Source organism: Lichenostomus cassidix, chromosome 1 (assembly GCF_008360975.1).
Source record: "Lichenostomus cassidix isolate B80296 chromosome 1, HeHo_3.0, whole genome shotgun sequence".
NCBI lineage: Eukaryota > Metazoa > Chordata > Aves > Passeriformes > Meliphagidae > Lichenostomus > Lichenostomus cassidix.
Genome location: NC_139479.1, coordinates 63142916 through 63213771, shown reverse-complemented (window position 1 = coordinate 63213771; position 70856 = coordinate 63142916). Strand labels below are relative to the sequence as shown.

General features: G+C 40.6%; 3 protein-coding genes across 7 annotated transcripts in view; 2 read left to right on the top strand and 1 right to left on the bottom strand.

The window, feature by feature from the left end:
* The window catches only part of NEK5 (NIMA related kinase 5), a 25259-nt gene extending 17487 nt beyond the window's left edge, over positions 1–7772 (top strand). For 2 of the 3 annotated variants that reach the window (XM_085060675.1, XM_085060685.1), the window contains 10 exons: positions 267–386; positions 665–748; positions 853–963; positions 1852–1932; positions 2748–2816; positions 3572–3704; positions 3901–4032; positions 5053–5190; positions 5861–5975; positions 6352–7772. In XM_085060675.1, the coding sequence (XP_084916801.1) occupies positions 267–386; positions 665–748; positions 853–963; positions 1852–1932; positions 2748–2816; positions 3572–3704; positions 3901–4032; positions 5053–5190; positions 5861–5975; positions 6352–6550 (1182 nt within the window). In that variant the 3' untranslated portion in view covers positions 6551–7772. The remainder of the gene's footprint in view (positions 1–266; positions 387–664; positions 749–852; positions 964–1851; positions 1933–2747; positions 2817–3571; positions 3705–3900; positions 4033–5052; positions 5191–5860; positions 5976–6351) is intronic. The other variant, XM_085060681.1, reaches the window with a different exon arrangement.
* Positions 7773–7924: 152 nt separating this feature from the next.
* Positions 7925–13197, bottom strand: ALG11 (ALG11 alpha-1,2-mannosyltransferase). The gene is made up of 4 exons (XM_085060783.1): positions 13054–13197; positions 11911–12141; positions 10283–11214; positions 7925–8322 (listed from the first exon to the last, which is right to left on the bottom strand). The coding sequence occupies exons 1-4, from the start codon at positions 13086–13088 to the stop codon at positions 8051–8053; spliced, it is 1470 nt and encodes a 489-aa protein (XP_084916909.1). The 5' UTR covers positions 13089–13197; the 3' UTR covers positions 7925–8050.
* A 13678-nt stretch (positions 13198–26875) lies between these two features.
* Positions 26876–58045, top strand: ATP7B (ATPase copper transporting beta). Of its 3 annotated transcripts, none has more exons than XM_085060636.1 (21): positions 26878–27373; positions 33231–34458; positions 35978–36205; positions 37331–37494; positions 38331–38492; positions 39939–40015; positions 40381–40555; positions 41134–41367; positions 41555–41646; positions 41766–41893; positions 42981–43135; positions 43341–43475; positions 44342–44536; positions 45978–46082; positions 47685–47883; positions 49034–49180; positions 50286–50428; positions 52474–52677; positions 52788–52905; positions 53692–53794; positions 55662–58045. In XM_085060636.1, the coding sequence occupies exons 1-21, from the start codon at positions 27125–27127 to the stop codon at positions 55927–55929; spliced, it is 4509 nt and encodes a 1502-aa protein (XP_084916762.1). In that variant the 5' UTR covers positions 26878–27124; the 3' UTR covers positions 55930–58045. The 3 variants fall into 3 exon arrangements, with proteins under 3 accessions (XP_084916771.1, XP_084916762.1, XP_084916753.1); XM_085060627.1 differs by having other exon boundaries at positions 45978–46160; XM_085060645.1 differs by lacking the exons at positions 52788–52905; positions 53692–53794; positions 55662–58045 and having other exon boundaries at positions 26876–27373; positions 45978–46160; positions 51043–52613.
* The last annotated feature ends 12811 nt before the right edge of the window (positions 58046–70856 follow it).

Here is a 70856-nt window from a genome sequence, read left to right as displayed (position 1 = left end):
TTCTAACAGCAAAGTGTAACACTGTTGGGCAGAAGGTTTTGCTCTAGCAAATTCCCTGATCTGCTCTGCAATGTTCATCCTGAGGTTTTATTTGCTCATACAAAACTGTAACAATGTAAAATTCTATTGTGCCTTTTTCCTCCAAAAATGTACACTTGCCTTACTGCATTCTTCAGTGGAACAGGGAGAGTGAATTGAGTGAGCATTGAAGGAGAAGATTGTAAATGAAAATTCCTTTGCTCTGGGATTCATTTGTACATCCGTAGGGACTGCGGCCATCCTCTGCTGACCCTTATCATGACCAAATACAGCAGCAGAAAATAAAGGAAGAGCATCTCAGAAACCACCAGCAAAACATGTCTAGAAAAAATGAAATGAAAGAACAGGTAAATGAAATCTCTAATTGCCTAAAACTTTTTATACTCCTTTACAGTAGCATTCTTGACATAAAAAATATTTTCATCATGTGCTCTTTTCCATCATTGATTCTCTTTCATTCTTTTTCCATTTTTTTATAGAGAAACAATGTATTTTTCTAGTTTTGCCTTTGGGTGACAGAGAAAACAAACTGATCTTTCTATCACATGTGAACATATATAAATACATTTAATCCTTCTATCTTTGGTTTATTAAAAACATATTCCACCCTACTGTTCTTTAATAGGAGTATTTGAAACAACTGCAGAAAATTCGGGAAGAATACCACAGTGATATAAAAGAATTCAGATTTAGAGCAGGAGTACTCCAGGTAACAAAGCTCAAACATAGAGGTAGTCATATTTACTTTTTCTTTTTTATGCTAGAATACTTTATTAGGAATTGAAATGAGCATTTTTTTAAAATGTTCCCTAGGGGAACCAGAAAATACAAGACAAAACCTATCTTGTGATGCAAGGGAAAGATGAGCACCAGTCTGAAAACAAAGATATATCTGGAACAGAAGAAGAATCACTTCAGGTATTGGTACCATTTCCATCTAAATAAATCTTTCTGAGCAAATCCCTCATGGTCTTTGATTCATTCTCTGTAACAAATTGCCAATATGAGTAGTATCCTCCTCAGTGATCCTGGATCTGACTTCTACTAAAATGAATTCACACCAGTTGATGAGATAAAGTGAGTTACAAGCAACCAGAACTACCTTAGGAGAGAAATTAGATTCAGTGATTTAATGCATGATAATGAAAAAGAAAAGCTACGTTCTGGGCCTGCCTGATATCACCTTATTTCATGGGCTCTCCATCTTCTGGAGAAACTGCACAGAAGTTTTAAAAAGTAAAATCTGTAAATTGTTGTGGTTTCTCCTGAAGCTGAAGACATACACTGATTGCCACAGATTACTAAAGAAGCTGCATGCTGTTATTTATTTTGCTTTTCTCTGACAGGTTCTAACAGAAGACATAATAATATGAAAAGGAGTAATTAAATATTTTTAGGTGTTGCCAGAAAACAAGATACTACAAAACACGGCTATACTCTTTACAGGCATAAATTTCCACTAAAATCTTGATCTTAATAACTTCCAAAGTTTTCCAGAATGAAATGGGTCTGAGTCATCTTTCATGTGATTATAAAAAATAAAAGATGTACTATTTATTTCTTGACACAGTACTGGATCTTTCAAACATGTATTTTTGAAAAATCAGAGGCTTGCACTTTATGCAAGAATTTCTGTTTTTCTTTTTGCCAGATAAGCCAGAATTGGCCATGAATGGAATATTCTTACAGATCTCTGTACAAAGAAATTCGTGACTATATTTGCTACTTAAACAAGTCTCTTTCTTTGTGAGGTATACACATATTGTGGTTACAAAGAGTATAATTCAAACTGGGTTTTTTCTCTTCTTTCAGGACATGGAGGAAAAGTTTAAACAAGTCAGACTCCAGGATAAACAAGACCAAACAATATTAGAAAAGAAACATAACACAAAAGTATCCATCTTTACTGGTTTTTTTTTTTCATTTTCATATTATGTCTGTACATTTCAAATTACTGTGTTATGGTAGCTCTGGAAATGAAGCTGTTTGACAGTCAACTAAGAGTGCTGGTTTTCTGTTTATTAAAAATTTATATCAGAAGAAAATAAATGCACTTTTTTGATCATTTGAGGGAGATTCGCATTAGATATTCCCACCTAGAAATCAATCTCTACCTACTCATCATTATATCAAATTGCATTAATACTGCATGGGAACTCATGTTTATTTGGAGTTAAAGTGAAGTCAAGTCAAGTTGCTAATTTTAAAATATTTTGTTATAAAATATGTTTCTCTCTTCTGCTTTTTAAATCATAGAAGGAGATGGGAATTGAATTGGAAAGGCATGTAAGTTATCAGAAAGGTTTCTGACCGTAAGATCACTGTGAAGTGAACTAAAGGTCTTTTGTGAAATATGGCATGGAAGCAGTACAGGATTCAGTTTTAGTTCTGGTTGAGAATCAGCTGTAAGAATCAACTCTTTGTATTGCAATGATTTGAATTAAATGATTATCAAAGACACTTTAAATCAAAAGTGGATACAATAATTTTGAAACATCAGTAAAATAAGAGGGTTATGTTTAAGGAAGTCTATTTTTGTCCTATGTGTTCAAATTTGATCTTGTTAAATAGAAGAAAAATATTGTTAAATACAAGTTATATTCAACAGAAGAGTAATTTTCAAATTTGTAGTTCCATATAATCTGTGTAGTTTTAATTACATGCTTTTATTTAATAAAATTAATTAATAGCCTGTGAATTTCCTTTAGGGAGGAGTAAAATTTGAAATTAATTTAGACGTATGTTTTCCTGAGGAAGAGAGCATTCAAGAACCAGAGGTATGTTGTTATATTTAAAAGCATTTACCTTGGTAATCCCAAACCATGACAGCTCCATAATCTAAGATTTGTTTCCACTACCATCATCCTCTACCTTTGTTATAATGAAGCTTCCTATTGAGGATTTGTTGCCTATGTCTGACCTTCTTCAAGAGGATAATTGCTTAGAAGAAAGTTGATACCTGGGTCAATCTTTCACATGGTAAAATATGAAGGAGTGCAGATATTTAAATTTCCTAAACTGGGTTTAGGGGGAAGAACTTATCTTAAAACTGAGTTAGTTTGCAAATGCCAAATTTGATTTCTAAATTGTTTTAGTACATTTCTGTTTATTTTCACTAGTATTGTATCACAAAGCCAGAATAACTACGGACAACATGATGTGTTTTCATTTAGTAAAATTATATATGTGGCTGATCAACATTTAATAGCTACATATTAAGATTTTTATTAGTATATTTGAATTTTAAAATTCCTCACAGCAACAAAGAAAATAAAATTTATTTCTGGTATATATGTTTTTAATTTATAAAGCATTATTTTGTCATTCTGTTGTTTCATATCTCTGTGGAGCCCCATGCAGCACTCTGATACACAAATCACAATGTGGCTTTTGAGTCCTGCTGCTTCACTTTTTGTTACACAATTTTCTTGTGCATACATGAGGTTGGCTGGTAAACACAGTAAAATGAGAAGTGATTAGCTATTGTACCATATTTGTTTTCTGTTTCCAGAGTAACCTACTGTTTTTTCAGGTACTAGATAAACTCAGTGAGAATTTGACTTTTGTGGATGGTGAGAATCTGAAGGAGAAATTGGCAGAGAAATTTCAAGTTTATGAAAATCACATGGACAGAGCTTTGGAAGAACTATCTGGCTATCAAACAGGTATTTACTGGGGAAATGCAATGCTGAGTATTAATCCTGAAAATTGCCCAGGAGTTAGGTAAATTCAGTGATTCCAGGCTATAGCAAGTTTTTCTCATGAGCTCTTTCTTTATATCACATAATATTATAATCACATGGAAATCTGCTTTACAAAAAAAATCCAAAGAACTTTGCCTCTTCATTTTCTTCCCCTTAGAGTCTAATGCCATACATGATATGAAAAAAACCAGAAAACATTGGCAAGCTGGAGCCCCTCAGACACTACTGAATTTTTTAGCTGATGCTGATGTCACCTCTGCATGTCCTACTATGGCTGGAAATAAACTTGGTGAGAAAATTTTGGCTTTCAGTGAAAGTAGTGAGCACCTAAAATTCAGCCAGACTGAATTCATCTGTACCAGAATGTTCACATGATCTGGCAGGCTTTTAAGTACAGGACTTTTCAGCATCAGAGGCTATTGTACATGTTAAGCCACAGAATACAGGTGTCACTTTCTCCTCTAATGCTGCAATCATTTTGTGTTGCTGATGCATATTAAGAGTGCTGTGTTTTGTGAATGACTTTGTGGCTGAGGTAAAAATGCAAACTATTTGACTAATCAGCACCACTGTCTCAGGCCTTGAGCTGCTGACACAAAGGAACTAGGGCAGTGAGTGCCAATGCTGTCCTGGAGTGTGGGGGAATTCTGTTCTCCCTCTGCACACAGTGGTGGTGCTACCCAGTCACAAGTGCAGCTCACCCAGCTGTGGCTGTGGTGACTTTCCATTTCAGAAGTGGAAAGTCCCTAGGCTTCTTACAGTAGCAGTGCATATATTCCCAGGCAGACAAATATCTCCAGTGATTGGTTTTTGCAAACAAGGAGCCCTTCCAGCATGCTCCCAACACCCCAGATAGACTAAAATAACTTGGAGTTTGCATGGACAGTGAAGACCATGCAGAATGTTAATAATACACCACCTTTTGTTCATTTTGCTTTTGATGAAAGACTACAGGGCACAAAGGAAACAGGAATTTTTTGAAGCTGTTTCAGCCCCAAGAAGCCAAGAAGTTTCAAAGCAAGGAGTGCTCAGTGAAGCTGCATCTGTCTATTCCAAGTTTAATAAAAAGTTACTTAAGTCTTAAAACCAGTGTCAGACATTTTTAGTGATGAGTAGGCCAAACTATTTTTCCCTGTCTATCAGATTAAGTACTTATAAAAAGTCAGGAGTATTCCACAAAGGATAAAAAAAAAAATCCAGAATTACACAAAAGAAATCATTGTTGAGACTAGAAAGTCTGAACCTGACAAAAAGAGAGTGCTGAGTTACAGTCATGTTTTAGTGACCTGAAAACCTTGCTGTTCTTCAGCTGACCATGCCATTCTGCCTGAAGACATCCCAGAAAACAGGAAGCAGTGGAAACAGACACCACCAGAGACACTCCTGAGCATCTTAGCAAAAGCAGAGCTGTCTGATGATTCCTTTATCTGTTTTGAAGAAGACATGGGTAGGACTTTTTCACAGTAAATTCTGCATGTTTTTCTTTAGTGTATTATTTCTTCTGCCACCGGCAGAGTCTGTGATAAGAGCTAACATTTTGAAGCAGTTGACAAACTAGGAAATCACAAGCAGAGCCTCTGCTCTGTCCTGAAGCACTGAGAGGCTGCTTTCAGGACATTGCTGTTTTCAAGAGCAGGGAGAAGGACAAGCCCTACTTACTGTCTATTTCTTTCATATGTAATTCTTGCATTTGCTTAGATGAACAGAGCAAAGCTACTGCTGCCACCAGGTTGGCAGGTACCAAAAACCTGGGTCTACCCTCTGCAACTGCTGAGGTTGATGAACCCTGTAAAAAGCATTTATTCAAATACATGTAGAACAGCTTTAAATTGCAGTACATGGTGACTTAATGACAGTGGCTACTTACTTTTCAACCTGCTCTACGGTGATACAGCTGGCACTGCAATTCATTCAAACTCACCTACACTGCACCCCAGTTTCCTAAAGTAACAGACTGTTTTAGAAATTACATTTACTTTGCATCAACAGAAGTGTGGTATTTACATTGTTGTAATTTGAACAACAAAACACTTCAAGCATTTACTTACTTGCTATTACTTTACACATGCTTTTATAGATTTCTACTATGTAACTGAAGGAAAGTTTCTCTTCTACAGAAGGGAGATTAACTCTGTTGCCTCCAAAAGCAAACAAGGAAGATGATTCAGAAACACACTCTGCTGTTGCTATTGATGAAGGTAGACTTGAGCCAAGATCAGATGATGACGACACGTAAGTCAAGCCCATCAGAGGAAAAATCCACACAATTGAACAGTTTTCATGAAATGACAGGTTGCATTGCCTAAAGCTTTTTTGTGTTCTTATAAATTCATAAATGAAGGAAAACTTACAGGGTCTGCTAATTTAACTTTTAATTCTGTAATTTGTCACAGCCAATGTTATCATTAAAAAATACATTATGCAGAAATATTAACAGCTCTTTTCTGTCTCTTTCTCACAGAAACAGAAGAAACAGTTCACATTATGTGTGTCACTTGTATATTATTTATAAAGTGCTTTAAAAACCCCTAGGAGTACTTGGAAGAAGAAAGACTTGTAATAAAGTTATATTATTTAACTAATATAATTCTCTTCTTTTACTTTGCAGAAATTTTGAAGATTCTGAAGATGAACTTCGACATGAGCTGGAGAAATCTCTGGAAAAATTGGCAACTTCTCCAGCAGAGAGAACCATGGAGTCTAACATCTTTTCAATAAATAAAAGTGAAACAGATGAAGAAAATATGAGTTTACCTCACAAAGTACTCGGAAAATCTGAGGATGATTTAGAAAATAAACATGGGTAATTTGGTGTTGACACACATCATTAAAAAGAATTAATAGAAGGCTGTTATTATTTTGTTTGAAAGAAAAAACAAACCAGGGTACTTTTCAGATGTCTAAACATTGAAAAATCCTCATCCAGACTGAAATGGAGTTTCATCTATTGTTCCAAACGACCTGGACATGTCTGACAAGTCTTGCTTGAACACATTTCTAGTTGTGTATTCTGTTTAACCATTTTTGTATCATGTAAGTCTCCTAGTTTGTGTATTTTTTTTAGAGAAATCAACTCCTGATTTTAAGAATCTCTTTCAGATTTTCACAACCAGTGTGTACTGCCAGTATAGCTTTGTAATCCATAGTTTCATTTACACAGTACTGACCCTACACAGTACCATCAACTGCTCAGCAGTTTTATATAGTAGCAGTAAAAGGGTTTATTAGCACCATGAGAATTGTGCATTCCCCAGTTACCAATAAAACATGTCTGTAGGTTCTTCCAGCTGTATTTTTCCATACAAAAAATTTCATACAATCCAAGTGAATCTCAAATAAATGGACAACTACAATTTACAGTTTGATTTTGGCAGTTTTTTCAAAGAATCATTTATGTTGGAAAAGATCATTGAATCCAACTGTTAACCCAACACCGCCAAGTCCACCACTAAACCATGTCCTTATGTGCCACGTCTTTTAAATACTTGCAGGGATGATGAGTCCACCCCTTCTCAGGGCAGTCTGTTCCAATGCTTGACAACCTTTTCTATGTCAATTTTTTTCCTAATATCCAACATAAACCTCCCCTGGTGCAACTTGAGGCCATTTTGCCCTATCACTTGTTTCCTGGGAGACTGACCCCCGCCTGGCTACACCCTCCTTTCAGGCAGTTGTAGAGTGATAAGATTCCCTCTGAGCCTCCTTTTCTCCAGGATGAACCCCAGCTCCCTCAGCTGCTCCTCACAGGACTTGTGGTTCTGACTCTTCCTCAGCTCTGTTGCCCTTCTCTGGAAACACTCCAGCATCTCGATGTCCTTTGTGAACTGATGAGCCCAAAACTCACCACAGAATTCATGGTGCAGCCTCACCAGTGCCAAGTACAGATGAACTGTAGATTCTGAAAAAAAAATTCTGGGTACAAAGGCTATAAAACAAAAGTGTTGACGTCAAAAAGTATGACTGTGGGGAGAGAGTAATGAAACAGGTGAAGACTGAAAATAATAAATAAAAGAGGTTCCTTATAAAGAACTTCCTGATGTAGTTCTGTTACCAAAGCACTATCATGGTTTGGGAATCCAGAGAGTTAAGTGCATGATACTCTCCTGTAGTTAACATAAAAGCATTTCTTTCCTAGTAAAAAAAAAAAAAGAAGAAATCTCTCTTACATAAAGCAGACAGCCTGACAGAAAGAAAAACAACTTCTTTACTGAATGGGACCAAGAAATCTTCGATCAAATATATTTACACATGCCACACAGTCAAATAGAAAAAGTTAATTTAACTCACTCATTTTTACTTATATACATTTAATTAAATAATGGCTCCACAGATAACAGGAATGTCTCTTCAAAATGCTGGTCAGAAAACCTGTGCACAGAGCGGCGAGCGTTTTCTCTGATCTCCAATCTTTTCTCAGGAGGCAAAGAGAAGATATAAGCCATTGTCTCAGCGTAACTGTCCTCGTCTTCTGCTAGGAACCCTGTAACATATCCTTCATGGGGTACCACGATGTCTAATTTGGGGCCTCCAGAATTGTGAGCCAGGATAACTGTGCCAGCTGCCATACATTCAACTACTCCTGTAAGAGATACAAAAAATGCTTATACGAGTGTGCACATCAGGTGCTTTGACCTTCTGTAAAACACTGGCAAGTTAAACCAACAGTAAAATTCACTACAGACTACCATTCCACATCAGCTGGAAAAATACAGCAAAAATAGTCCCATAAGAAACTTAAATTTGAGTTTTTCACTTCTAAGGACTGAAATGATAGTTTCTCTTGAACACATATAACTGAGATTAGAAATCAGATAAAACTGGTTAATTTGTGGTTCTTGTAAAATATCTGATCTGAGACAGATTCCATCACCATTATATGTGGTAGAAAAAGAGCTAGATTTTGAAACAAATGTGAAAATAAACATGGAAGGTAGTTCTGTGACAGAACATTGCAACACTGGTTTTATGGTATAGCGACAGCTGCAAAAAAAAAAAATTAGAGCTGAAGGTGACTGTACTCATTTTTTCATTCACACTGAAGAGTTTAAACATTTGAAAAGATACCAAGAAGAAGGCTGACTATGCACATTTCAATCAGATGATATTCAGAAGTTCAATGTTTTGCAGATTAACAAATGTTTATAGCTTTTGACAACTCAGCCAGACACTAGTAAAAATTGTTATCTCTACATCTGTATTTTTGATGGAAGAACTTTGAATGGAATGGGAATCAGCAAGCTTTCCTCAGCCAAAAGCTGTGGGATAGGAACAACATATAATGTATACAGAAACTTCAATTCTCCTCCACAGTTACAGACCACAGAAAGGCTGATTCTTCTCAGTTCTGATTTGATTGTTGTAAATTCCCTCAGCTCAAACATTGTCTACAATAAATAGTGCTCCAAAGTTTTGGAATATGTTCTTTTACACATAAAACACCTGCTAGACAAGGGTGAAATCCTGCTTAAATTCAAAATCACAGTGTGATTGTATCACTTAAAAAAAAATTTAGCTGAATTGTTTTGTGGGAGAAAAAAAACCCTGAGAAGACATAATTTCTAATATTTTGTAGTTGCTTCTGAGAGATACTTCAGTATCAATTTTTTTATACCAAGTTCCTACAGACCATAAACTACTACTCCTGATACTTAACTTGTCCTTTAATAAAGTTTGAAGACATTCGGTGCAGTTCAGTCACATTATAGCATTAAACATGCATCTGCTTGGCTACAACTTACCCTATTGTAGATTTATAGCAGATGGGCAATCTGGCATTCCCTTTCAAGCTCAGGACTCAACCAAATTAACTGAGCCCCATACCCTAATTCTGGGTCCCAGCTCCTCTCTGGCATTCTGCTCCATGCTACACTGACTAATTTAAGGGCTTAATAAATTTGCCTCAGCAGAGATGCCTAATGCAATGAGATGGCCAAAGGTACCTGGTGGCATCTTCATAGGGTTTCTTTGTACCAGACAGGATCTGTGGGAGACTCACATCCCTGAAACTGCAGCCAGAGCCCCATGACATATACCAAACATTTCAAATGGCATTTAAGGCAGGTGAAACACAACCAAAATCTCTAACATGGATGTCTACACAAGGACTGTCTCTAAGCTCCCCCTGCAGTCAGTGGAGCCAACAGGGCACAATTTAAGGTGCTGAAAGAGAAGCACTTGCAGCCTCTTGAAGCTCTGAAAGGCTGGCAAACCTAACACAAGGACAACAGGGTGACCCATGACCTTGCAGGGCGATAGGTGGAGGCCAGCAGGACATCCTGGGCAGCACAGATGGGACTAGCTCTGTGTTCAGGTGACCAGAGGATGCACAGAATCAACAGTCTGTGACTACAGCGCTTCAGCTTGCACTGCAGTAGCACCTAGTGGTGCATCATCTGCACCACATCTGCTCTGCTCCTGTAGGCTTTATGGCAGCTACTCTGCCTCCAAAGGGAATAGGAGCTGGACACCTGCTTGGCAAGCAGACCTCTTTGCTTAGACATGCAGGGACAAACAGCTGAACACTCGGGAAATGTACTGACCGATCCCAAAGTGCTCGTTCCACATGGTGTGCAGGCCGATGGTGGCCTCAGCCAGGTGTCTCTTCAGCTCCTCAAAGGGAATGTTTATCCTGAACAACACATCATCACTAACTCCCAGCTCTTCACACAGACGTTTCAGCTTTTTTACACGCTCTTCATCTTGCTGGTTACGACAGCCGCCAATTAAGATCAGCTTCAGTGATGGCTGCTGCCCCACTCTCTTCTCCTTCAGCAACTTAGCAAATGCTCTGATCTGCAAAGGATGATCTTTTTCAGGCCTAAACTGGCTGACAGAAACTATGGAATATTCACTGGTGCTCTTTTCCACTTCCAGTGGAATATCCAGGAAGGTCTGAACATCGCATGGTGGATACACAACACTAGTGCAAGGCCCAGCTCTCCAGAGGGAAAGGATGTGATTCAGTGTCCAAGAAGAATTCACCATGACCACATCACTGCAGGAACCAACCAACCCATACATGAAAGCAAAAAAGTAGTAGTAGACAAGTTTAAATTTGCTAAAGAAAGGACTGCTTGTGATGAAGGCAGCATTGTTAAACCTGGTATCCTGATTCCTCACAACAGAGAGCATATCGGTGCTGATAGTGGGATAATGGACGTAGCATCCAACACGACAACCTCCCAGGTATTTGAAGAGGGGAATTGTGAAGGCATAACCCATTGAGTCAATATAAATATCAGGAACACACTTTAGTAGAGCTTCCCAGCCCAGGAAGACTGATCCTAAACTTTGTCCCAGCAAAGTGAAGTGAGGATAAAGAGAAGCTTCCACAAGGAAACGTTTTTTAAGAAATACAAACTTCACAGGATGAATTAACTTAATATTGAATCTTCTGAAAGCGCCTTCTACTATTTCTTCTCCAGTGGCATCTCTATCACCAGTGTAAACAACACATGTTACATTTTTGTACCTGTAAGAATAAAGAAAAAGAATTTCATATACTCTTCATATTTTTCAGCAAGAAACTAAAATATAATCCACTTAAAAGTACTCAAGAACGTGAGAACAAATGTCTGGCTTTGAAATTATTTAAACTAAATTATACTTTTCCTTATACTGCCACAAGTTTTTTCTGATCTGCAGAAAAACATATGGCTGAGAACTTGGGGAATATTTTAACTTGAGTAAAACATAAGATGAGCTCAGTATTATTCTATAGACTTCAGAACACCTGATATTAGGAGATGATTGTCTAGTGCATAGCATAAGCAAAATGCAAATGATGGCAAATCAATGGATGTGCCCATGTTAAATCCACTGTAGGTATTAACTTGTTTTGCCTCCTGCATCAAGGGGCAAGTATAAAGACTATCAGTTAACTACTGAGCAGTTATGACTATACAAAGTTCCACACCAGTAGTGGAAAACTGAGGAGAAAGAAGGGGTTCTCTCAAGGAAAGAAAAGAAAAATGTGAGAGGTGCCACAGCAGGAAATATCAAAATCTAAAAGGATAAAGCAGAATGTAACCACATGAAACTCAGATGTAAAATACAATGTAAGACCAGTAGATTAATGACACCTATTTAAATACGTAAAATGCCAACATATGCAAATAGCATCAGAAACTGAGAAAGAAATATGGTGTTGATAAACACATATGCTTACTTTTTCTGCAGTGTTCTTATGGCACACCACAAGACTCTCTCCCCTCCACCTCCTGCATTGCAATACGGGTGAAAAAAGGCCACCAGCAGCGGCCGCTTCCCATCTCTTCCTGATGAACTCAACTGCCTTTTCCTTTGTATCCAGAGCCGTACTCCCCACAGCAGTACCACCAAGCAGATGCACAGAATTCCACTTAGAAATAATGCAGGGAGCAACAATGAGCACAGCAATCTGAAACAAGCCGGAAAATTTAAAATACGTAATCGCTTTAAAGAAATACTATGTATGACATTGAGCAAGAAGGGATTAAAGGCAGAGCTACAGGGAGTTCAATAATTTCTTGAGTTCTTCTCCTCTCAGACATCATCAGTGTGTATGACTTTGACAATTTCAGAAATAAAATTGCTACTCTACATTGTTTATCCAAAGACCTCCTTTTTCTCTGCTGTTTCCTTGCAATCATTTACTGTTTATTCACGCCCTGTATGTGTTACCTATCTCCATGTGCTCTACACACTCTGTAAAGGTTGCATGCCCTTAGCATCCTGGCAAGACACAACTAGCAGAGCGACTTCTAAAATGATTTTTGAAGTGTTTTTCCAGTCCAATCTCCTGTTTGGCTCTCTACAGTGAACTGCTTTGGTGACAGGGGGCCAGGCATTTCCCATTCCAGCCTGCACTTCCCACTCCCCGGAGGCACAAGGAGCTATGCCAGCTGTCCAGAGAAGATGTGTGCAGTCCCTCTGTGTAGACAGAGCTGTTTCCTCAGGTCTCTGAGACACTGACAGAGGTACTCCTTCGCTCTCCACCGCCTCCCTGGCAGCTCTCGGGAGGTTTCCCAGCCCGGAGCCACACAGGGACAGAGCCCGGCTCCTCCCGCTGTGCTGCTACCCCTTGGGACAAACAGCGTTTACTCGGCCGCTCCCGTTCACCAACCGCAGAGCAACCCACGCGTCACGACTGACATTAAGGAAGCACTTTCATTTCGGCCGGGAGCGGCGGAAAAGCACATTAACCCCCCCGAGCCCGGCGGCACAGCGCGGAGCCGGGCAGGGCCGCCCCGGGGGCACGGAGAGGCGCGGCCGGGCCCAGGCCGCCTCCCGCCATCGCTGCCCGCCGCAGGACGCGCCGCCCGCCCGGTACCTGAGGAGCCCACACAGGCACAGCCCGCCCGCCATCCTCCGGGCAGCGCCGCGTCGCCTTCCCGGCGGAAAGGGCGGATCGCAGCCGGCGGGGCGGGACCAGCGGATCCCGGCTGGCACAGCCCCGGAGGGGCGGGAGCGGCGCCCAGGCTGCCTCCGCCTCCTCCTGCACTGCCTTTCCCTCCTCCTTCACCTCCTCCTCCCGCCTCCTCCTCGCCCTCGCCCCACCCAGCAAACACAGCTCTCCTAGCCCTGTGAAAGGAGTGGGGTACAGTGGGTGTTTGGGAGCGCTGTGCTGCTGCAGGGAGTGTTTTTCCCAGAGATGCCAGAAGCGAGTGGACAAAGCACAGCCCTGACACACGTGCTGCTCAGTGACCTCCTTGTGCTCTCCCGGGAGGTTGGAAGGGAGGATGTGAGGAGGCGGAGGCCTCCCGGGGACACGGGATTTCTTCTGCATCCCACACACCCACAAGTTTTGCCTGTGTAAATGCTGGCCCTTCTCTTTGGCCAGGAGAGGAAGGTGCTCCATGTCCTGACCTGCAGCCCTGCCGCAATCTCCTGCTTGTCGGTGAATCCCTCACTATGGAGAGGGAGCTGCCTGACTGTGCGGAGGGCAGGATGTCCTACACAGCCTGCACCTGGCACCGTCTCCAAAAGGATCCCGTTAACACACTCCGTTTGCACTGGAGGTTGTCTCTTGGTAATACACTTTTCCCCCTATTTCGTCTTGATTGGAGAGGATATGCACAGACCAGAGGGTCAGTGTAGAAGTAGGACTGATCGGTGCTGTTTTTTCTAAATACTGCTAATGGTGTGTCAGTCCATGTCAAGACTTCATATTCCTAAAATGTCTTCCTTGGAACAACATAAAGAACTCATCCTGCTCTCCGGGGTGCTGGGAAGCATTGGGTGAAACTACCAGACTCTGTAGATCAGCAGAGGCTTTGGCAGAGAAATCCAAAACATTTCTGATCTCTTGTCACATTGCTACATGCTTCTTTTCCCCCCACCACATTCTGCATTTTAAAATAATAAAGGCCTTTATGTGGGAGGCTTGATCCAGAAAACTGATTCTTCAGTCTCTTGCAGAGTTGAGGCTGTCCAAAATTTGAGGGAGTTTCAAACCTTGTTTCTTTAAATGAGACCTTTCCAGAAGCTGTGATCCTTCAGCTTCTTTGAGGTCAGCATGATCTGTTTCATGTCCTAGCCACCTGTGCATTTTGAGGTAACATTTGTAGGTGTTAGGGATGTTTGTGAAGGTCATCCTGTGTCTCCTTCATCAGAAATGTGCTGGTTGGAAAATGATGAATCATTACTTTATGTGGCCATTGCTATAGCCAGAAGCAGAGAGACAAAGTCTCTGCTGTAGTGGGAGTGAGAAAAGTCCAGCTTAATAATGGTTATTTGGTTCTGACTTGCTGAAATTGAGTTTTCCACTTAGGAGGACTCACCACATTGGAGTGAAACTGGAACTGTGTCAAGCCCTCAGAAATTTATTGATTATTTTACTGGTGTTTTTGTTGAAATATTTTTACTGTCCTAAATACTACTGACTGTAGGTTTTACCAGGACCTCACTATCTTTATGTAAGCAGGAAGAGGTCTGTTGTAGCTCCAGCATGCATGGCCTAACATTTCATTTCTGAAACAACAGCTGTAATAAGGAGGGTGCCGCAGGCATTGGTTTCTCTCCCTTAATCTCTTTCCTCTTCCCTGATGGAGCAGTTGCCTTTAAAAGCATGTGGAATATTTATAGAATAGATCTCTGCTGGATTTACATCTCTCAACTCAAAATGCCTGTCTTTCTTCAACATTTGAAAATTATTGCCTGAGTTCAGACAAGAGGCAAGTTCTTCTAGGGAACAGGAAGTCCAGACTATTTTAGATGATGAAATTTATGTTTCTGCCTGCCAAATTGAAAAGGAGTTCATGGTCACTCCCTTGGAAAGTATGAATCTTAGACCAAGTTTTTAAGAAGCTGAAGGATCACAGGTCACAGCTTAATTAAGATGAGACTTAAGTAATAATGGTGAAGAGTTCCTGGAAGCAAGAAGACTAATTAATGAGGGAGACACCTACATACTTGGCTTTTGAGTTTCACTTGCTTGTTTAGGGAGAAATCTGTGTGATGGTGGGAATATCAAATAGGTTTCTCAGCTCTAATAATTTATAATTAACGGAATCACAGAATGTTTGAGGTGTGAAGGAATTGGTTGGATGGATGCAGCCAGAGAGTTGTGGTCAATGGCTCAATGTCTTGGTGCTGCACCTGCACTGGGACAATCCCAGACATGAGTACAGAGTAGAAGAGCTCATTGAGAGAAGCCCTGCAGAGAAGGTCTTAGGGGTTCCAATGGATGAAAAGCTGGACATGACCTGGCAATATGTGATTGCAGCCCAGAAGGCCAACAGCATCCTGGGCTGCATCCAAAGCAGTGTGGCCAGCAGGGTGAGGGAGGGGATTCTGTCCATCTGCTCCACTCTGGTGAGATCCCACCTGTAGTGCTGCATCCAGCTCTGGGTTCCCCAGTGCAGGACAGACATGGACCTGTTGAAGCAAGTCCAGAGGAGGGCCATGAAGATGATCAGAGGGCTGGAACATCTCTCCTATGAAGACAGGCTAAGAGTGTGGAGACTGTTTAGGCTGAAGAAGAGAATGCTCCAGGGAGACCTCACTGCAGCCCTCCAGCACTTAAAGAGGGCTTATTAAAAATAGGGAGGGAGACTTTTAATATGGATGGATAGTGATAGGACAAGGGGCAACATCTTTAAATTAAAAGAGGAGAGATTCATATTACATGTTCGGGAGAAATTCTTTACTATGTGGGTGGTGAGGTACTGCAACAGGCTACCCAGAGAAGTTCTGGATTCTGCATTCCTGGAAGTGTTCAAGGCCAGGTTGGATGGGGCTCTGAGTAGCCTGATCTAGTGGGTAGCACCCTTGACCATAGTGGAGGGGGTGGAACTGAATGATCTTTAATGTCCCTTCCAACCCAAACCTTTCTATGACTCTGTGACCTCTGGAGGTCATCTTCTCCAGCCCCCTGCCCCAAGGGAGTACCTAGGGCAGATGGTCGAGGACTGAGTCCAGATGAGTTTTAAATACCTCCAAGGATGTACACTGCACAACCTCCCTGTGTAAACTGTGCTAGTGCTTGGTCACCTTCACAGTGAAGAAATGTTTCCTGATGTTCAGAGGGAACTTTCCACGTTCCAGTTTGCGCCCATTGCCTCTGCTCCTGTCACTGGACAGCAGTGGAAAGAGCCTAACTCCTCTTTGCACCCTTCCATCACACAATGATGAGATCACTCTGAGCCTTCTTAAGGTTTGGACAAGTCCCAGCTCCCTCAGCCTCTTTCCTCATAGAAGAATTGTCCCACGCTCTTAATCATTGTAGTTGTTTTGTTTTTTTTTCTTAGTCCCCCTAGTGGTAATTAAAAACAGATGTATTAGCACTTACAAAGTTTTTCTGTTAGCTTTTCATTAATCACAGAGTATTCAGCTGCTGACGTGAGCAGTAGGAAAACTGTGTTGCTGACAGACTTGCAGACTGCAAAGCTTACCTTTAATGTGCCCAACATTAATTAGCCTGTGTCCAACACAGGCTAATTGAGTCATCGACACTTCACAACTTCCCCACCTTCATGCATATGTAGCAGAGGATATTGTAAGCATGTGTTTAGGGTACTGACAAGAACTGTAGCAGGAACAGTGATGAGCTCTCAGTGGTGTTCCCACTCCAGCAGTGAGAATGCTGTTCAAAACCTTGTCTGTAGAAATTCCACAATGCTGACATGCCAGGGAAAGTAAACTAGGCTTGTTACAAAGTCAGTTTTGTTTGCACCTTCCCAGAGATGTACCAAGTTTTTAGTCTTTTGTTGCCTCTGTAAGCATTTTTTGTCCTGTTTTAATTGCTTTCCTTATTAAGCTCTTTACTCTAAAGAAAGCCCATGCAAATGGGCTTCCTAAAGTGAACAGTATTTAGAATAAATAGCAGAATCCACTCACTGTATGTTCTTCCCAAGCCTGCAAGGCATTTGTGACAGTATTTAAGTATATTTTTTTAAACTCTCATTCTTGCTGGGGACTCCACATATGAGTAATTTAGTAAGATAAAACCACTGGCAAGTAATAATAGAAAGAAACTGGATTAATATTGTGTAAGGATATTCATATGACAGTCATGTGGTCTATTATACTTTCTTGTACAGTTACTTTCTTTCAGAAATATTCACTGTGTAGCACCAAGTCTCTTGTTCAGGGCTGCTGTCTGAGCTACCAAGATGCTTGGGACTGGTTTTAGTAGAAGGAATCTCAGATCATTCATATACGCAGTAAGTTTTTTCACTTTTGTATGTGTCTTGTGATAGGCTGTTGAATATTTCAATACATTCATTCTTCATTGCATAGTAACAGAAGGCAGAAATAAAGCTGCACCAGTTCTATGCTAAATATTTGTGAAGCAAAACCCAAGCATTGGTAATAAATTGTGGCATTGATATACCTAGGGAAAAACACTGCGGGGTTGTTTTTACTGATACCTTGCAATATTAAAGTCACTAAATATAAGCATTTCTAGTAATTTTTTTCTTCACTGTTCTCCCTAATTTTGAGTTACGTATTCTAGGGTGTGGGGGTTCACACTATGTATCTGTGAGCAAAAGCTGCCCTCTTGTTTTTGGCAGAAGCAATGAAGAATCAAGCAGCTTGGATCTACAAAGAATTTTTACAGGAGAGCCTATAAAGCACATTTATTTGTATCACCAGGCAATTTAAGCAGGTTGAACCCCTATCTTTTGATTAACAGACCTTTATTTTCACACAAATTGTCCCAGTTGGGCAAGGACCTTGAAGGAAAACAAACTCCCATGGACTCTAAACATTTGCCATTTTTTAGGGTCGCTGAAGGAAATGTTTTCAAGCAACTTAGAGCACCAGCAGAAATAAGATGGCAAATGATGTACCTCCAATGATAACATCACTAAGCTTGCAAAATAACGTGGACTCATCTTAAGTCCCAACTTATTCAGGTGGAAGTTCAGGATTTTTGAGGAGCTAGGGACCATTTTTGAGTGTTTGTGGTAGCAGGCCCAAGCCCTTTTTGCTTTTCATTTTCCTTTATGCAGAAAGTAATATATCTTTTACCATCTGCACCTAATTAGGACATGAAGGGGATCATGAAGGACCACCTTTTTCACAGCCATACCTTAACACCTGCTCAAAGCAATTTTGAAAGTCCTCAGTGAGCTGTAAAACTTCACTGTGAATTTTTTTACTGAGTGAGGTGCTTCCATTTTCAAACTTTAAGGGTTCACATAACTTGTTCACTGCACTTACTCGTTCAGTGTGCATTTTGCCATGTGGGTGCACGTACCTCGCTGCCTGTTTCAGGAAGCAAGGAAGAGTGCTGTTCAGATGAAAATCCAAGTTGTTTCACATGGAGCCAGGATGAAGCAGGATTTGCATTCTGTGCTCGTGTCTGGCTCCTTGGCACTGATTAGGAAAGAGAAAGGAGCTAAAAACTGCCTGCAGAGCAGGACAAGAAAGGAGTTGGAGGAGGCTGTTTGGCTAGTCCAGACATGAGAGATGCGGATACTGTGCCTCGTCACCTCCTCTGACTTACTCCTGTTCCAAGGATGAAAAAGGCTTGAAAGGTCAGTGGTTTTCCCGTGGAGTAGATTCAATCAACGATTCTCTTTTTGGGAGTGAACTAGGGCTGTTTAAAAGTAGTTCCCTGCTGCACTATCTTTCAATAAGCAGAGGTACCAGGAGGGAATAATAAATGAACAGAGCCTGAATTTCCATGGCTAACATCTACTCTTTCCAGGAATTGAGGGCAGTTAATAAATCTCAGAAGGTTGCTCAGCAACTCTCAGGGTTGGTACCTTCTTTTATGCTGAGCTGCAGAATGCATTGGTTTTGACTAAGTGTGTCCTTGGAAGAAACATTCTTTGCCTAGAGAGCAGACTGACGTGACCTCTGGAAACGAGAGTATTGCTGAGAGCTGAATAAAGTCAATTTCAGAGTTAGAAAGCTTTTTTTGTATTTTCCTTTTCTCACAACTTCAGGCTCCCAGGAACTCTTTCTTTAGGAGTCAGATGTCTCCAGTTTTCTCTGTGTCCTCATGCAATAAATGAACACTGTTTTTACAGTGAGTTCGAGTCATGATGAGCCAGTGTGTTTTCCTTATACAGGAAACAGCCTGAGAAAACATGTCTGCATTTGAAACCAGGATTTTAACTGGGTATTTCAATCCAGGTGTTAAATATTTCAGATAAAATTACTTCTAAACAGAAAGAGGTTTACTCTGTATTGCCATTTCCCTTAGATGTTTTTCAAAGCAACTGTTTGTATGGAAGAGAGTGCATAAAATTATTAGCAATTTCTGGTGTTGATACTTTCGTCACTGATTGTCGTTTTAGTTCTGACATTTCCACCTGAATTCTTACAGAATTAATGTGGGCTGCAAGTGTTACATTATTCAGTAGGGAATTATTATCAAGTATTCCAGCAGAAAAAACCAAATGTAAAATAAAATTAAAAAAAAAAGACAGCAAATATATTTTTGTTTTTATGTTTTATTTCTCTTCTCAGTTTCTGTAAGGCTCTGCAGTGAATCAGTATGGCTCTATACAGGCAAGCTCTACTTCTTCCCAGACAGAGTTTTGTTTGGATCACCAAGAAAGCAGATAGGACTTTGCTCAAGGCACTATGTTGGAGGAGCCCAGCTGCCGTGGTGAGGAGTGTAGCTTTCAAGCTTACTTAGGGATTTGGGAGTTCCTGAAAACTCCTCTCTTTGTGTTTGTAGGTGGTTCCTGCCAGTCTGAGATAGACAGAAATAACTGTTAAGAGAAAATGAACTGGGTCTTGCCTTTACATATCTAGCCTGCCCTAACAAAGGCAGTATGTTTGTATTTTAGATATGGCATCTGTAATGCAAACACAAGATACTGCTTTGTCTTTTTTTCTTTTTTTTTCTTGAAATGAAGGTGATTTCACAGGCTGAGCAGTTGAATAGCCATAGAGCCTGAAATACAAGCCTAAATCAGAGTTATCAGTCTCTTGGGGTTTTTTTGGGTTTTGTTTTGTTCAGTTTTCTTGTTTGTTTTTGGGTTTTTGGTGGGTTTTTTTGGGGGGCTTGTTTGGGTTTTTGGTTTTTTGTGTGTTTTTTGGTTTGTTTTGTTGGGGTTTTTTGGGTAATTTTTCTTTTATTTGGTGTACTTTACCAATGTGATGTGCTTTATGCTATTTATGTAGTATCAGGTGCCTCATCAAAGTGAAATCTCTCCTTCTGGCTGGCAAACATGAGCACAAGAGTGTTTTGAAAGCATAAATGGTGTGGACTCTATAGCTGGGGACAGTTAGGAGGGTATCTACTCTGTATGGAGGTCACTGAAGACATAGGCTTACATTCCTGATCTGTATAGGGGAAAATTTAATTGCAGATTTGGCAGGGCATCTTAGGGTCTGCTGTTGGTTTGCCTGCTGCAGGGTGAATGGCTGCTTACTTTAGGGGGAAAAAAAGTAATTAAAAAAGTCAGTCCTCTCATTTACTTAAATCATAATTTAGAGACTTATAACTTCATATAATCAAAGCAAGTGTAAGAGATAATTTTAAAATTCTACAACAAATACTGATGAAATTTACAAAATAAAACTGGAATTAAGACTTGAATTATTTCTTAAAGTGGATAGCAAATGTTAGTTCACAAGTAATAACTCTTTCTATTTTCTCAAATTAGCCTTTTAAAATAATGACTTTTGTAATATTATGCATTATCAAGTTATATTTAAAATATTGCAGTTAAAATGGGTAAAATGTTTAGAATTCTCTGCATGGAATTCTAAAAAAGCTTTTGCACAAACTTCACAAGACAAAACTGGCTCTGAGCAAGAGCAAATAATGGCCAAGGTCAGAAAGTTAAGTTGGAAACACAGAAGTAAAAATACTGGTTTTGTCATGGCACTGCCTCACAAGTTCTGCCAGCCTTCTTAAACTGCTTGGTGCATAAGCAGTAGTGGAAATCTTGATTCAAATCCATTCATGCAGATTGCAATTGTTCTTTGCACTTAAACCTTGACCCAAAAGGTGTGCCCTTTTGTGTGATAATAAGATCAGCCTGGTAGTTTCCAGGCTCCTGAAAACAAATTTCTGCAGTATAAACAGATAACAGAAATTACCATAATGAAACCAACGCTGCTAAAAGCAGACAAAGTACCAAGTCCACACAATTTGCCATCATACAAAAAGCTGTGGAATGAAAAAAGTCAGTACATGTTTTGGGGCTCTGTTGCAAACAAGGTACTTCTTTGAGTTTTGCTGGTTTCGAGCAAACAAACCTTTTTTAAATATTTAGAGAAGATTGAGTCTGCTTCCTGAAAAACTGAAGCCAAAGTCTGAGCTGATTTTCTTTGAAATGAGGTCATCTACTCTTAAGCAATTTTATTCATAGCAGGTAGGAGTTTGTTTCCCTGCATTTCAGATTTTTGTGCAGTTTCCTTTTGTTCTTATAATGTAAGAAATAAGGATCATGCTTCTTCATCTGTTAAAAGAAATATACATACCATTAATGCTATAGAAACGCTTGTGTATCTGGCTGTTGCCAGATTTCTTATGATTGTGGCTAAAAAGTTCTTTCTTATTTTGTGGCTCAAAACTGGGTACCTATATTTGGGTGCAAATGTAGGTAAAGAGAGAGTTTTGTTGCTTCTTCAGTACAAATGAAGTATGCCTTTTTTTTTCAGTAACAAGTATGTCAGTTTGGAGAAGAAAAGGACATAGTTATGTACCATGAATATGACCGAGCTTCCACTGAACTTTCAGCTGATTGATTCACGGGGGAAATGGGAGGCTTATGTTGCTTACATAAGTAGGACTAAAACTTAATTGTGGAGCAAGCACAGAGATTTGTTTGAAGAAAAAGTGGACATCTTTACTAACTACTTCTCTTTTGGCTTAAAGAGGGCACTGACAGAGGAGAAATAGTTGTTTCACACCAGGGCTGGGTGCTTCACAGGTTCCCTCTCAAGCAATGTTTAAACAATTTGTTAATACCTGTGGGTTGCCAGAACAGTTGTGTGTGATATATTACTATGAGTTTTGCAATACTATGATTTTTGCTTCCCACCTCACGGCCTTTTTTTTTTTAACTCAATGCTCCATTTCCTGCAGTTGCATTATATGTGTAAAAACCAAATACTGTTTAACTCTGCTAAGACTGGGGAGGGGTGGAGGAATTAAAACATTTAAACTGACTGCATCCTGAAGACAAATTAAGAATAACTCAAAATACTGTCAAATATGAAATGATTGTGGTTTAGCCTCGTATCATTGTTTGTAGGCCTCAGGTTGGATTGTATTTTGGTGGTTTAAAATGATGTCTGAAGAGGAGAGTAGGAAAATTATTACCATTCAAAGGCAGACTGGATTTCTAGATTTGATGTATTAATACCAGTACATCCCTCTTTGCATTGACATGAAGTGCAAATATCTGAACTGATTCCTCTCGTCTGTCTGATGGATTGTTGAGTAAGGCTAACTTTTCTGTTGGCTTAAAAGGAAGAAGACTTGGCAGAAAATAAGCCCACTTTTTCCCCAGTTCGATCTCAGGTATCTCAGGGACTTGGCACAGTGGAGTGATAGCCAATTCAGCTCTAAGCAACAGAAATGCAGAGCCAATGTTGCACTGCTAGTCAGGGTGTGCTCTATCAGAAGCACCACGGTTACAGAAGCACAAACAGTGCAATTCACTGCAAGTCTGGTTGTGCCCAATTAACATTTTGCAGCCAGATCAGAAGTCTGGTGGCATTCAGTAATTCTCATGGCCAAGTACATGGTAATGTCATTTATTGAGCAACAGAAATGCAGATTGTTACTGGATTGCTGGTGGTAAATACACCATCTGAGAAGTATGTGTGAATACATAAAATACAAATAATATAGCTGGTGACAAAGGCATTAAATTGCCAGATTGCTATATAGGGCTAAAAGTATGATCACAAATACAGGTTTGCTTTCTAAATTTCCCAAAGAAGCACTCAGTATAGCTGAGTGTTCAAGTCCTACTCCATAGGCATTCACAAAGGTGGAGTCCCCTTTAGCCTCCTGCCCCACTTAAGCTATATTCATATTGTTTTCTTTGAGGGAGGGGAAAGAGGGAAAAGTTAAAGTTGATGATATTTCATGTTCAAGTGCAGTTTGAGTGACTTTAGTCATACATATAAAGCATGTACAGGTTTTAGCTCATTAGCATAGGCAGAGGTGTGAAAAGTAATACATATTTTTGAGTTGGAAAAGTTTAGCTTTCGGTCACCATTTGGGTCATTCCTGTGGCATAGTTCCTATTGTTTTAACAGGCATAACCACAACACTTTTGTGCTGCTTCACCCTTTGTTTCATGTGTCTCTTAGAGTGATACACCAAGCTCCTTCAGTGTTCCTGCTCCTAAGGTGTGCAGCACTTTGTTCCTGCTGAGCTATAGCCAACACATGCACTTCTTACTGAAAGTTGTTTTTCATTTTTTTCCCCACACAGATTAAAGAAATATGACTCCCCAACCTCCAGGTCTCCATTTTTCCCCTTGAACCCAAGCATCTCATCTTTCAAGGCATTGTTAAGGCTATTTATTTAAGATGCTTACTTTGGGCACGGAAGCAGAGGGATTAGACCCAAGCCAGAACATCCTATAAAGCCGAAGATGAATGCACCTGGGAAACAAAATTTATATGAAAGCACATAGTTCTTGTCTGTTTATCATGCAGTTTGATACTAGCAGGTAATATGAAGGGGAAAACCCATGTTTTATCAGCTCAGAGCCTTTAAATCAAAGGGATTTAATTTTCTTGGAATGTCTTCTGTCTTCTGACATGAAAATGCAAACACCTTTGCCTGACCCTAGCAGAAAGCTGTGAAGGCAGCAGGCATGCTTTCTATTTGCCATTTGAATTTCATGCTGCCAAGACTGAGTTATTCTTCCTGGTGAAAATCCTAAGCTGTGCAGAATCCTGCCTTAAATCAGAGTGGTACTGTTACCAAGATGAGATGAGCAATATTGCCTTTCCTATTTCAGCCTTAAGTAAATTGCTTACCCTCAGTTTGCAGCTGAAACAATTAGCTTAAACTCTAAAGAGGCAATTAATTGAGTTAGAATGGAGAAAATAATTTGGAAACCAGAAGCAGTCTGTTGGAGTGCGGCAGCAGCAGACAATGACAGAGGTTAATTCCAAGCATCTGCCTTGCTTCCCTGGAAGATGTTACCAGCTTTGAGGTGCCAATATTGGATCCCTTCCTGAACATCCTGCTGAGCCATAAGAGAGTTGTGCAGTGATTGAGGTGGGGCAGGATCTCTGAGCTTTCAGTCTCATATAGTAATGTAAATAGGAATTACTTAGCTTTACAAGATACTTGGTGGTTTCTGCTTTGTGAATGGTGCCTCTTGTCCAAGAGCTGCTCAAGACTCAGTCAGCTGCCCAGGTTTCATTTGCCATTGCTCCAGCCTACAGCAAAACTAGGTACTTAAAGTGGTTCAAATATATCTTATGTTCTTTTCATCTGAAGAACTATAGTAAACCTTTTTCCCCCAGCCAAATAATTCTTTTTAATGTGGATAAATATCTTGTAAGCTGAACGTTCAAAGCACAGCTTCATGTGTTTCTTCTCTACCTCCAAACCAGTATTCAGGACTCTGCCGAAGGCAAAGGACTGTGGGGCACTAAGCAAGATTTTATTTTCCATTGCTTTTAGAAACAAATAGATTTTTACCTTAGGGTTGCTCAGAAGTTGTGGGGGAAAAAGGTGATTGAGGGGAACTGGGGAAAAGATACTTCCTCAACATCTTTTTATTCTCTCAGTCTAAGTTGAGCTTTGTTGGTGAACCTGAAATAAAGAAACCCCTTCCCCCCCAAGTTGTTTTTACAGTCTGTTTCATCACAGGATAGTTTTTAATATTAGTTACTTGCAGAAACATGCTACATAGGGTTTGGGATATTTTTAATAGTAAAGATACTGTCAGAGATTAATGAATCAAGTATATGCTTCATTGATGGCCAGAAACTGGAATTCCTGTTCCCTGAGAAAATCTAGAATTTGAAATTGCCATTATTTGGAATTAGAACACAGAGCTGAATCTCTGAATATCTTTGATTTGGGATGAAAGGCCTGTTTTGTTTTAGAAGGACAAATACTAGTTTTTAACTTTATATATGTATTTATTATGTAGATGTAGCTTTAGTATTTAAAGATGTACTGAAGTTTTTCATATAAGTCAGATTGTATGATTTGCAATTGATCATTTAAAAACCAGTTAAAATCAGTAATGCCTGAAATTATTTCACCTTTACACATAATTTTCTTTTTCAGTAAAGTGTTGGAGCTGAATTCAGATATGGTTCTAATTGGTTTCAATAATCAATGTAGAATAAACACAAGTACTTTACTCTTTGTAGTAATTCTCTTTAAAAGGGCCATTTCTCAAAATGTTTTCAAAATAACCCTTTTTAAAAGTTTAATATTATCACAGATTTTTTATATTAAGACATTGATACAAAATAGTGCTGCAGCAGTATTTGGAGTTTTGCTTCTCTGGCAGAAGACCTTCTGTTTCCAAGACCTGGATGGTGTGACCAGAAGTGAGGATCCATCTTTGTGGGAAAGTTACGACAGGGAGACAAGCTAGGATGCTAAAGTCCTGCATGGTGGCTTTCTGGACCACTCTCTACATGACAGGGGTGTGAGGAATAAACCTCTGCCTTTGGAAGAAGGATCTGAATTTGTCCTGTTGTTGCTCTTTTAGTAAAGTTTGCTGATGGTAACGAGGCACATTTCAGAAAGTATAAATATTATACTAGCTTTTGACAGGTTGAGTGTCTGTCATTTACCTCAGGTTTTCAGGATGTGGTAGAGATATGCTGAGATTTTGACCCTGTGTACTAACCTCTGCATAGGAGTAAACTTGTTACTTTTACCAGCAAATCAAGAGATTATGATTAAATTTAAATCAATTGTTTTAAGGCTTGCATGTGCAGTGATGTTACTGCACAGCCAGGGAGGTTGGAAATTGCTAATACATCCATTATATTTTATAAATTGTCAAAATGCATAAATGCACAGCCCTGTTTAGTGGTGCATTCAGGAATGGACTTCACTGCTGTGGACTTGGGAACAGGAGATCCCACTTACTGAATTAGCACTGTGAATTTGCTGTGGGCAGTCCCAGAGAAATATATTCAGGCTTGGCTAAAGCACTTCTAGTGGTGGTCCCTGTCATGTGTATGGCTGTCTAAATTAGATGTTCCTGTTGTTGCCCAGAGAATTTAAGGAAAATATATTTTATTTATTTCCTTTCTGGCACTAATTGCTCATTTAATTTTGTTTGGTTCATTGGTTTTTAGTAAAGCTTGCTGATGGTTAAAGAGACACATTTTAGAAAATATAAATATTGTACTCACTCTTTTGTTTTCCCTCTTGAAACAAAGAATGAATGTTCTTGTGCCCTGAATGAGTGAAAGACCTTTGGTCTAGGAGCCTTATCTAATTAGGTAACCATGGGCATGTTTTCAGTGTCAGAAGGGGCTGCATTTTCTCCAAGAAATCTCTGGTAATTTCATAGAAGAAGGAAATGGAATAGCTTTCTCCCTGTGTCGGAGCCGTGCTTGTGCACATGGCCACAAGGAGCTAATGCCTGTCTGTGTGGGCTGATTACACACTGGCTGCTGCACACAGGTCATGTTTGAGTAGCTTGTGAAAGGCAGCCTTGGCTGAGCCTGCTGCAACGCCGTGTGCAGAGATCAGCAGTGCCCAATGCAGTTTGGAAAGCAGGAGGGATGCCAATTGGTGGGAAACATTTAAACTGGCAGGGAGAGCAGGTAGCTGAGTGCAGCGAGCAGCCTACATGAGGATCACAGGTTCCAGCTGGGATTTCGTGATGAATGCCTAATGAGCATGTGGATTAGAAGGGCAGAAATCCTCAAGCTGCTGTAAATGTAGCTGAAAGAAGCGTGGCTTACAGGACACCAAATAACTGCTCTCGTAAAACTTTTGTTTGGCGTTGCAATATTTAAAATCCAGAAAGATAATGGAGAGAAAACGGGACAATAAAATGAAAAGGGAACTGTCCTACTTAGCTACTTTAAACGACAGAAACATATCCCTGGTGTCTATTCGTAAGCAGCAGGCAGCTTGTGATGTGCCTGAACTACTGATTATTGGTGAAAAGTCCAAGACGGGAGCTCCGGTGAAAGCGAGCAGTAACTTGCAGAAAGAAGAGAAACTTTTGCAGAGTTACTCCATGGGAATGACAGAAGTCAATACAGTTGAAAGACAGGTCAGTGAGCTGGGGTGTGTGTGTGTGCATGTTGTGAGGGAAGTGGTGTTTCTGAACTGGTGAATTTGAAACAAAGCATGTTGGACATGAGTTGTATATTAAAGGAAGTTAAACCTTCTTTATCTAAATTGTCTCAATCCCCAGGATGGATACCAGCCCCATAACAAGCAGTACAAATGCAAAGTCCTCTGGGGATCCTCTGAAAATAATCTTTGAAATGAGATGTTAATGATGACTTATGCCATAGCAGCTAATGAGCATTGTTTCAGCTCCACCTCTAATAATACAGAGTGGTGATTCTTAGGAAGGAAACATAATAGTATTTCTCCTTTTGAACTGCAATTGCTTGAGTAGTTTGACAGAAGCTCATACCAGTTTATTTTCTGGAATAACAGAAACTGCAGAAACTTTAAAAGGTCCTTATTGTGGGTAAGTAGTTTATTTATATCCACTAAGTGGGTGCCAGTGAAATTTTTGATAATTACATATGGGACAACTTTTTTTAAAATTCAGTGTTGTATATAACTGTGGATTTTTTTGAGATTAATTGCTGTGGTGGAGAAACTTTGAAAGATCAATGCTGATAGAAACATGATGAGGTTTATTATTTTAAAAGCGTTTTTGCTGTTTAAAAGGTATGTACATTGCAGTAATGTAGTTTGGATCAGTGAATATTGTAAATATTTAAGGAAAAGAAATTCAGAACAAAGCTCACTTGGGTAGAGCATGGTGCTCATAATGCCAAGGTTGTAGGTCTGATTCCCATATGGGCCATTTGCTTCAGAGCTGGACTTGATGATCCTTGTGGGCTCTTTCCAACGTAGAATATACTCTGATTCTGTGTTTTTGTGTTCTGTGAATCTATGTATGCTTAGAATGGCTCAGATAGTGTCAGATTGGAGTGAAATACCAGCCAGAAGAGACCAAATATACCTGAAAGTTTTCTCTGCCTCAAATTACTTTTTGTATTATAAATGTTTGCTAGAAAACAATCATGACATAAATGGCTTTGTTCCACCAAAGGATCTTGGTATTCAGTTCACTGGGATATAGGTGTTGCTTGTACTAGAGCTGTGAAGAACATCACAAAGAGGTTTGCCTTGTTTTAATTCTAAATTAAAAACATTTCATTTACAGAAAGGCTTTCGCATAAAGCAAACACGGTTTATACAGCTCTCTTTAATTTAAAAGTGCCTGTTAAGATCTCTGAGGTTTGTTGACTGCAGTGCAGATGACATTTCAGTATGACTGGCTGCAGCTCCCTAAATCTTTCCCCATCATCTGTACTGTTAGAGAAACCTGATCCCAGATGGAGAACTGCAGTTCCTTGGCAGAAGGATTAGTATAATTAACTTAGTATTTTGGAAACAAAAGCCTCATAAAGGCTGCTTTGTAGTAATATTTTCATTGAATCTTGATATTCAGGTGTAGGAGGTGTTTTTTTCTTTGTTTAAGACTCAGGAACTGTTTGAAAAATAAAAAATTGTGTTATGAGTAATTACTGAAAATAGTAGCTACCAACATTTGTTAATCTTCATTTGGGGGAAGAGAGGAGAAACAACAACAAGATAAGATCTAATACTTTTAAACAATATGCTCTAAAGAGATGGACTGAAAAATGTTAAGGAGGATGAGGATTGAATTTCTGGCCACTCAGAAGAGCTGCTGTTACAGGCACGAAATTGAAGACTCGTGACCTTTGATGTTTTTGTGGCTGCTCTGCCCTCGTTTTGTTGTTCACTGTCTGCCTGTAATAAACTAGGAAACATCTGAAGCGTTTAATTATTAGTATGTGGCTTTTCAGTTGTGTGCTGCCGCCGCCTGAACACAAAGCCATGAATCAGGCAGTTGTGAAAGAAGGAAGTAGGGAATGTAAAACACAGATAAGATAATTCTTCAGCAGTTGTGTGCTCAAAGGTAAGAGGGTGATAACTGATTTCAGCCCACAGAGGTACAGGGAAAAGAGCAGCCCAAAACTTCTGGACATAGTGGATGAGAGGTCAGTGAGCTCCAGCATTTGTGGGTGAGCAGGCAGGGAAAGGCAGAGGAGGAGGTGCTGAGTGGGCCAGGTCCCATCTCCTCCCCAGGGTGATTGCCTGGCATCACAGTGAGGAGTCTGGTGCTTGAGTTTCAGGGTGTGAAAATTGCCATCCCTGCAGCCTAGGCGAGTGAGGGCAGGAGAGCAGTGCCAGCCAAGGGTGGAGAGCCTTGCTGGATGAGCAGAGAGAAGCAGAGCTGGATCTTGGTGTGGGTGGTGCTCAGGGTGCTGTGGAGTGCACCTGTGAGAACCTCAGCCTTGTGCTGCGGAGTCCAGGAGTGTTGTACTGGTATTTTGGAGGTGGCTGCACCTTTTGGGAAGGGGAAGTGGGTAGGATGACTTTCCTACCAAGAGTTCTGTGCCAAACCAGTGCTCAAGACTTTGTTGTTCCAATCCAGCAGCATCTCCCTGCGCTGCTCTTCCTCCATGTTTTCACAAAAAGTTAGTCCAGCAACAGGGCATATTCCTGTGGGATGATCTTCTTCCTGCTGACTGGATGCAATCAGAAAGGGGAGCAGGAGCCTCTGCCTCTTCCAGCTATTCCCGTGCCCTGCTTTGCCCCAGGACAGGCATGAGTGCTACAGCCCCTGTCTAGAACATCAAGGGTTGCTCTTCATGCCTTGTTTTTTGCTTTGAAATCCTCATACTGGGACTTAGGCTTCAGATGCTATGCTCTTGCACAATTGCTACTCATCTTGGGTCTAGTTCAGAGCTGTCTCCTGTAGATTCAAGTGTTTTCCAACCAGCTCTGGTGTTTCCTTTAAAGTTCTCTCCATCTACTACAGTGTCCGTGTCAATGGTTTCTCAAATTTCTTCTATTTTTTTATATTGTTCATATGAGCTTTATAACTTCTTTGTGTCAGGATTCTTAGCTTTCAGACTAGAGCCTTGCTCTGCTATGCACATTCAGTTCCAACTTTTACATGTAGAATAAGGGAGGGATTGTCATCATCTAGTGCATAATTATTTACATATTCTTTACATAGATACTGTAAAAATATGCCTGAGGCTAGTAGGGCAGCCAGACTTGGTGTATACCTGCCCCTAAACGTGAGCCATTCTCCTTTGGTGTGAGAGGCAAAAGAGTAACTATGGCCAATTCTTTCACACATTCCTTTCTGGATGTAGAGTCAGATGCATTTCCATTATTTTGTTGATATTTCTCTCCAGGCAGAAACAAGCAGAAGGGGCAATGACTGAGACTCCTAAGCAACATTTGTGGCATTTTTGGAGGTGATTGCTTCTCTGATCCTCTTGCAGATGGTGTCTCTGAATTACTGTACAGCCTCATAGATGCCATGTCATGTGTGGGTGTTAGCTGGTATCAGAAAACCCTCTTCTGAGAGCCAGCATATACCTGAGGAAAACTACAGACACATTTCTGCAAGCCTCATCTTTGTGTCCTTACATGAATCTGCTGTTTTCCTCTTGTCTAGTGTAGAAACACCCTTCTTGCAAATACACAGATGTATTGGTGCCCCTCCTGTGTTTGTTTTTTTTTTTTTTTTGAAGCTGTTGAAAACAATACTAAAGGCTTTGTAAATATTTAATTTGTACCTGTGCAAATTTCTTGGGTTGGGTGGGAGATTCTTCTATGTTTTGGCACTTGTGTGTTTTTGGTGGTTATCTTTGTAAGGGAAAGAAGGCTTTTCTTTTTTCTTATATCCACATCCCCTCTCTATTTCTTCCTTGTCATTTAAAAACTTGTGTGCAAGGATTTTTCTCCCACAGAGCATAAATATCTGGTTTTGTCAAGTAGCAAACAAAATATTTTTGCAAATTTTCTGAATGCTGAGGTAGCTTTTTATGCAAAATGTAAACCAGTGGCCAAGTTTTGAAGTTTCAGTGGCTTACAATGCATTGAAATAGTAGAATAAGTCCTTGCTTTTATGCTTTTCAAAAGACTGGATAATGAGAAATACCCTTTAATCTTTTTATGTATTTAAATTGCTTTTATGTCACAGGCACCTAGGAAAACTGATACTGTTAGTGAGCATGGGGGTGGAGGGAACACAGGGGAGGACATAAGGTCTGTGATGGCTCCTGAATTTCATCTGCAAGTGGTGGCCAGACAGGCAGTGAAACAGTGAAGGATGTTCCTCTCTGGGAGGTGTAAGGAGAGCAGTGTCCTGGGTGCTGCCAGGCCAGTGGGAGGAAGAGGCAAAAGGGAATGCTGGAACTGAGATATTCCTGTGACTCTTCTTCCCCAGCATTCTTGGAGAGCAGCCTTGAGGCCATGCAGAAAGGGAGGGAGCAGCAGGGAGAGCTTGCTGTCAGAATAGTTGAGGGGCTGCATGATAATCTTGAGGAGTTGAACTTCCTCATTCCTCCTCCTGTTCTAGCAAATACAGTACAGAAAAGGCTGAAAGCAAATTTCTTGTGTTAATATTTTGCTGTTTTGGTTGTGACCCCAGACCTCATTATTCCCAAGCTGTCTAAGCGTGAAACAAAATCAAGTTAATGAATTTTGAATACTGCGTCAAATGAATTGGATGCAGTCTAGTGTTAATAAGCAGCCTAAATGCTTCTCATCCATGCTGTGGTATTGAGGAGAGAGTTTTCTTGTGAGTCACAGGAACAGGATCTGCAGTACTGAGCCTGATCCGGTGGCCTCTTCCCCAGGCTCTCCCTGCAGTATTGCCCAGCATCAGGTGTTTTATTGAATGCCAGAGAGCCCATGGCATTGCAGGCAAGAGAGTAGGTTTATCCTAGTAGCTTTCATCTAGATCTTTAGTATTTAAAGTTGCCTTAAATCATGGATGGGAATTTTCATTTTCTTCCCATGGAATCTGACTATCCAGAACTTGTCCCTGCCCTTTTCAATCTTCCTCATCACATGGCTCCAGCAATTGGAGACACAGTCTGTGCTCTCAATACCTGTACTGTGAGAAGCACTGGTGGTTTTACTTTTTTTTTAATATTTCATTTTCAATTGAATCGAGTGCATTCAGCTGTAGTGTTCTAGTATTGCAGAGCCTGTGATCTGACTGAGAGATAGTTCACTTCTGGCTAATATATTTCAGTACTGGCTATCCTGAAAATCAGTGTTGGATCAAATCAGTGAGTTACTGTTACTCAATTTATAGTCTTTCTTAGGTGCCTCACAAATAGGTAAATAAAATTAAACCATAAGGAAAATATCTGCATATAGTTCTGTGTCTTTCAAGGTCTTTATTGGATATGGATTTCAAGTTAAAAGGTCTTTATATAATAAATGCAGAGAGCCCAGGCCTTTGCGTTCATGCATATAGCTCTTCAAATATCATGCAGCTGGCCCTCCCTGCACCAACTTGTTTCAGGCTTCTGGAAAAGCCATGATTCTGTTTTCTTGGGGCTTTTTGTTTTCTTTGGTTTGTTTTGAGCTCCCCTGAGAAGCAGCAGGTTGGCCAAACCAGGCCAGTTTATGACCTTTCTGGAGAGGCAGTCAACACACTCTCTACTGTGACCCACTGTGCCAGCAACAGTGTGCTCTCAAGAGCAGCTCAGGCTATGTGATGGAAGTGTCCTATGGCTGCAGAGAGTTCAAGTTTTAATTTATGGTTGGGGTAAGAATATTGAGTCAATTCTGCTTTTATATCCCCTCATCAGTATTTTCTAAATTGCTGCTCAAGAGACCTGTCAGAAGTCTGATTCATCATCATGGGCATAACTCACTGGTAATATATTCAAAGTGCAAAAATAACATTGTAAAGGATTTTGGCCATATGGACTGACTTGAGAGCGCTTCTAGTATGTGCTTGAGAGCATATGCAGACTGTAGCTGCTTTTACAGGGCTGAAGATACATGCATTTATTTATACTTTTCCTCTTTCTTCTTAGGCCTTGTCCAACACTGATTCTCCTCCTGACTGTGAGCTGAAGCCTACAATGAAACATAGTTTTGCTTTTGATAACATGGGCTATGAGGAGAGCTCTGAAACCATGCCCTCTCCACCTTCCCAAGAACATACTGTGGTAGTCAACATTGTGGGAATGACTTGCCAATCATGTGTGCAGTCAATAGAAGGCCGAATTTCCAAGGTGAAGGGCATTTTGAGAATTAAAGTCTCCCTTGAACAGAGCAATGCTGTTATCAAGTATCTGAAGTCAGAAATAAGTCCTGAACAGATTTGCCAGGAAATTCTGGATATGGGCTTTGATGCCAGCATAGCAGAAGAGAAGTTGACAACAGTGACTGTAAATTTGCCAAGCTTGAAAGAAGCAGTAGTTAAGCTTCGGGTAGAAGGCATGACATGCCAGTCTTGTGTCACCAACATTGAAGGAAAGATTAGGAAATTGCATGGTGTAGCAAAAATCAAGGTGTCACTTGATAACCAAGAAGCAATTATTGCTTACCATCCTTACATCATTCAGCCTGATGACCTCAAGAGACACGTCAGTGACATGGGGTATGACTGCACCATTAAAAGTAAATCAGCCCCTCTGAAGCTGGGTGTCCTTGATCTCCAGCGCTTGCAGAATGCAAACCACAGGGAGACACCAGCAAGTCTTGAGAGTGATAGCCTGGATCCTCTGGTCACTGAGAAGAGTACCACAGCTACAGTGACTGTACAGATAGAAGGCATGCACTGCAAGTCCTGTGTCAGAAACATCGAAGGAAATATATCAGATCTTCCTGGTGTAAAAAGTATTAAAGTGTCTTTGGAACATAAATGTGCTGTGGTACAATATAGCCCAAATTTAATCACCCTGTCAGCTTTGCAGCAAGCTATTGAATCCCTTCCACCTGGAAACTTTAAAGTAAGCCTCCTTAATGGTTCAGAAGCAAATAAAGGAGCATCTCCCTCACCTCCTTTCACATCCAATCTTGTCAGACAGCCGCTGCCAGGGACAGCACATCTGGCTATTATTAAGATTGATGGCATGACCTGCAATTCTTGTGTACAGTCCATAGAAGGGGCCATATCACAGAGAGAAGGAGTGCAACGTGTAGCAGTTTCTCTAGCTGGCAGTACTGGGACCATACATTATGATCCAGCTCTCACTAGTGGAGAAGAGTTAAGAGCTGCCATAGAAGACATGGGATTTGATGCCTCTCTGCTGACAGGTAACTTTTTTCTTCTATGGGTAGCATGCCAAGTTGGGTCAGGTAACATCTGCATGAATTCTCCTTTCTGGAGAGAAACTCTTAAAGCATCACATTGACATTGTCTTTTCTGAATGACTGGCCTGATCCAGCCTCACTTAGCAAGGGAGAGAGGTTTCAGCTGTAAAGCACCTTATTTTGGCCATTAATAACTGCAGCAGTGGGTGTAAGAGTTGAGTTACGTTATGAAACTGAAAGGTTCGAGGTACAAAGTGTTTCAAATATCTCATCCACTTACTCCTGAAGCAGGTTTCCTCCTATGTCTACAGGCTGCTGAAAGTAGATCTCTCAAACCAAATGTTTTAATTTATGTTCCAGAATATTAAAACCTACAAACTTAATTAAATCCCTTTCATTTGAAACCACTTTTCACTTAGATAAAACTACTTTTTAGTGTCTTTATCCTTCAACCTTTATTTCTTGAGTATTTTTACCTGCCTTACTTCACTAAACCTTACTTTAAGCGAGGTAACTGGCAAAATGCAGGTACTCTTTGGTGGGAGGAGCTGCTTTTACATTTCAACTGCAGAAGGGTGTGCATTTTGTACATGTGCATGATGTTTAAGAAGTGGTTTTGATGCACAATCTTCTCTCTAGCAAATTTCCAATGTGGTGATTTTTATCTGCTTCAACTAAACAGATTCGCTTTGAAATACTGATGTAGTTGATGTAATTCATTTGATCCCAACAAACCACATCCTATTCACTTCTCTCATGGGTCCAATCCCTCTGAATCTGTGGTACTACTATAAAAGAGCAGGGGCCTCTATGTGGTGTTTAATTATGATTTGTTTGGTTTATAATTTGTTGGTAGGAGACCTTCCAATCCATCCATGGAAAAGGAGGGACCCCCCTGTGTTTAACATGTTTAGAAGCAGCTCCTGCTCCTTTACACAAATGTCTGCCCATGGGAAGCAGTTTGTGAACACAGCTGGAGCTGATGTGTCTGTTCAATATCTGGCAAAGGATAAAAATGTTTGCAGGAGGCCTGTTTGTGTTCAGGTTTCCTGGGTGCTTCCAGTACTAATTTTGCAGTACTTGCAGTGTAAATACTGTGCCATAAGGAGAAACCTGTTGAGAAGCTTGTTTTCCTTGTTTGAGATTAAGTGATATCAGTCTTGCATAGATGGCAAAAATGACTGAATGGATTTGACTGGACCCTCTAGATACCAATATATCTTTATCAAGTGGACGTAGCTGTCAGCTCTAGGCATTGAAACTGGGGGGAATCATTTGCCATCTGAAAATGGAAAGCTAGTTCTGTAGAGTTAAGTGGTCATGCAGGTGGTACTGGTGAACATGTGTTTTTATAAGCATAGTTAACAACCTATATTATTTCCGTGTAGAGACCAAGGTTATCATGTCACTTTCCAAACAATTATGAGGGTTTGTGTGGTCGATAAATGTGACTTGTTTGTACTTTTGTGTCATCCATACACACTGTAAATAGTGTTTCTTGAGTGTTGTGCATTTATTCAAGATACTGCCACTGGAGAAGGCAAGTGCCAGCCTGATGCCAGAAAAGTTGCCGTGCAGCCTCAAACTCCTCACCAAGGCTATGCTTCAGATGGTCTTCCAGACAATGCTCACCTTGATGGGCCAAACCAGATCAGTGGAGCAACAGATGAAAAGTGTGTTTTGCAAATCACAGGCATGACTTGTGCATCGTGTGTGTCTACTATTGAAAGAAATTTGCAGAAAGAAGATGGTAATAAATTTAAGATTCCTATAATGAGTCTGTAAGGGACAATGGGATGGAAAAGGTATTCTGTGAGATTAATGAGGAGGCTGTCATACAGCATCTGAAGGTTAAATAGACTTAATGCTCTTTCTTAGTGCTAATGTTACTGTGTCCCTGTTTAACAATCCTACTGCCCTGGTGGACAAACCTGATGAACGTACTTGTATTGTAACAGTAATTTGTTGTAATGTGCTAAAAAATTCAAATAAGTCTGAAGACAAGGACAGAGAAATTGTTCTAATTTAGTTTTCAGGGTCTTGTTGGTTTACAAAGCAATCCATCTCTTCTAGAGCCATTGAGAGCTCTGGCATGTTTGTGATGTGAGACTTACACTTCAGGGCATATTTGCACAAGCAGGAAGAAACAAATGTATGGCTCCACTGCCAGGGTAAGCTTAGGCACAGTGGTGTTTATTAGTCGAGAAATCTGCAGGCTGGAGCTGCCTTTCCTCTGGCCACATAGAAGGTTAACAGTTGAGCATTAGCAGTGTCTGATTTCATTTGTGTCAGCATGCTTTTGAGGGGTTTTGCATGTTGATTACTGTGTCCCCAGTCTCCCAGTGGTGGTCTCACTGCCTTGATTAAAAAATAAAAAAAAATTAGTTCTTCAAAACAATTTTTTTTTGCCTTGTCATTTTTATGTTTTGCTTTTCAACTCTAAATGTAGATTTCTATGGGGTTTTTATTTATTAAAAAAATAAGGAGGAGTGGAGAACAGGAAAATAAAAAGGTCTAGCATTGTGCTGTAGGGTTTGTTTGGCTCTAGAGTCTAGGGTAGATCTTGCAGCAGTGGGTGTAAAGATTGCTTCCAAAAATCCTGTTTGTCTCATTAGATCATAGCAAAATTCACCTTCTTCCATGTGTAAATCTTGCAATTCCCCTCATTGCTAAAGGAAAACACAATGTGTCTGAGTGTCTGCAAAGACTTTGCTGTTGTGACTAGGGCACAACACTAAAAAGAGGCAGAAAGAAATTGTTAGGTTTATAACATTTCTAAGTTGTTACAGTCCTCACTGACAGTCACTTGTAATATTTTTTTTTCTTTCCCTCAAAGGAGCTACATTATCTAATATTCTTGTTATTGCCGCTGCAGGAATTGTTTCAGTGTTGGTAGCACTGATGGCAGGTAAAGCAGAGATAAAATACAAGCCAGAACTCATACAGCCTCTTGAAATAGCACAGCTGATCCAGAATTTGGGTTTTGAAGCTACCATCATGGAAGATAATGCAGAAACAGACGGGCAGGTGGAGTTTCTTGTAAGTCATGTGTTTCTGAAATTATGTGTTGGTTTTGGCAAAGTCAGGTCTGGAAGACTCATTTTCTTGCAAATACCTTTGCTTGAGCAGTTGTGGCTTCAGCAGCTCAGTTCTGGCTGATGACACTATTTTTTTATTAATTGCTGAAAAGACAAAAACAATTTTTGTGTCTTCAAAGAAGCTATCCAAATGCACTGGAATAAAAAGTTATAGTTCTATGTACAGATTAGACTTTTCTCAGCAAGAAATGAAACAGAAATTTTCTGTTAAGGCACTTCAGTACAGACTCTGTGTAACTGAGAATATGTCAACAAATATGTATTGCTAACGTTAAGGACTTTGTATAGACGTCTAGGAACTTTGGGTAAAATCAGTAAAATTAGTAAATTGTTTATATGAAGAATGGATTCTTTAAATACAAATTTTATTCTCTGATAAATACTTACGGTAAGACAGGTAACAACAGTCTGCTGTTGTGTTAATAGATCACAAAGTGGGAACATGCCTTACTGAAGCCACAGGAAAATATACATAAGCAAGATGAAGTTACACATACAGGGTTTGGCTCTGGCAATGTTAATATAGCTGTTGATAGAACTATATTAGTTATACTTTTACAGTTAATACCATGTCTGGGTGCTGCCATAAAAATACACAGCTGTGACTATATCTGCCATCTGCACAGTTTTATAACAGAAGTGGATAGCTTTGTTCTCAGCTTTATATCATTTAAGACAGCCATATAAAACCTTTATGCCAAGGCCTTGTCTTAAGTACACCTACAAATGTGGTGAATGTGGGGGATTGCTAACTACCAAAAATTATTTTATCTTTAGATTACAGGGATGACCTGTGCTTCTTGTGTTCACAATATTGAATCCAAACTCATGAGAACAAATGGCATATTCTCTGCCTCAGTGGCTCTTGCAACTAGCAAAGCTCACATCCAGTTTGATCCTGAAATTATTGGACCTCGAGATATTATAAAAGTAATCAAGGTAGGCTTTGGAAATTTTTTATGTATAAACAATTATAAGTTAAAATTTAAGGAAATAATGCAGCTGATATTTGAGAGGCTTCACTGATTTTGTAGATGCCATAGTTATTGCCCTATATTTTTATGCTCTTGTGGTGAAGCTGCTGTGCTCCACAGGAATGCATAGACTCCCAGGCTGTTACTCTAAAAACACACACACAAAACTACAAAAAGAACATTTTTTTCATCTGTATCTGGCAAAAGTGTTATATATTCATTTTTTGCAATTCTGTGTGTAGAATCACAGTCATTTCAGTGAAATGTTGATAATTCAGAAAAAAAATACTTCTTACTCTTGACAGTGAAAAAGGCTGCAAAAGTTTTGCCACAGCTCATGCCACAAGTATTACATATCTCTGTATACACTTGCATCTATTGCTACATCTTTTTAAATCAAAACAGATTGTGATACAGCCTGATACTAAATGAAAAAAATCCTGGCTTACCAGGAATCACACAGGTCATAAAATCTGCTGTTATCATGGCCCAGATGTGGACAAAACTTTTTTCTTCTTTTGTCCCACCAGAAGGGAAGAGATCATACTGTATGAGGTGCATGCAGTGAGTAGTCAGGAGGACAGCTGAGATTGTTTGCCTTCCATGCTCTAGAGTATTTACTCAGAAAAAAGCTCCTAGATCACAGAACTGATGCAGCAGCAGTTATAAACATGTTAACTAGTAGACTGTTGAGGCTGGCAGAGTAGTTCTCTAAAGCATATTTTGCCACAGAAGCATTTCATGGTGCAGGTAGGAAGTTTAAATTTATTGTTCTTGCAAGCATGCTTTGGGTTTTAAGGGTGTTTTGGCAGGAGGCATGGCTCTACTGCAATAACTCACCCAAGTGTTAGTCAAAACTGGGTTTTTGCTTATATTTGTTTCTGGTATGCTTTGCTCTGCATTTTGTTGTTCTACAGGTTTAAACTGATTTTAGACACTTCAGCTTTCAATTTCAGGTGTATCTATTAAACTGTAGTGTTAGGGACTTGCTCACAAGGTTGTCTAGCCCAGTGGCTTGTGCATTTTTACTTCCATTGTGGTATGTCCCATCTCTCTTAGTTATTCCAGTGGAGGTGAAAGGGCATTTATTTTCCTTTAGGAGGAACACAGCACAATTCCACCTGTCAGTAGAAGCTTCCTGTGCCTAAGAACTGCCACACTTACTGCATCTATGCAGTGTGTTCATATATAGTACCAGAAATCCTTTGCAGTCCAAATTTTGACTACTGACTGAAATATCCTCTCATTTTGGCAGGATCTAAAAAATAAATAAGGGGTTGGAATTTATTAAATATGGAACAGTATCCTTTTCTGATATTTCTTCTAAAGGTAGTGTAATTTAAATGTGATATAAGTAATATGGTTAGCTTCATCAAAACTAACTTATCTTTCCTTCCCTTTCAATAAAAAGGAAATTGGCTTTCATGCTTCTGTGGCTAAAAGAGCTCCAAATGCACATAACCTGGATCATAAAAAGGAAATACAGCAGTAAGTATTTCTTTTCTCTCTCACTAATGAACATGTCTAGATCATATCTTGTAACTCTACTACCTCCAGCACTTTTCCCAGTTAATTAGATTATTCTTGTGTAAAGCATATTTAATTTTACCATTCACCATTTGATTCGAGTACTTTTATTACTTTCATTAGTTTCAGTTTTTAACTGCCAGAAATCTATACAGTTAAACACATAGGAGCAAATGAAGCTGTTCCAAAATACTGGACCTTTGCAAATATCCCAAAGCTGTGTATTAGTACAGTGTTAATAACCCCAGCCCTGCACTACCAGCACAGTTGGGCCTGAGTACTGCAGGATGTGCAAACCCTATAGATTTACAGTTTTTCCTTTCCAGGTGGAGGCAATCTTTCTTGTACAGCCTAGTGTTTGGTATCCCTGTTGTAGTCATAATGATTTATATGCAAATACCCAATGGTGAAGACCATGGGTCTAAGGTACTGGAACGGAACCTCATTCCTGGATTATCTATTTTGAATCTTCTCTTCTTTACCCTGTGCACTTTTGTTCAGGTATGTCCATACTACTTCCTAGGGGTTTGCTTTCTATTAATCTCCCATTTATGTGACCTTGTGTGATAAAGACAGGCTAATGGAAAGATTTAGTGGATTAGGCCTGCCCTCTTGTCTGTACCACATATGCAGAGCAAAGTGGCACTTTCCTGCAGACCTGCAGTAAATCCATTCTGTATTTACTCATAGCTCTTACTCCTGCCGAAGTTGCATCAGATAGTTTCCAAGGGGCAAAAGTAATCTTAAAATGAAGAGATACCTGATCATCTGCAAACTAATTTGGTTGCTGTAGTTAAATCCTTTCATCTTCTATGCCTTGTTTACTTTGCATTGCTGAGGAAAAGGTTGATACTTGCTGGTTTTGAGGACAAGGAAGTGCAAATGGGAGGATGTCAATGCGGTCAGTCTCCTAGTAGACCTAGAAGTTATATCAGTATCAAATTTGCTTGGGCCAGCAATGCCTTCCCTTCTCTACTACATGGTTTTAATTCTGCTAAAGGCAGTATTTTTACTCTGCAGTCACTGCTGTGGTTACTGTTGTGATCTTAATGTGAGTCTGAACGTGCTTACACCAACAGTTCCTTGGTGGATGGTATTTTTACGTACAAGCTTACAAGTCCCTGAGGCACAAGACAGCCAATATGGATGTGCTCATCGTTCTGGCCACGACGATTGCTTATCTGTATTCCTGTGTGATCCTGATAGTAGCCATCATTGAAAAGGCAGAGAAAAGCCCTGTCACTTTCTTTGACACTCCTCCGATGTTGTTTGTGTTCATTGCACTTGGCAGATGGCTGGAACACATAGCCAAGGTAACTCATCTCCACACAAATATTGTGTATTTATGATAGGAGTAGAATAAATTGTTCAGAGGAATTTTGAGTCATGTGTTTCTGATGTAGTCTATAATATGAAAGGTCATTTAGAGTTCACTGTGTTAAGTACACATCAGGATTTATATATCTCAATGTATCTTAAGCATTAATCTCTGTTTCTTAGGGTAAGACCTCAGAAGCTCTTGCTAAACTTATGTCTCTTCAAGCCACAGAAGCCACTGTGGTGACTCTTGGACCTGACCACTCTATTGTCAGGTATGTATTTATGAATCAAAATCCCTTCAGCCTGCCTGGGCCACAGACCAGGCTTGATCCAGTTAGCCCGAAAGCTGATGGCATAAGTAACGTCTCCGTTGTACTTGTGTCTTTTGCAGGGAGGAGCAAGTACCTGTTGAACTGGTTCAAAGGGGTGATATCATAAAAGTTGTTCCTGGTGGAAAGTTCCCAGTGGATGGAAAGGTCATTGAAGGCAGTTCTATGGCAGATGAGTCTCTCATTACTGGTAACTTCCCTTACCTTATGCAAAGAAGTGAAATCTTCTGGAAATCCTTATTACAAGAAAGAGAGCAGACCCAACCCAAACACAGTTGTCTGAATAGCCTCCCACCTTAATGGATATGGTGGCTTGCCTTTGTGAGCCTGAATTCAAATCCTGCATCTACACACACCCTAAAAAGTTGAAGGTTTTCACCTCAGTTTGGCCACTTATTAACATACTGATGGGATGGGTAGAGCTGTAACAATATTCTCATTATTCCAGAGATCTGGTTGGAGTTTCCTCTGGGATGTGTTTGTAGAGATGGTACTTTCTCAGAAATAACTTCTGAAGGATGATGTGGAAATATTGATGAGATGTTGGGGTTTGTATGACAGGGCTCTCCCAGTTAGCAAGGAAGGGGAAAGAAAGCATCAAAATTTGATATTTATTAAGGGTCATGGGACTTTTTTTGCATCTTCTGAAATTTTCATTTCATTCTGTAAATATAATAAAGATTCGATGCAATGTGCAATTCTTATAAATAAAGGATTAAAAAAATTTACATTGGCATTGGATTACTTGTTCTAGTTATGCTTTTACTTTACTTGGGAAGAGGGATGCCCTTAGCTTCAGGGAACCAGTTGTTATCACTACTACTAAAAATAGAGAAAATAAAGATTTTCTAGAGCTTGTATTCTTGGAGAGGTAGCATGAGAACAGGAGCTTTTCCACAGGAAAAAGCTTTCTAGTCTTTGAAAACTGAGGGTCATGGACATAAAGACAGATTTCTCAAACTCCCACTGCTTTGCAAGGTGTTAATAGAAGTTCCATTTCCAACCAATTTTCTACTGGCCCTTTTGAGGGATGGTATACCAAAGAGTTAAGACCAAGGAAACAGCATTTGCTTTGAAATTAAACCTACAAAAAGGTTTATAAAAGTTGGCTCTACTTATCCATGTCTTCATCAGACAGAGATATACATCAGACAGAGTATGTGATTTCTGGTCATTATTTCTTAGCACACTGATTTTGCTAACATACAGTGAGCTGTGTGCTGATGAATTATGCTGTTAGGGGTATTGGGTCATTTATTCTTACCTTTTCTTTCCAGGGGAACCTATGCCAGTCATTAAAAAGCCTGGGAGCACAGTGATTGCTGGTTCTATAAATGCACATGGCTCACTTCTTGTTAATGCAACTCATGTTGGTAGTGATACCACTCTGGCACAGATTGTGAAATTGGTGGAAGAAGCTCAAATGTCAAAGGTAAAAAGAACAGAGAAAAAAAGCCTTAGTCACAGATTGAATAACAAAAAGATTCTAAGTTTTGGTACTTATATACTGCACCAAACTGTGTTTTTCCAGACTTCAAAATAGAATCAGATAAAGATTATTGTGTTATTTTCATGAACTCTGCATACTTATATGTTTCAACCATGAACATGTAAATAACTGGTTTTCTTTTTTATAGGCACCGATCCAGCAACTGGCAGATAAATTTAGTGGATACTTTGTTCCATTTATCATCATTATTTCAACAGTGACATTGATAGTGTGGATCACAATTGGTTTTGTAAATTTTGATATTATTAAGAAATATTTTCCTGTAAGTAATTTTATTATAACTGGATTTTTGTGTTAGGATGTCTTCCAATGTAATTAACATACTTTCTCTATATAGGGTTTGATGTTATAATGACCCTGAGAGGAGCTCAGTTGGTTAGATCTTGGTCCTAATAACACCAAGGTTGTGGGTTCAGTTCTTGTATGGACCATTTACTTAAGAGTTGGACTTGATGATCCTTGTGGTTCCCTTCCAACTCAGAATAGTCTGTGAATCCTTCTCTAAAATGCGGTATTTTCTACACAGAACAGATAATTTAAAATCTCTCTGCAGGTATGAATATATATTTGCATTTACCCCTTGGTTCTACATGGGGTTCTTACAAATGGAATTTATTGGCAGCCTTTCTGGACTAAACATGATCTATAGCTGTATTGCAAGGAGCTGAGCCATTCCTGTCATGTCTGAAATTTTTGTGGACATTCCTGTTTCTGATAGCAGGTTGTGATTTTGGCTTGAGAAAGAAGCTGAGCTTCTGTTATCTTTAGGATGAGTATTTGCTATGCTCAGCAACTGGGGGGATCTGTTTACCTGGAAATAGTTTTCTACTTTGGTAAGCTTTAAAGGAAATTCCAACAAGTTGCATTGACAGCTGGGAGCCTCAGAGCAGAGATGAGCATCTGTATGCTTGAGCAAGAAAAAATCCAGAAAATACTGCCATAAACAATCCATAACAATGACCTTTCTTTAGCATTACAGTAACAATAATAGATTGATTTCCTGTACTAGAGTTTTCTGGATAAATGTGTTTTCTGAAATGACTGTGATTGATCATACACCTATATTATCTGCTGTCAGCAATCTTACATATCTTTATTTTTTTTCCCTTCTCCTCCCTCTTCTTGCAGAATCAGAGCAAAAACATTTCAAAAGCTGAAATAATACTGAGGTTTGCATTTCAAACCTCAATCACTGTGCTGAGCATTGCATGCCCTTGCTCTTTAGGCCTGGCTACCCCCACGGCTGTAATGGTGGGCACTGGAGTGGCTGCGCAGAATGGTATTCTCATCAAAGGTGGAAAACCCCTGGAAATGGCACATCAGGTTAATAGTTCGTTCTGTACTTTTGTAACTTACCCAGGTATTGCTACAGGAAATATAATTTCCAGGGAAATCCTGCAGGTCCGAAGAAAGACTGGGGAAAACTGTTCTCTTTTTTTTTTTTTTTAAATGATTGGTGCTGGTTAAGGTAAAGAAGACAAGTCTAACCTTCTTCCAAGCAGTCACAGCAAAGTGTTGAGAGCCAACAGATCCTACAATCTCATGGCTGTGATGTTGCTAATCCTCTCCATGACCTCAGAGGTTTCTGACTTTTGCACTTTTACCTCTTCTGCAAAAGAGCACAATAATCCAGTGTGGTTTTTTTCTTTCCTGAGAGAGCTGTTGTGAAATGCATATTGTCCATGATCAGTAGTTCAAAATGTAGGATGTAAGAGAAAAACAAATTATTTGAAGTTGTTTTAGTGTATGGAAAAGAAAGATAGAAGGGAGGGAGAAAAAACCTTCAAAGACACAAAAATGATGAAAAGAGGAGGAAGAGGCTGAAGGAGAAAGAGGTTGGACATGTTCCCAGCCATTGAAAAGAATATTAATTGAAACCATGCTGTAATAGACTGTATTCAACATATGCAGAACATTTAAAGGGAGGTCAATGGCCAATTAAATGGTTTATCAGCAGGTTAATTAGACTGATAATTCTTGTTTTTACTGGACCAGAAGTTTTTCCAAGGCTCTGGGAAAAAAAAAAAAGAAAAAAGACTTCTAGTTAATGCTAGGACTTCTTACCTTTTGGATCCAAGCAAGGCTATCGTCAGGGCTTTGAAAATAAGGTGACCTGTTGGATTCTGCAAGGTTGGTGTGTTGGAATAGCTGGATATGGAAGAAGTGCCTATTTTGATAAGTTTTTTTGGTTTAGTGTTTCTCTCTGCTGTGCTTATTTTCAGGATTAGAATTTACTTTATCTTTAGGTTCCAGTATGTCTGGGGCTGTGGTTTTTGGTTAATTTCTGATTCCTCAAGACCACTTGGCCTGGCTGACAAGTGATGGCTGAGTTTGGTGAATAGCATGACATCGGTTTTGCTTAGGTTGCTGTTTCTTGAATTTCTTGCACTCTTTGCATCACATACCCTGTGGTAAAAGTGATTAAGGTGCCTTTACAAGAATCCTGCATGTGAATGCATGTACTGTCCTTTGTGTATGCATTTAAATCCTACAATTACACTGTTGTCTGAGATCCTGATATGGGCACAGGATGATCTTGCAGCTTTCTGAGCAACGAATAATAAAGTATAAGGAGACTTACTGTACAGGTGGGTACATACAGGAATCCTAATCCTAGACAACCTAACTTCTGTAGGTTTATTCTGTCTCAGCATGGATATAGTCAATTGTTTATTAAAGTCTTGACAGTATTTATGTGCCATAAACATACGAGCATCCCTAGACTTGCAGGGCTTAGCCAGTAACTGTGGTTTATTCCTTGCAGATCAAGACTGTGATGTTTGATAAAACTGGGACCATCACCTATGGAGTTCCTAAAGTCATGAGGGTGCTTTTGATGGGAGACACAGCTGTGCTCCCCCTGAAGAAGGTACTGGCAGTTGTCGGCACCGCAGAAGCCAGCAGCGAGCATCCTTTAGGAATGGCTGTCACTAAATACTGCAAAGAGGTACTTAGCCTTCCTGTTTCAACCAAGGCCTGAAGGCATCTGTGAAAATGCAGCAATGTTGTATAAAATCATCAGGTCCCAGAGGAAAAGGCCTGCCTAAACAGTAACAGACTGGCAAGCTGGGAGATTGCATGGCTGTGCATCTTGGTCTGGACATTACCAGAAGGCTGTGCTTTTCTGGTAACACCGTGGAGTTCTAAAGCAAGATCTTGCTAAGTTTATCTTGAGCTAATGAGAAAATAAGGAATATAGGCAGGAGGAATACTTAAAATAACATAATGAAGCAAATGTGTGAGGTGACATTTCATATGTTACCTGACTGCAGTCACCTCTATTAGTCACTTGCTCATTTGAATAAATTGGCAAAACGCTTTAAAGCTTGAATACTAAACTGTGATATTTGTTAGTTTCACAAATTAATTAATAGATTACTCAAGTCTTTGCAAATTTTACATATCCTCAGAGGTCATTGATATATTTCATGTGTTCCTCAAGTTTCAGGAAGAAGTAAAGCATGAGTCATAGTGAAAATAGAAAGCCTGTGTAAATAAATTATTTATGTGTGCTAAGAAAATTAATTGATTTAGGGAAAAAAATTAAAATATATCAAACTTACTAGATCTTTCAGTGATAAAATTTAGAAGTAAAAACATACATTTAGAAGGGAAAAGAAAATATAAGCAATGTACCAGATGCCTTTCTTGTATTTTACATTTTTAATTTAAAATTTGGTTTAGTGTCCTGACATTTCTGTAGTCATCCCATGCACCAGTTATTACTGGATCACGGCTTGTATGAATTGTAATGCTATACTGTTGACTGATGTTCTTCCCACCTGCCTTATCATCCCTGTGTTCAAAGGTCACTGAAAGGTACATAGAGTTCCAAATTCCAGAGACAACCCAGAATAATTTGTTTACAAATTAATATTTTCTCCATTCTTTTTGTAACTCATAGGGTCCTGATAATCCATTTTCTAGTCTTGAAGGTGCTCACTGGCTTCTCTCTCTAACTCAACAGAAAACCCCAGTTTCCCTAACATCCCGATGGATCCCTCCAGGAATTAGATACAGTTTTTTACTGTACTTTTACATATACATATATATAAGGTCGGATCCACCACAGCCAGTTGTCAGTGAGGTTAATTAGAAGTTGTATCTCTTCAGAAGCTGCATGGCTTAATGTTATAATATTTCTCTTTTGTTCCTAGTCATAGCTGAGATTATGAACCACCAATCTAATTTTTTCATCCTTGAGCTACCAGAAAAAGCTGTTCCTTATGGTTTGCTGGTGCTAGGGCTGAGACCTGGCTGTGGTCTGTATGGCTGCCTCTAGAAGTTTCAGACACAGCACACCCAGAGCATCCTTTTTTTTAGTTCTGTGCTATTGATACTCCAGGCTAGTTTTCAGCTGGTCAGTCATAGTCAAGAGGAGGAACGAGGCCTCTTTGTGACAGGATTTATCTAATATTTGTACCCCATGTGGGCAGCACAGACTAATGATGGCCTCTGGTTACATCTGCAGGAGCTTGGCACTGAGAGCCTGGGATACTGCACTGACTTCCAGGCAATCCCAGGCTGTGGTATCAGCTGCAAGGTCGGAGGAGTTGAGGCCATCCTTGGCATGGCTGAGAAAGGTCCCAATAAGCTGGATGCTAACAGGAGTGGGGACAGCAGTGCTCCTCTGGGAGATAACACAGTGATCCCACTCTTGGAATCACAAGGTAAGTCTGACCTGAAGTGACTGCCAGCTGCAATGTGAGAGAGAATGAAACAGCACCAACCACCTAGCAAACTAGGAATAAGAGAAAGGTGGATTTGGGGCAGAAGGAGGCAAAGAACAGGAGGGATAAAAATGTGTCTTAACAAAAGCTGAAGCTCTCTCCACAGCTCTTCATCTTCCTGCAATTCAGAAATTTTAAAGAGAATTAGGTACAGTGATAGGTACTTGATAATTCCATACAACACACAGTCAATAAGGCATACCCAGCAATGAACAGAAGAATGGTCCAGCAGACACCATAAGTTTGCCATTTAGCATTATGTCCCCATTTAGAGTAGTTACCTTTAACATATATTATCTTACTGCAACTTTTTATATCCTATCCTGTAGATTCATATTAACTTGGACCTTTTGTTTTCTGTTCATATACCTCTCAAGGCACTCAATTAAAAAAAACAAACCCCAAACCTATTTAGCAGATGCAAAACAAAATGTGCTGTATCTGAAAACTGATGTCAGTGCCTGATATTTTTGATTAGGCCAATACATTCAGGTTTGTTTCAGACTCTCTGGAAGCCACTTTGCTATTTTGTAGTGTCAGAGAGAAAGAAAAGGTGTTTAAAGCCTTCCTTAAGAAGCTCATCAGTTCTCTTCAGAAGGCTGTGCCGCTCTTGACCTTTTTGAGAAAGCTATTAGAAGCATTAAATAGAATAATCATCATTCATGTGCCATTCTGAATGGTGTTAATGTAATATCTTCTCACCTGCTCATATGGTTCTTGTGAAGTTGGATTGAATTCATAATGAGGTGCATTGTTTGTTAGAACAACACTACTTTTTCTTGTCAGAAATAGCCTTTATATTTGAAAATTATTAGTTGTGAGAACAAAGCAGGATGGCACTTACTGAATGTGCATACTGCACTTATTCAGAAAAACAATGCCAACTGGCAAAGGCAAATACAGCCAAATACTTCCATTAAGTCCATGACGCAGCTCTGTGCGTAAACAGGCACAGATTGAGTCTTGAACAAGAAAAGTTTTGTGAGGCTGTCTTCAGGCAATGCCTACGCCTGACTTGGCTTCCTCAAACATCTCTGCTTGTGTATATTACTTTGGAGATGCTAATTTTTCTTTTTGTCTGTGCACAAAGGTCCATCAGCTTCTCAGACATACTCGGTGTTGATCGGAAATCGTGAGTGGATGCGACGCAATGGCTTGAATATTACAAATGATGTAAATGATGCAATGACAAACCATGAAATGAAAGGACAGACTGCCATACTAGTGGCTATAGATGGTAACTGCTCTCCCTTAGAGTGTCTTAATAAATATGAGTCAGTCCTACTGTGGAACAGATGAAAACAAACTCTGGAGTGGCTGATTTCTAGCTTAGTGTCAAGAAACTACTAATCTTTTAGTGCAGAACTGCTAGTGAACTGTGAAGTATCAAGGTGTTCTCAAAAGAAGTTTTTACCACAGAATAGTGTTTATAACATTTTGTTTTAATTTTAATTTTAGTTTTTAATTTAAATGTTTTAATTTCTGAACTCCCTGTTGTCTGGGATCATTGTTCAAAAAAGCAGTGCCAGTGCAGTGCCATGTTCAGTCCTGAATTTACATCAGTTAAGGGTCATGGACCAACCTATCACATCACTGGCATCAAAACATGCAATGAATAAACATGGTGATTCATTAGATCAGTCAAATATAATAGATTAGACTAAATGAGTTTTGCCAGTGGGGTTCTGTTCTGTGCTATGCAGAAAGAGATCCCAGACAATACCTTGATATGAGAAATTATTGCAGTGGGGGTAGATTGCCAGTGCACCTGTGATCTTGAAATGAGGCCTGTGATTCATTTCCTGAACAAATATTCTTGGAGCTCCTGGAGAGTAATTTGAAAGGCATTTGCTCTTGAAGGAAGTGGGGATGCACCTTTGAGTCAATGTACTGGAAGGCAGATGCAAGACTTCTCAATGAAAGTAATTAGTTACAGCAGAGATCCAACCCTGAAAGACTAGGGTATATAGAACCAGGCTCTATATGCTTCCTCTTGGAGAAGTTGCTTTAGCATCTAACCTGGGCACAAATACCAACACTTTCTCTTACCCACTATCATATTTGTCCGTACCATAAAACATAGGAGTCAGGCATATTTAAAATCTACCCTCCTCCCCTTCTCCCTGATCCCTAAATAGCAAAGGTGTTTACTGTTTGTTCTGAAGTAGGCAAATGATAAAAACAAGACACCATAAGTGAGAAAGCTGCAGATATGAGTGTCAATAATGCCCAGAATGTGTTATTTCACAAGCCACCACAGTGTGATGGAGGGGGAGCCTTTTTCTCTTGTTGCCACTTCGCCTCCCACAGCTCTCTCTGACAGAGGATGTTTCCTTGTGCAGGTGTGTTGAGTGGAATGATTGCAATAGCAGACACAGTCAAGCAGGAGGCAGCCCTTGCTGTGCACACTCTGCAGAGCATGGGGATAGATGTGGTGCTGATAACAGGGGACAACAGGAAAACTGCAAAAGCCATTGCAACTCAGGTATCTGCTTCTTTGTGTTTCAAAAAGCTACATCATGAGGTTCTAAAACTCTGGTTTGCCCCAGTGAATTCAAAGCAGGAACTTCATTTTCCCTGAAACTCTTGTTTCCCTGGATACATTAAATGAGGACTAATTTTTCTGGAACTGGACTGAAAATCAGGTCAAGTCCTATGGCATAGTAGAGGCCAGTGGCTGCATTAAGATGCCACTGAAGACATGTGGTCAGTACTTCTCTAGAGGCATGGAGTTTCTTGCAGTAATTAGTTGGTTGCTGAACTGAAGCCTTCTGTTTTCTTTCACTGAAAGGCAGATCTGTTTGGTTAGTGATGAAGGAAAGTCCCTTGAAGGTCCAGTCCTGGTCACAGTTAGGGAAGTGTGGATTTGTCATTATCTTAAAGAGTAACATAGTAATAACAATATGAATCATTGTTAAGAAGCATAGCAGTCAAAAGGAGGTTGGGTTTATATGAGATTTCCCTGATCTCAAACTATAAAAGAAAAGTCTAATTCTCAGTCTGCCTTGCTATGTTTCCACCCTCTCAATCTTCATTTCCCTCTTCCCCTTTGCATTGGTCTACTTCTAATCTTACCTTGTGCCACTTTGCCTTCCTCAGGTATCCCACCACACAGCTGACTCAGCCAGCACTGTGGTATGCACGTTCTTCTATGCTGTGAGGTCTGTTTTGTTTCTTGGTGTGATGCTTTAATCCTTCTCCTATTGGGTTTCATGCTTTTGCTTTTGTGTTTAGTTATGGTGAAGTGATTTCCCACCCAACTTTCTTTGTCAAGGGAAAAAAGTCTTTCAGAAACAAGCTTCAATTTATGGTTCCAGGAACTCAGATGAGTTTTTTAAAACAAGCTTAGTCTGTGCCAACATACATTTTCATTGAATTTTTGGCACACACTTACTTTCCAATGGAAAAAAAATGGTAAGCAGTTCTAGAAACATTATAAAATGTTACTTTTTAAAAGGTTAAAAGAGAGCTTCTATTTTATGTGGTGAAAAGCTGCTTCTTCCTGGTAAGGCAGCCAGACAAAGGGCATTATCCCAGCACTATTTAATGCACTCATCTGTTTTTCAGCTACAACACTAGAGCCATTGGTAGCAGCTCCATGTAAGTTGAGATGTGGATGAGTAAAAGCATTTAGCCAGCCATCTGCTTTATTTTTATAATCTCTGTGAGACTTGCACATACTACTTGTCTCTGTGTTTCCCCTACTGTAATTGCTTGATCATAGATGGTTCCTGTGTTGCATTATCTGCTTGAAGGCTCTGCAGAGGGATCTGGACAGGCTGGATTGATGGGCTGAGGCCAACTGTGTGAAGTTCAGAAAGGCAAAGTGCTGGGTCGTGCCCTTGGGTCACAACAACTCCCTGCAGCACTACAGGCTGGGGGCAGAGTGGCTGCAAATCTGCTCAGCAGGAAAAGATCTCAGGGTGCTGGATGACAGGAGCTCAGCATGATCCAGCATGTGCCCAGGTGGCCAAGTAGGCCAATGGCATTCTGGCCTGTATCAGCAATAGTGTGCCCAGCAGGAGCAAGGGAAGTGGTGGAGTCACCACCCCTGTAAGTATTTAAAAGACATGCAGATGTGGCACTTGGGGACATGCTTTAGTGGTGGAGCTATCGATCCTGAGTTGTCAGTCAGATTTGATGATCTTAGAGGTCTTTTCCAACTTAATCCATTCCAGGATACTTTGATTTCACTGAAATTTTTATTGGTGCATCATGCAGCATGATTAGCTGCCTCTTTTAACCATCAAACCTTTATTGCTAGGGCAGTGGAGCTCCAGAAGCCATGCAGGGCACGATGCTAATGGCAGAGTATGGTTTGCCAGCACCTCTGCAGTAAAGGTGGAGGGGGCTGTAATCAATTCTGTTCTTATGCCAAAGGCTTGTTGCTCTTCAGTTTTCTGTGTAGCTTGCAAGTGTTGCCTTAACTGAATCAGTCTGGTTGATACTCCTGTTTGCCCTTCACCTAGGACAACAAATGGCTCTTCCTTTCAGCATGAAGCATGTCACCAACCATGTCTTTCTTTGTAGGTTGGGATCAAAAAAGTGTTTGCAGAGGTTCTTCCTTCTCACAAGGTTGCAAAGGTCCAGGAACTGCAGAATGGAAAGAAGAAGGTTGCAATGGTTGGTGATGGAGTCAACGATTCCCCAGCACTAGCCAAGGCTGATGTTGGAATTGCAATTGGAACAGGCACTGATGTTGCCATTGAAGCTGCAGATGTTGTTCTTATCCGAGTGAGCACTACAGTTTTGACCTGTCCTCTTTTATCACTGACATTCTTCTTTTTGTTTTAGTGTTCTGAAGACTGCATGAGGAAAACTTTCAGTGCTCTTCTGTCTTGCAGAATGACTTGCTGGATGTAGTTGCCAGTATTCACTTATCGAAGAGAACAGTTCAAAGAATACGAATAAATCTGATTCTTGCCTTGATTTATAACATGCTTGGAATACCCATAGCAGCAGGTATGCAACTGCCAGAGCTCAGCTTGTCAAAGACAGCAGCACAGTTGATCTCTGTGGTGCCTCTTGTAGGATTGATTCCCTGCTCAAGGAACTAAAGAGCGGTTCCTAGATTATTTAAAACTTGATAGAAGGAGGGCAGAATAAATGCATTCTTTTCTTTTCATGTGGACAAAGGTCTTTGTTTGCCAAATTTTAAACTCTTAGGAATAAATACTTCTAGATGAAATTAAAACCATGCTTTTACTTCATGTAGCAGTACTTGGGGATTAGTTTCTATACATTCAAACCCAGTTCTAATCAGACATACCACCCCACTTTTGGGTGCTCTCTCTTGTATTCATCCCAAATCACACATTTTCTCTCCTACTCCTTGTATTCTCTATGCCTCTGTCAGACATCTTCTCATGCTCCAAATTCCTACTTAGAACTTACTTCAAGTATTCCTTATTTTGTTTATGAACAACTTCTCCCTCCTTTTCCTGTACTATGCTTTGTCTTTCTGTTGCCTTTGCTGTGTTCCATATGTGCAGAATATCTGGAAAGGACAAGCAGTTTTACCCTGTGCCTGCAGTCTTGTACCTGTATTGGTGCAAAGGTCATCCCTTGCAATGGAAGGGACATGTTTAGTAATAAGTGAGTAAATACAGGTATTGATCTATCTGGGATTATGGGGGTCTCAGCAAGTTGTGCTGTAGAACTGCTGATCTGTTCTATGATATGCATGGATGGAAATGCCTGTGCTGGAGTGAGCAGCTCTGGCTCATGTCCATATGTTTTTTTTACTAGGTGTGTTCATGCCTGTTGGCCTTGTGCTTCAGCCTTGGATGGGATCAGCTGCAATGGCAGCTTCTTCTGTGTCTGTCCTGCTGTCTTCCCTGCAGCTGAAATGGCAAGTTGTCTTATGTTTGTCAGCTGGGGAACTGTGGCAGTACTGAGGCTGGGACTCATGTGGGACACTACTTGGGGCTTTCTGCATCTAAAAGTACCTTAAAGTCCTTTAGCTTGGGGTTGTTCTGTCTAATCCTTGGTTCCAAAAGAGACAGGTGTCACTATTATGAGCTTCCCTGGACTAAGACAGTATGGAGTATTCTGTAACTATCAGCTAGAAGTGTGACTGGATGTCACCTGGGCCCATGTGGTAGAGCTCTAGTTCAATACCAAATAATGTAATGACCAGGAGGTTTTGCTGTGAATATCAAGTGAGAAATTAGTTTGAAGGATAATTCTCCATAATGTAACAGTAGATGTTTTTTAAAAATATTTGTACCTGTTTGTTTTTTTTATTTTTATCTATTTAAATTATCCAGAGAGAAACAGAGAAGGAGTGTATTTATTCTTTTGCACTTTGCTACAGATAAGGCATCTTTCTTTATTTTTTGGAAGCAAACCAGTTTCTGAACCATAACAAGATTTTTCAAGTTCTCTTCTTTTTTTTTTGATGCTAAAAGGTTTTTGCATGCCCTTTTTGGCTGTAACAGTGGACCTGTTCTTAACAGCATAGGGAGCAAACACCTTTCAAAAATAAGACTTTTTATGGTATCTGAAATTGGTTCAAACCTTCATATATTTTTACTGTAGCTGGGGTCTTCTGTATGTTTCAGTATAGTACAGTACAGTATAGTATAAACTAATATAGGAAATCTGTTTCTACATCATGTTTCTAATACTGCAAATGCTCAATGAGACCACAATATAAAATACAAACTCCATATGTACACATCTGTTTGCAGAACCAGCCCTACCACTACAGGATTTTCACCCCAAAATATTTCTGGGTATACCCAAGGATGAGAAATTTCTATAAAGGGATTCCTTAATTCTCCATTTGTTTTGATCTTGTGCTGATTGCATTAAGTGTCACACACCATTGTGGGTACATATTGAGAACCCCCCATAATACTTGCCATCAGACTTATAGAAGTTGTATTACAGTATGGTCTTTAGGACAATAATCTTTCTTTAAGCTTCAGATCAGGTGAAAAGACCTTCAGATTCCAAATAACACAATAATACATATACATACGAAGACCATTTATACTTGCCATTGCTGGGATTTGACTTGGTATAAATTGAATCAGAAAGTGATTTTTGGGTCATTGAGTCCATTCACCTGCAATTGTCTTCTTAGAACCTTCTCATAATTCAGCAAACTCATAATTTTTCTTTAAGAACCTCACTTTGAGAGTCCCTCTCTTTTACTATTGAAAAGTCTTAATGACATGTGATGACTACTCTTAGCCATGAACATTGTGCCTGAAGTGCATGGAATCATAGAATCATCTGGATTGGAAAAGACCTTTAAGATCATTGAGTCCAACCTTTGACCTGGCACCACCAAGTCCACACTTAAACCTTGTCCCAACAGGAGAGTGCTCAATCGATGGTGTGTGGTCTTGAATGACTGAAGACTCAGATCAAAGGCATCTTGAGCAGCGTTCTGCATTTCTCCAACATCCTCCCTATCCTTGCCTTGGCTTGAGAGAATTGGCAGGCTCAAAATTCAAGTAGTCATAAGAATTATTATTCTGTAACTGATTTTTGAAACTGTTACATTCATGACACCCCACTTTTAAAATTAATTATTTGTTAGATAGGAAACTGTTAATTTAAACGTGTCTAATTAATCTATAAATTTATCTTTTCTATAAAGATGCTTTCAACACATTTAGGTTTTCAGAAGTTTCTGGTTTGTTCTAATGCCAAATGCTTTCACACATTGCCCTCTTGTTAACATTTTTTTTTCTTTCTCTTCTTAGTTACAAGAAGCCAGACATAGAAAGTTATGAAGCACAAGCTCAAGGCCGCATGAAGCCACTCACTCCTTCACAAATCAGTGTTCATATTGGAATGGATGACAGGAGGAGGGATTCTTCCAAACCATCTCCTTGGGATCAGACTAGCCAAGTGTCCCTCTCTTCCTTGGCTTCAGGCAGGCTGTCGAGGCGCCTCAATGGTTTTATTGAGGAGGAAGGGGGCAAGTGGTCATTGCTCATAAACGGAGCAGATGAAGAGCAGTACATCTGAAGCACTGGACTCTTAGTACAGGGAGAAATGTTCCTCCTCACCACTGAGGGGAGGGGTGACTTATTTCATCAGCAGCTTCAATGGTGGAAGTGAAGTTATTCCTTCAGCTCATAAGACAATTGCAACTCAGCACAATGTTGGGTCATAAAGACTGTGGATTTTTTTCAGGTCACCAGTTATTTCTAGTTGTGGAAATAATCTGTGGCACTATAATGAACTGACTTATTTGCATGCAGCATTTAGTGAAATAATACAAAATTGTAATTTTCAGAGTCCAAAATAGTGTCTTTCTCTGTGACTTTTTGCTAGGAACCAAATTTCATACTTTTCACTCTTTCAAACTTTATTACTTCAAGAGCACATGAAGCAAAAGTATTTTCTGGGCTGCCAAATATTAATTTGTGTCTAAATGAAATTAGCAATGGCATAAGGAACTCTATGGTCAGAAGTTGAATTTTTACACAGAATCCTAACTAGTCATGTCACTGTGAGAGCATTTTGTATGTGGGATTCATGGCATCTCCTGGGACCAAAAATGCTTTGTTGTTTCACCTGCTGTAACTCCCTGAGAGGTCTTTTTCACAGATTTTCACTTGCTTTGAGGTATTGCATCCTTTTGATGCACATTTCTACTGCTCTCCTAGATTTTCTCTTCTGCACCATAGGTACCCTTTTCCCCCTTTTCCTTGCACAGGAGATCTTCTGCAAGTTATTGTTATGTTTGCAGATATTCCTGATTGCGACAAATTCCTTTAAGTCACCAGGAACCTTTCCATTTCTATTGAAGTCCATAAAGGCAGAACAGTTCCTGAACCCAGTTATCCAAGATACCTTGCAGAACCTTGGGAAGCTCCAAAGAGTCAGGCAGCTGTCTGTCTCTTTCCTCTGACAGAGTGACGAATTTATGCCAGTGTGAGCAAAGGTGGTATTTACCTTGGTATGACTGAGCAGAACTAGCACTGGTGTGACTCCAGCATAGCTGAACAGAGTGAGTTTATTGCATAACTTAACCCCAGCTTGCTGGTTGCTTAAAATGGACCTAAAAGTTTAAGTTATAAAGTTGGAAATATGGCCTTAAAGTGGGCTTCTGTTTGTTATCATATAAGTAAATGTCAGGGGGACTTGAAGAAGACTTTTGATAGCTTGAATTTTAATTTAAATTTGTATTTATGTTTTGAATTGCTTTTAGTTCCCCTCTTTGCTCTACCTTAATGAGAAATCAAAGTGCTGGATTACCCTTTTTTTTGCTTTAACATCTTTGCCAAAACTTGCAGTAACATCATCCTTGTGGATGTCAGATTCATCCCTTAACACTTTTTAGAGTCAGGACAGCTGGAATCAACAGCTTTGGTGCACTGAATCAGTCCCAGAGTGCTGTGTTGTGCAACTGTGGGACTCTGATGTAAAGCAGAATTTTACAGTCTAATTTAGAAACTGAAAGAAGAGGAAATACTGTGCTAAACAACATGAAATAACCACCTCTTTTCATCGACTGAAATATAGAGGTGTTTCCAACACAGGTTCAAATCCTGCTTTTTCCAATGTAAAAATGAAAAATGAGTCAGAGAAGAAATGTGCTTAAAGCATTGAACAGGTCTTCCTATTTTCTCAGCACTGTCTTAAATATAATTACAAATCAGTTTTAAAACTCTATATAAGCAGAGTTTGCTTTCACAGCACACACACTTTTTGAACATGCCATAGGTACATGTCCCTGTGGAAAAAAAGGTCTGCTGTTTCACTATTCTGTGTCTTCTTACCAGTCCTTACAGCAAAAATATGTTTGTTGTTGTTTTTTGTGGAATTTTTCAATCAAACGAATAACTGTGTCTTTGTTTTTCTTTTTTTATTGAGGGCTTCAGAATAAAAAAAGCATAAACAGAGATTGTTGGATTGCAGGATACATATGCATGGGGTTTTGTGACTATTTTGTGATCTGTTTCAGGCAGGATAAATAGGAGGGAAAAAGAGACAGTGTTGTGTTATATTAAGACAGGTGAGGTTGCAAACATGTTAAAGGGTGGAAATAGGATTCAAAATCATCTCAGGAAATTGGACAGAACCAGCAAATTTTGCTAACAGAATAGAGGAATTAAAGGTCAACATGGCTAAAAAAGGTCAGGTAGTTGTCTGGCATTCATTTTGTGATCCGTACTCTTACACAGTGATGCTGCAAAATGAAGAGAAACATTGAGATGTATAAAGAATATATCACCCATATGACATGCCTTGTTCTGCTCTGGAGAGGCATCAGCTGAAATATCAGTCTAGTTTTATATGTCATGCTTGTTAGGAAAAAACAGAGACAGCTCAGAGAAGAGCAATGAGATTCAACAGAAATCTAGAAAATGTGAGAACATAAGTATATGAGAATGAGAAATACAAGATTCAAGGAGTTTGAGTAGGTTTGCCTACAGAATACTCAAAGGAAATACAAGTGTCAAGACACAAAGAGAACAATTTATTCCTTTCATCTTTTCAGTGTCTTTTATGTTCTTGGTGACTAGAACAAGAAAATAATAGGCTTATTGAACCAAAGAATATTCAGATTAGTCACTAGGGTGGAACTGCGTAACAGGAAAGATTGTGGAGCATTGGAAGAGGTTGCAGAGGGGGCTCTACAGATGTGCATGGCAACCAGGCACCTATTTGATGATAATGTGTTACCCAGAGGTGAATCCTGCCTTGGGGCAGGCAGCTGCCCTGCACCAACCCCTGACGTTCTCCCCAGACTGGGTTTCTCAGACTTCTGCGAAAGTAATATGAACTGGAGAAGTATTGGAGTAGAGGACTAACCACACTATCCTGCTCTCAAGAAGTGCTGAAGTACTGACAGAAAGTTTGCGTTTGACTTGAAATTAACTGGAAAATATGTCAGGGTTTGCTAATTATATTTGCATAATGACTTTAAACTGCTATGAAACTTGAATAAGTCATAGAATTGTAGAATGGTTTGGGTTGAAAGGATCCTTAGAATTCATCTAGTCCAAGTACCCTGCCATGGGGGGAGTTGGACACCTTCCACTAGACTGGGTTGCTCAGAGCTGCATCCAACCTGTCTTTGAACACTGCCAGGGATAGAGCATACACAGCATACCAGTGCCAGTGCCTCACCACCCTCACAAATAAAGAATTGCTTCCTAATATCTAATGTAAACCTGCCCTCTGTCAGTTTAAAGCCATTTCCCCTTGTCTAATCTCTACATGCCCTTTTCAAAAGTCCCTCTCCAGCTCTCCTGTAGCCCTCTTTAGGCACTGGAAAGTGCTTTAAGATCTCCTTGAAGCCACACATTGCTGGGTCGTGCTAAAGTTCTCCTCATCCAACACCTCCAAGGCACAAATGTCTATGAGAAAGAATAGTTATACATAGTCAAGAAAAAGAAATATAGATGATAGTCCTGACACTTGTGATCATGTACTCTTGTTAAACTTGAGCTGTCTCACTGGAGGGGTGTATGAGGTGGAGCTCAGCATTTGCATTTCTGAAAAATGTAATTGTGAACTTTTCTTGACTCCACCAGACCTGCCTGCTTGCAGTCCCCTGGCAGAGCAAGGTGCTAGCCTGGGACTGCTGCCTCTGCTGCCCCTCCACTGAAAGAGCTGGAGGAAGATGTCTGAGAGGATGGACTCATGGACTGCTTGCCAGTGTGCCACCTTCTCCTCTTCCCTAGGACTGAGTATTTTGATGGATTAGACAGTGCAGAGCAACTTTTCAAATCCCAGTTGTCATCTGAGGTGTCTGCATTGTGCTTGTTCTCCCAGCATGACTCAGTTGCTGCCTATCTGATGGCGCTGATGTATCTGATGATTTACAGGGGACATCCAGTTATTTTGCTTTGGGAAAAGTTTGTGAGTCTTTTGTTGTAACTTTTAAATTCTTTTTTAATGAACATAGAAGACATCTAATGAATCAGATCTTTGACTTCTGTGTTATTTTTGGTGCAGTAGCTCAGGAGCATTGTTGCCTGGGAAGTTTTCAAATTATTTTTCTTCTCATGTTATAGTTTTGCCATACAATTTTTTGGTGCCCTAAGTTCACAGGAAAGAAATTATTCCGTTTCATTTCCTCCTCCTTTCCCCTTTTTTCAAGCAAATAAGCTGTCTGATTTCTATCCAAGCTGATTACAACCTTTCTCTGACTAAGTATTCGTTCAAGGATTGTATTTTCTCTAAATGCACTTGTGTGTGAAGAAAAATAATGAGTAGGTGGTGAAATTATACAATGGTGTACAGGGATGTGAAATCAGATAACACCGAAATGTCGAATTTAATTTCCTCTGCTAAGATGCCAACAGCAAGTGTGTTGGTTTTCAGTGGGAAATTGTTTGAGAGTCACAACAAAAGAAGTGGTGAAGCACAAAACATCCTGCTCACATGTGAGTCTCAGACAGGCATAAGCACAGGAGGAGACAGATTAGCTCTCTCCTTGTCTCAGGTTAATAGCACTGAAGCTTTGCAGGCAAGTACAGCCCACCCACAGGCTCTCTGTGCAATGATCTGATTTTCATGACTGCTTTACCTTCATGCTTAAAAGGATGATTTCTGAAATCTCCCCTGCTGCTGCAGTGAAGGTGATGTGGCAGGGTATGTGTTGTTTTCCCCCCTTGGCATTCAGCCACCCCAGGTGGAGGTGTGTCCCCAGGGAGGTTTGTGCTGCTCAGCGCTGAGCAGCGCTTTGGTCTGGGGGCAGCAGGGTGAGGTTTGGGTCGGGGGGCTGTGCCACTTAGCAGCCAGCACCTCACCTCGTGGGGGACCACAAGATGTCACTGCAGGTCCAGCCCAAGCCAGAGAAACCCCTTCATCTGCAAAGCATCTGAAGATCCAGTGCATTCACTGCTGGTTACCAGCAAGGGGAAAAATGTAAAGGGAAGAGTTTAGTTCGTCTAAAATTTTGGTCTGACAACATTATATAGCTCAGGAATAGATTTTAGGCTAGTATGTGTTTGCTTTGAACTCTGAATTGGTACTTCGTATTATTTGATGCTTAAGTAAATCCTGAGCTGCACAGATGTGTCTGCTGAAATTGCTTTCTTTTTGCTTTGACAAGGTGAGATTCAAGAAGAAAAGGTGCACTGCAGGAAGTCAAACAAGGAGCCTTCATCTTCAGGACAAACCTGCGCCCTATGGTGTGAATTTGAGCTCCCCAGGCAGCTGAGCGTGCATGACTCTTTGGTGGGGCTCTGTTTTAAGCAGACTCTTACCTTAGGGGAAGTCACAGCAAGCCTTGGCTTTCCCACAGGGCACTGCATCAGACTAAGCAACATAAACCACTGTGGGCTGAGCCACTTGTAACCAGAACCTGCTCATGCCAAGCAGGCTACATTCTGACAGTGCTCATGTCCACCACACCCAGCTCGCTCAGGCAGCACTGCCAAAATTTCTCTCCCCAAAGCAAGTCAAACCTTGCTCTGAAGGTTGCCTGTGTGTTCCAGTGGGGCAGGGGAGGGTGTGCAGTGCCTGCTCTGAGAGACTGGCCTGCATGCTTGCTGAAAGGGCCTTGCTTCCAAGGGTTAATTTTATTTTAAGATACCTCTGCATTGCAGTTGCATATCTGAGCGGCTGGGAGTAACTTGCTGAACGGGAAAGAGCTCATTAAATATATACTGTCAATGATTTATAAGAGAGTGCAGAGACAATATAATTACAGTAATTATGTCAGAATCTTGCTGCAGAGTTGCCGTTTGTGTTGGGAATTTTATCCTCTCTCTATGGCAGGAGGATTTAAAAACCCCATACATCTGCCAATATATTTGTGCCACAACTAACTTACTCAAAAGCTTTTCTTTGATTGTTCTCTTTACAGATTATGGAGCTTGTGAAGTGTATCACCATCTTAGAGAAATAGGTAGGCAAGGCTTTTTGGTAGCATGCTGCTTGCTTCACGTCCATGAGGCAGATTTGGGCTGTAAAATTGACCTGGCCAGCACAACTCTGACCAAGGCCATGATACAGTGAGAAAGTTTAAACCAGAAGCTCAGAAGAAGCTGCTGGAAGGGTGTTTTGGATGAAAGATGCCTGTACTTCCCTGCCTCTGCTGGTACAGCTACCCTGAGCTGGGACAGGTGGGCTGAGAAAGTCTGACTGAGAAAGTCAGTGCGTGTGTAAGGTAAGGTGTAATCTCTCTGGACTCACTCCAGCACCTCAATATCTTTCTTTTAGTGAGGGGCCCAAAAATTAACAGGATTTGGGATGGAGCCTCACCAGTGCTGAGTACAGGGGCACAATCCCTGCCCTGGTCCTGCTGGCCACACTATTGCTGATCCAGGCCAGGATGCCATTGGCCTTCTTGGCCACCTGGGCACTGCTGGCTCATGTTCAGCCACTGTCAACCAGCACCCCTAGGTCCTTTTCTGCTGGGCAGCTTTCCAGCCACTCTTCCCTGTGTCTGTAGCACTACATGGGGTTGTTGTGACCCAAGTGAAGGGTTGAGAGAAACTAGGTGGCTTTTGTAGGGAGGGGGCACCTGGATTCTTGAGCCACCAGGGCACTTTGCTGAAGGATCCCAGAGAGTGAAAAGCCTCAGTCATTCAGAGGGATGCCAAGGTCCAACCAGAGCCCACCACAGCCTACAGCTGGAGCCAGGAGAACCCCAAAACCTGAAAGTCTAAGGTAGGTTCCACACAGCACCTCTGCACTAAAAGAGATGTCAGATCATGATGCCTTTCCCCAAGGAAACCATTAACCAGTTATCAGTGGTTACACCAACAACTTCAAGAGCTTAAATAGAAGGGAGATTGGAATTTGGCAGAAAGTTTTCCCTTCTGAACACACTAAGCTGTAGGAAAAGGTCCTCCTGGTTAAATAATAAGCAGGTTGGACAAATATAAGCAGAAAAATAGGCTTGCTCTCAAGATGTCTTTAAAGTTACAAGAGCAGCAGCTTTGTTTGGAGAGTTTGGTCCCAGGATCTTAGGCCTGAGAGGGCAGGGGATGGTGGGGTAACAAGGCTGAGCCCAAAGGAGCCTCACTATCTTCCTCCTTTGAATTCTATGGAAAAGCACACTGCTGATTTGATAACACTGCCATTGCTGTTATTGTTGCTAAATAACTCCTTTTGCATTTATGAAATGTAAGCCCTGAGATAAAGTTGCTTTACAGCAATAAAACATCAAGCCACTTCCACGAGGGAAGCTTTGATTGCCACTTACATTGCCTCTTTGATTGCCTTAGCTGAGCTAAGGCACAGGTGATGTGACCTGAGCAGTGTCTGACCCCAGCAGAAACAAGGATATTTTGCATTTCAGCTCTCTCTTCATCAGCATCTTGCTTTGTTCTCAGGATTGCCTGACTTGTTTGTAAAAAAACCCAAAAGCCCCCATTAAAATAAAAATGGAATTTAAAGAAACTTCTAGCTTCTCAATAACAAATGAACAACAACATAACTTGCCAGCAAACAGGTTATTGGTCTCTGATTCATATATGTGTGACTGTTTTCCCATCTTCTTCACCCTCCCCATTCTCATCAGCTCTTCCATCATTTTCAGCATCTTTTATGAGTAAGTTAGAGAAGAAATATGTAGGAAATCCCTGTAAAAAAAGACCTGAAGAGTAATGAAATGAGCAGATTTAGGGTTCTGCCAAGGTGAGTGTATTTGTGCATCACTTTTACACATCTGCACTGATGACAGCACTTCCTCTGCGTGCTTTCCTTCTGCTTGCTTCTTCATCAATTAAATTACATGTTTAGGAATGGCAGTAGGTGTGATGAGGGTGACAGCACCTATACCAGCTTAACAAGCTCTCTGTTTAATTTACTGTGCTTTACACACACACAGCTGGTGCTGTGAATGGCCACAGCATTTTTGCAATGCATACACTGCCTTCAGCAAAAAAGCAGTTTTAACACACAAGAACCAAAACCACCAGAGACAGAAATGGCTTTTTGAATTTTCTTTACTAGAGTGAGTTATTCAGACAGATGCTAGGGCACAGAGCAAGCCATTGTACTCCAAGACTTTTGTCTACCACCCACCCTGCCATCCGTTCCCTGGTAGCTCCATGTGATCAAGCAGCTCTCACAGCCTTGATTTATTGCTGCTCTTGCAGGTGGTTGTAGTGTCAAAGCCATTAGACCTTCACATTTATTTATCTTATGACCAGTCATGACAGCACAACCTACAGCCCTGCATGCCCCTGTGTACCTACATCTCTTTTTCTAGCTAGGCTTAAAAAATATTAGGCAGTCTCTCTTGCATGGATTTCTTTCCACTTTGCCTTTCTCCCCATCCTATTTTCCACACTAAACAAGTTATTTCAGACTAAAAACCCCATTTTTCATTTGTTTTATTAATATTTTCAGGTTCTGGTTTGGACTTTGCCTCTGTATGGCAGTCTTTAATCTTATAGCAGTTTTGCTTTTAAAAGGCTAGAGCAGGATTTCAGTGATACTTTTTGCAGAAGCAATGGAAAACTCAAATGTGAAAAGTGACTGCAAAGGGCTACCAAAAGATGTATCTGTCTGGTTTTGTGAAGAAAATGATACAGCTCTTAAACTGCTGGTAAAGATTGCTTCAGGAATGGCCCAGCTCCCACTTCCCTCTGGCTTCATTAGCATTTGGCTGAATTGCAGCTCTTTTTGAAAATAATTAACTGCAGAAAAGCTATCTTTTCTGGTGTTATTCAGCCCCAACTGTATTTACCTCAAAAGCAATTACCAGGGAGCAGGGAGATGGCTTTTCCACTCAGAAAGACTGGTTTGACAAGAGGAAGAGCCAGGACTTGGAATTTCCCATGGCCTCATAAAGCTGGGGAATGCATTTCAGCCACAAAAGCCCATGTGGACACCCTGTCTTTCTGCCCACATCAGAGATGCTGTTCCCACCATTGCTGGTCGTGTGCCAAGGATCACATGGCACCATGTTGGGAATATGCATTTCCTGTCACCATACAGGAATGCTGTCCCTGCCTCCAGAAGCTGAGAATCAGAGTCACCTTTTCCCCATGTCGCTCCATTGTTAAGGAAGTTTTGATGTGAAACAGCAATGTGCTAAGAGCACACAGTGGTGGGAGCAATTAGGTTCACAGAGCCACAGAATGGCTGAGGTTGAGAGGGACAATGCTGATTACAGTTTAATAAGAGAGATCCTTTTCTCCAGCTCCTTGTAGGCTGTGGCTGATGTTTAAAAGCAGCAAGAGGATTATTTTGTCTCTCCCTGCTGTTTTCTTCTGGCCATTTCTGGGGAATGAGAGGACAGCCATACCATGGATGATCTCTATCACTGATTGCAGCTGCAGTGTTGGACATTTAGAGGCCATAATGACAACTGCAGCAGAGTTGCTCAGTGAGTTAAACCAGCTGGGTACACTTTCATTATGAGCATTAATTGATGAATGAGGAAGACAGAATCACTGATGGCATCTAACACAAGAAACACTGGCACCAAATAGGTTGTTTAGAATATATAATAAACCAAATGATGATAATTTACTGGTGTCAGTGTCTGTTTCTTCCATATGAACCCATAAAACTTTCCTGGTATTGCTGAGAGTGGGAATGCTTTTGCTGAGGCAGCAATAAACCCTAAGCTCCTACAAGACTCTAATAAAAGCTTGTATAGCAGTGCAGCAGTGAGAAACTGGGACTGCTGGATACCCAGGATGCCAAGGAAGGCCCTGGGGCAGCCACCAGCAGGCTGCTGCCAAGAGTTTCTTGTATTTCTTATGTTCACCGTCCTTGTGCAGTCATGCCTCGTGCCAGGCCTGGGAGCAGTGTGGAAAGGTCAGAAAGAGCCCTTTGGAGCAAGGACACAGCAGTGCACAACAGGGGCATGAGGCTGCATGGATGCTCCTTTCTTCACCTGCTTTGCACTGGCTTTTGTTTTTGTAGACATGCCTTGGATCTGGTTGTGGTGTTGATGTCCCTTGCAGCATGGGAGTATTTTCACAGAACAGTGACCTGAAAGTCATGCAGGACCTCTTTGATGGATTTGCAGGTGCTAAAATACTTCTAGTCCCTTGGAAATGGCTGACTGATTGGCACTCAGCACAAAACCCTGCAGAAGACCTTGGTTAAAAGGGAATTAAGGTTGCCTCTGGTATGTTATGTTTAGGGCCACATACTCCAAACCTCTGAAGACTTGGAAAGGACTAGCATTTTATACAGAATTTCTGGAAATTAGGGAATGCTGACCACTTAAAACTGGGAGTACTGTTCATGAAAACACAGCTATCTTCTTTTGATGCCTCCTGAATTTTGTAGTAGTGGAGACTAGTAGCTTCATCTGTGCCCCTCAGGACTTTACAGACCTTTTTAATTTCTGTCTCTGTTCATCTCTGTTTCAGGCTGAGCTGTACAGAACCTGTCTCACATTTTCTCTGACCACTTCTGCTCTGCCTACCTGTGACTCCCCCTTTGTCTTGACTCAGGCTTTCCCTCACTTCCTGGCCCCACTTTCCATCTCAACCCCCCTCCCTCTCCCAGCTGCCCCTGGCATTCACAGCCCACTGCCCCAAGAAAGCTGCTGGATACAAACATCCTTGCAATGGGTGAGTTGCAAGGAGCCAAGTGCTGCCCTCCAACTCTCCTGTGGCTCCTTGGCCCCAGCTCCCTGAGGGCTCAGCTCTGCCCTGCCAGAGTCTTGTGGAAAAATGACATTATTTCTTGAACTGAGCACTGATCTCATAGGAACTGGGAACCCACTAAAATCCAATTTTCACGGGTTTTCTTTTATACTGAAATTAAGGCAACTGGGTGCAATGGGTGTTTTCCCAAGGACAGTAGGTCTTCAGGGAGACCAAGGCAGAAAACCAGCCCCATCCTAAGTACCTGTGAGTAAAATGATCCTGCAACCCTTGAGCATGTCCCTGCTTGGGGGCATGGTAAAATGGGCAGAGTCATGAAAAATATCTCTGGCTGACATCACAAAGTCTTTCACATGGAAAGCAAAAAGGGATGTCTGTGCAGCCTCAGAATTGCTCTGGACCTGAAATAAAAACAGAGTCACTTGGCCTTTTTTTTCCCCACACTGGTCATTGTATCGTAGCTCAGGAAACCATCTCCATTCCTGCTGCAAGAACATGTGAAAAAATCATCAAAGCACTTTGAAACGACTACAAACGCCTACAAGAGTCTAAAAATACACAGCACTGACAATGTGTGCAGCACTAGTTATTGTCTCTGTGCTCGAGGCTGCAAACTGATAATTTCACATGCCAGCATTAAACTGAGGAGTCCAGCATCTCCACCCAAAATACACATCATTTTACAATGAAACTTTACATGTATTTGCCACCATTATTTGCTTTTCAGGGGGAAACTGGCACATCATGAGGAGGGTTGTGCTGGCCATAGCTGCCACCTACTTGGGTGTTCCTGGCCATGTCCCCTCTTTCCAGCCAGCCCTTCTGCCTGCTTTATTTTGGTTCAATTTCTCTATTCCTCAAAGTGTCTAGATATAGGTTATACCATTATCTGCTGCTTGTCTCCAGCTAGGAGGAAAGTGCATCAGGAAATTCCATGTGGAGGGGGAAGGGTTGGGGTAGAGTGGGGTTGGACTGCTCCAGCCAGGGCAAGGACACAGGCTCACAGACTCACCTGTGATATACCATAAGCTCACAATTTATAAATATCTGCAACAGAGCAGATCAGAAGTAAAACACATAACATTTTTATCTGTCACAGAGATATGCATGCCAGGAGCCATAAGAGACAGTTGTGTGGATTAGGATGCCCAGTTGCCACCACACTTTTTGAAAGCTATTGTCTGTGAGTGTTCTAAGTCCTGTTGGCAGGCTGGTGCCATGGATGGAGTGGAGGTCTGCCACAAAATCATTTTTCAGCCTTAACCTCTCAGCCCCTCTTTGTGTTGTGTTCCTTAAAATGGCAACAGCATCCTCTGCACAGCTCTCAGGAGAGCAGCAGGGTACATGCACCAATGTGTGGCACTGTGAGACCTTGGAATGAAAAATACCATGTGCCTTGACAGAATACAATGCCTGGGGATGTGGGTTAGTGGTGCAAATGGCAGTTTTAGGCTAATGGTTGGACTCAATGATCTTAGAGGTCTCTTCCAACCTGTGATTCTACAGAAGTGTACCATATAAGTACCATGTAAATGGAAAGCACCCTGCTGTGCTGCTGCTGCTTTCCAGCAGGCTGGTGCAGGGCTGATAGTTCCCTGTGGGGGACCCTTGCAGGCTTTGTTGCTTATGCCTTCATTAGAAGGAAGATCAGCTAAATAAATCTCTTCTCCCCATGCTTGGGAAGTGTGGATGCTTCAAGTGGTATCTGCCCTGCTAATCAGCTCCACCTCTATCAGCCCTCAGCTGCATCTGCTCTCAGGGAAGTGCTGCTCCAGCATGAGCAGTGCAAAAGCTCAGGTCACACATAATTTCTTCATCTCTTGATTTCACAGTACTAAAGACTTTCCACCAGGCTGCTGCTGGGTGGCTTTTTAAATTAAACATCACTGCTAATTGCATAGATGCAAATCTGAGTGCCACAGAGAAGAAGAAAATATTGCATATCTTGGAGCGATGTAAAGCTTCATAGGTCCTTCATATGCACATTAAGTGCATGCATGACAGGTATGAAGCAGCTGGGGGATATAAAGCTTTCTCTTCAGTGGATTTGGTGTGTTGGGGCTGAAGCTTGTAATTGCAATGGGGTCTGCAGGGAGAGGTGCTTTTTGTGTGGTTAAGTCAGCAGAGAGAGAGTATTTTCACAAAAGGGGCACTCACTGTGCTCCCAGGGAGACTTTACCTTGGTTCACACTGTTTTCTTCCCTCCTGCAGTACAGCAGTCAAGCTGCAAATCTTGAGGAATGGGAAAGAAAATCCATACACGAACTGAAAATTTACTGTCAGGTTGAGCAGCCAAATAACAGCTTTTCAACCCAATTTCCATTTAGGTATTCTCAGGCTACTTTAGCAGAGCTCTGGAAAGGTAACATTCACATGAAGATGAAGAATAATAACAGTAATTCTTCTTGAAAAGCTCCCACGCCAGAACACTCAGAAAGCTGAGCTGCGGGATAAAAAACCCTGATGCTGTAACTCACGTCAAAAATGTGGAGGGTGAACAGTTGTGTTGCCATTTGCACCAAAAAATACCATCCTTAACTAATTTTTTCCCACTGCTCTTGGGCAGCGTGGTGAGGCACAGGATGCTGATGAAGGTGGTGATGGCAGGAAAGGTGTGTTGTCATGGCCCCATGCTGAGGTTACCTGTTCCACAGTTTTAATTGTGAATATGGATTTATATGGGACTTCGGAATGTTTTATGGATTTATGTGGGATTTTGGATCCTCTGAGGGAGTGCATAGATTGAGTAGTGAATCACTGGATCAGGACCAAAACTTTCCCAAAAATCCCCAAATGTCAAGAATCTGGAATTCCTTCTCTCTCTGCAGATCAGGCCCCAGTGCAACCAATAAATAAAATATTTTTAGAAGTATAAAAAAGGGGAGAAAGAGAGAGAAAAAGGGAGAAACAGAGAGATTTGCAGGATTATAGAATTGTTAAAAAAATACAGTTTCTGCATGGTTCTTCTCTTCTTCAACCCACATTAGATGTTAATTTCTGAAGGATTCAAGTGTGGTTATTTTTTCCCATCTGATATTTTCAGTCACAGTATTGTATCTTTTCCTTTGATTTCCGTGGAAACTCTCTGCACTGACTTTTCAACAATTCAGTCAGATTTACTGGAAGAACAGCCACAGAATTTCTATATGTGACTGCATAGTCTCCAGTTTCCCATGATTCACAGGACTGCCTTACAGGTTTTTTACATTCCCCCTGTGCAATGACTGACACATCGAGTTGATAATTACAGCTATATATACACATACGTATACTGAATAAATTTAATTTTCTTCTGTCACTCTTAGCATTCCGGTTTATGACACATCTAGATGTGTCAGTTGACTTAAATGACTTCTTGCCATTTTGCATGTTCCGTCTCTCCCACGAGTTAGCTCCACAGCTGTGTCAGGAATGCTTTCTGATGACACTGCTGCATTACAAAATTGTGCAGGTGAGCTCAGGAGCTATTTCTTTCTCTCATTCAAATATTTAAGCTGATTTGTCACTACTGACTCAATCTCTTTATTGATTTGTGCAGGAGTTGTCATCCCTCTGTAAGACGCTTTGGGATGTTCCATGGTTTTAGAGGAACAAAGCTGCAGTTCATAATTTCCACTTTTGTTGTGGCCTGGAGCAGAAAATATCCTGCTGTGAATTGCTTGAGCAGAAACTTTGAAAGAAAAAACTACGTTATATTAATGTAAGTAAAATCCTAGAGGTAATGGGATGATTTAGCAACACTGGTGCTGGGAATTAAATGAGAAAAACAGCTTAGAAAGTTTACACAGAGCTCTACAGGTATGGCTGCTTTTGAGCCACAGGTGGGCTTGGCAGCTTCTTTAGATCCTTCCACTCTAGGTGAGATCTGCCTTCAATCATCTTCAGTTCTTCAGACATGTGCAATTCTTTTCTGGTCCATCCAGCCAAGTTGTGCCAGAGGAGCAGCCTGGCTCTTCCAAGAGAAGTGTATTTTTTCACTCTGAGTGTCACATCTTGACAGCCTCTCTCTGCATGTTGCAGAGGTGACAAATGTGTTTTTTTCCCTTTATATAGGAGTTGTTTTATTTGTTCCTCTCATTACTTTTCCACTCCAGAGAGTTAGCAGAGATGACTAAAAATCATCTTCATGACTGAAATTCATCCTTATTCCAGATCAGCTGGACACAGAGCAGGTGCCCTCTAACTTCCCACTTCAAACACCCAGACCCCTTTTGCATGTGGTCTCTCTCCAGCAATGCCACCCAAGCAAAGGCCATTCTGAAGCTACCAGCTGGATGGAATATTTTGGAGGGAGCTACAAGCAGACTAAAACCATACAGGCATATGTTTTTCTCTGGATAAACTTCTGGCTGCTCTGTGCTGCATTGTGTAATGCCTGAAACTTCACACCAGTTGTATTGTCACCGA

Excerpts from the sequence above, each read along its gene's own strand:
- ALG11 (XM_085060783.1), bottom strand. The coding sequence starts at position 13,088 with ATGGCGGGCGGGCTGTGCCTGTGTGGGCTCCTCAG. Across the intron at positions 11,215-11,910 it reads ATAAGAACACTGCAGAAAAA|GTACAAAAATGTAACATGTG; the intron begins GTAAGCATATGT and ends TTATTCTTACAG. Across the intron at positions 8,323-10,282 it reads GAACGAGCACTTTGGGATCG|GAGTAGTTGAATGTATGGCA; the intron begins GTCAGTACATTT and ends TATCTCTTACAG.
- ATP7B (XM_085060627.1), top strand. The coding sequence starts at position 27,125 with ATGGAGAGAAAACGGGACAATAAAATGAAAAGGGAACTGTCCTACTTA. Across the intron at positions 49,181-50,285 it reads CATACTAGTGGCTATAGATG|GTGTGTTGAGTGGAATGATT; the intron begins GTAACTGCTCTC and ends TTCCTTGTGCAG. Across the intron at positions 52,678-52,787 it reads CAGATGTTGTTCTTATCCGA|AATGACTTGCTGGATGTAGT; the intron begins GTGAGCACTACA and ends TCTGTCTTGCAG.